Source organism: Phascolarctos cinereus, unplaced genomic scaffold (genome assembly GCF_003287225.1).
Source record: "Phascolarctos cinereus isolate Bilbo 61053 unplaced genomic scaffold, phaCin_HiC Scaffold_5;HRSCAF=322, whole genome shotgun sequence".
NCBI classification, from domain to species: domain Eukaryota; kingdom Metazoa; phylum Chordata; class Mammalia; order Diprotodontia; family Phascolarctidae; genus Phascolarctos; species Phascolarctos cinereus.
Window position 1 is genome coordinate 253712518 of NW_027555958.1, and position 69108 is coordinate 253781625.

Sequence of the window (69108 nt, forward strand, 5' to 3'; positions counted from 1 at the left end):
AGTGAGCAGAACTAGGAGAACGTTGTGCACACTAACAGCTACATTGTGCAATGACTAACAATGATAGACCTAGCCCTTCTCAGCAATGCAAGGATCTAAGACATCTCCAAAGGCTCATGATGGAAAATGCTATCCACATCCAGAGAAAGAATTATGGAGTTTGAATGCAGATCGAAGCATACTATTTGCTATTTTTTTCTTGTTGTGTTTTGTTTCCTCTTTCTGGTGGTTCCTCCTATTGGCTCTAATTCTTACTTACAACATCACTAATGTGAAAATATGTTTAATAGGAATGTAAATGTAGAGCTCATATCAGATTGCACACTGTCTTGGGGAGGGAGGTGGGGAGGGGGAGAAAAATTTAAAACTCAAAAGCTTATGGAAGTGATTGCTGACAAATCAAAATAAATTAATTTAAAAAAAAACTCACCTCAAATCCTGCAAATGATCACCTTATATAGGAAGCCTCCCCCTCCATGCTTTCCCCTGGAAATTACCTTCCACTTACACTGTATAAATCTTGTATGTACTTGGTTATTTGCATGTTATTTCTCTCATTAGATACATGAACCCTGTTCTGCCTTTGCATCCCCATTGCTCAATATGGTGCCTGGCACATAGTAAGTACTAAACACCTACTGACTGACCTCCTTATCTATTTTTACATGAAAGTCTGGAGAATGGGGTTCCTTTCAGGTGCTAGTTGATTTCTATGGTCACTAAGGTCTCTTCCATCTGTGGGTAGGTATCATTGATGACATACACTTCCTCCAGTAGGCAATTAACAAATATTTTTTAATTCAATTGGAAGACCTCATTCAAATAGAAGTTTAAAAAAAAAACCAGTTCATTTTTCCCCCAATCACATGTCAAAACAATTTTTAACATTTAAGAAAAGAAGTTTTGAATGCCAAATTCCATCCTTCCCTGAGACTGTAAGCAACCTGATATAGGCTGTACATGAGCAGAAGTTTTTCATAACAGTATTTATATGTCACTTTTAAGGTTTGCAAAACACTTTGCAAATATTCTATCACTTGATCCACACGGCACCTGATGGGAAGGGGGGAAGGTGATATGATTAGATTACGAACTCCTTGAGGGCACGGGCTGTCTTTTGCCTCTTTTTGTATCTCCAGCGCTTAGCTCAATGCCTGACATACAGTAGACACTTAGTAAACGTTTACTGATAGATTGATTACCCCTGTTTTGCAAGAAAGGAAACTGAGGCAGGCGGCGGTTACGTGACTGGCCGGTCACACAGCTAGGAGCTGAGACGGGACTTGAACTCAGGTTTAGTGCCCCCTAGCCGTGCAGCTGGCCCAAGCAGGGCCACCTCTACCCCCCAGGGCTTCTTCGGGCCAGATGTTTCAGTTCCTTCTCGAGCCCTCGGAGATCGGATATGCGCATGAGCGGGGGCGGGGAAGAAGACGGATGGAGACACGAAACGGAAGGGCTACGAGAAGAAAATACTGAGGAAGGCAAAGGGGAGAGAACACTCACGGATCCCGCAGACCCGACTTCCTCCACAGCCATGACCGCCAGCTCCAATTAGGGCTCGCGGAGGGAAGTTTGAGGCGAGAAGAGCCCAGCGCGCACGCGCCTTTACTGCTCTTGCGCGCCCGTGCCCTCCCCCTCCCTCTCTGAAAGGCCAGGGGAGCGGCCTGTACGAATGACGTGGGGAGAAGGCTGGCATGTAATTCGGCGGGAGGGAGGCAGAACTCGCGGGCCAACCCGCTCCGCCCTCTCTGACGTCACGCCCATTGGCGCTTGCCTGCTTCCATCCTGAGCAAGCAGGCAGTTTTTTCGTTTATTACTAATGGTGGTATCTGCGCATGTCTGAGTCTCCGATGGTATCGCCCCTTCCTCCCCCCGGTCCCGCGCCCCCCTCCCCCACGCCTGCTCTGGACTCGCTGCACCCTGTTCTCACCCACTTCAATCCACAGTTTTGCGTCCCAACGCCCCTTTCTATACACAGATATTAGAATTGGCGATGGATCTGTGGGCCAGAGGATTCTTTCCCAAGAGAAAGAGGAACGATCCAAGCCATTGATGTGTGATTGCCCGCCTGTGCTCTCTGTCAAGTAATCCATTGAGCACCCAGTCGTGGGCACAGTGGATAGGGGAGCCGGGCCTGAGTAAGGAAGTTCAAATTTGGCCTCAGACATTTTCTAGCTTATGTGACCCTTGGCAAATGACTTACCCTGTCTGCCTCAGTTTTTCCTCACCTGTAAAAATCAGGTATAATAATACCACCCACCTCCCAGGGGTGTTGTGAAGATAATTGCAAAGTGTGTCAACCAGAATTTTAATGAAAAACAGCCAATACAACAAAATGGAGGTCTTTTATCGGGGCAAGTGAGTTGCAGCTCTGGGTGCCACCCAGCACAACACACAGGAGAATTTGGGAGAATTACAAAATAATCAGAGGCTGGGGTAACAATGTCTGGTCAGCCCCATGCAATTCATTGGCCTTGGAACCCAGGTTAGGTCCTTTCAGTTCTCAGTCAACTGTTTGTCAAGTGCTTTTCAAACCTTAGAGTGCTAAATAAATGCTAGCTATTATTATCCTGGGTAAACCATTTTGAGGCCCCCCCCCCCATCGCCTGAGAAAGGCCAATCAGGAGAAAGACAGTTTGGCCCACTCTGAGCTTAACCTACCTTAATGCTTTGTGTGCTCTAGCATAACAAGGCTTTGCTTTGCTCTCTGAATGAACCCAAAATGCCCCTTCCTGAGTCAGCAACTATAAGGCCAGATGGGGTATGGGCCTAAGCCAAGATCTTTTGTCCTTTGCCCCAAAGAAGAATTTGGGTCCCATTTGTCTATGGGCCCCAGAAAACCCTTAAACTTTCTTTGATCTTACTCATCTACTTGGTCTCAAACAGTAATTGGCCTTTCCTTATCTCTTATTCTTATTCTGATGGACCTGCTCTCCCTTATCTCCCTTTGGAACCCTGATGAAGCCTAGTCTTCGATCCCACCTTTGATCTTGTCAATCTCTTCCAACCAGTTCTTTGTTACACTAATAAAGCCTAGCCCTCCATGGTCTATTCCAGAGTGGCCCTATTCTATCTCCCAGACATTCCCATCGGAATTCTCTCTAAACTCACCCCAGCTTCAGGATCTTTCTCCCTGCCCCTCCTCCAAACATCCAAAATTACTTGGGTGTAGATAAGATCCATCCTGGCCCTCATTTAAATGCTGAGATTTCCTCATGCCTGCTTGTCCTTACAGGTGTCACTACTGTTCAAATTCCTTAAGAGTCTGGCATATATGGGTCATAGGTAATAAAACTTTATCTTTGGCTGAAAGAAGACTTGAGTCGAATTCATTTGGGCAGGACCCACATGTCATGATCTTGGGGTTCCCAGCACCCCAAGAATCTACACCTCATCAACCAGGATGATCAGGAGCATTCTTCTGTTTATGACTACCAAGGACAAGGTGCCTTGAACTGGACACTATATTGAATAATGGGACTTTTTAATGTTTTCTTATGTTATGTTATGTTGCAGGGGTATGAGCCTAAGCCAAGACCTTTGCCCCTTACCCCAAAAAGAATTTGGGTCCCATTTGTCTAAGGGATTCTCCTAGAATTCTCCCAGAATCCTCCCAGTTGATCAGGGAGGTCTCTGGTGTTCACCTGAGGCTATAATCCTATCAACTGGCCTTTCATTATTGCCTACCCTCAATCTCCCAATTCTCTGTTACCCTTCACCTAGCCTACCCTTCCATTGTCTATTACCTCCAGATGGCCCCCTGCCACTTGCCACCCTTAATCTTATCTAGACTCCAAGGGAGACTTTGGCCATGTGGTCCAGGTCCCAGGAGTTCTGTTCACCCCAGCTTACTGGCTACTCCTATCCAGATCTTCCTTAGACCCCTCTTCCATTCACCTCAAACTACTTGGCCACTCCTAGATCTCTTCCACAGTCTTTCTGTAAATAGGGTCCATCTTGTCTTGTCAATTTCAACTGACACCTTGACATTCTCTTATCTTATTATATTTACAAGCTATCCATTAAGAAATTCCTTTCTCAAACTTACTGTAGACATCATAAAATATTTAGGAGTCTACCTCCCGAAACAAACCCAGGAACTCTATGAACACAATTACAAAACACTTTTCACACAAATAAAATCAGATCTAAATAATTGGAAAAACATCAGTTGCTCATGGGTAGGCCGAGCTAATACAATAAAAATGACAATCCTACCTAAGCTAATTTACTTATTCAGTGCCATACCAATCAAACTACCAAAAAATTATTTTATAGAGTTAGAAAAAATAATAACAAGATTCATTTGGAAAAACAAAAGGTCCAGAATATCAAAGGAACTAATGAAAAGAAATGCAGGGGAAGGTGGCCTAGCAATTCCAGATCTTAAATTGTATTATAAAGCAGCAATCATCAAAACTGCTTGGTACTGGCTAAGAAATAGGGAGGTGGATCAGTGGAATAGGTTAAATATGCAAGACACAGTAGTCAATGACTATAGTAATCTATTATTTGATAAACCCAAAGACCCCAGCTTCTGGGATAAGAACCCACTCTTTGAAAAAAACTGCTGGGAAAACTGGAAAAGAGTATGGCAGAAACTAGGCATAGACCCAAATCTCACACCATATACCAAAATAAAGTCAAAATGGGTTCATGACTTAGATATAAAGGCTGATACCATAAGTAAACTGGGAGAACAAGGAATAGTTTACCTATCAGATCTATGGAGAACAGAAGAATTCATGACCAAACAGGAGATAGAGAACATTATGAAAAGCAAAATGGATAATTTTGATTACATTAAATTGAAAAGTTTTTGCACAAACAAAGCCAATGCAACTAAGATTAGAAGGAAGGTAGAAAATTGGGAAAGAATTTTTACAACCAGTCTCTCTGATAAAGGCCTCATTTCTAAAATATATAGAGAATTAAGACAAATTTATAAGAACACAAGCCATTCCCCAATTGATAAATGGTCAAAGGATATGAACAGACAGTTCTCAGATGAAGAAATTAAAGCCATCTATAGTCATATGAAAAAATGCTCTAAATCATTATTGATTAGAAAAAAAAAAACAACTCTGAGGTACCACATCACACCTATCAGATTGGCCAACATGACAAAACAGGAAAATGATAAATGTTGGAGAAGATGTGGGAAAATTGGAACACTAAACATTGTTGGTGGAGTTGTGAAATGATCCAACCATTTTGGAGAACAATTTGGAACTATGCCCAAAGGGCTACAAAAATGTGCATACCCTTTGATCCAGCAATAGCACTTCTAGGGCTATATCCCAAAGAGATCAAACAAATGGGAAAAGGACCCACATGTACAAAAATATTCATAGCAGCTCTTTTTGTGGTGGCAAAGAATTGGAAATTGAGAGGATGCCCATCAATTGGGGAATGGCTGAGCAAGTTGTGGTATATGAATGTAATGGAATACTATTGTGCTATAAGAAATGATGAACAGGCTGACTTCAGAAAAACCTGGAAAGACTTATATGGTCTGATGCTGAGTGAAGTGAGCAGAACCAAGAGGACTTTGTACACAATAACAGCCACGTTATGCAATGACTAAGATTGTTAAACTGAACCTTTCTCAGCATTATGAGGATCTAAGACATTTCCAGAGGCCTTGGGATGGATAATGCTGTTCACATCCAAAGAAAGAACCATGGAAGTCGAATTGCTATCACTTACTTTTACCTTCTGTTGAATTTTGTTTCATCTTTCTGATGGTTCCTCGTATTGGTTTTAATTTTTACTTACAACTTCACTAATGTGAAAATATGTTTAATGGGTATGTAAATGTAAAGCCTATATCAGATTGTGTGCCGTCTTGGGGGGGGGGAGGAAAAGGGAGAAAAATTTTCAACTGAAAAGCATATGGAAAAAATAAAAAAATTTAAATTAAAAAAAAAAAAGAAATTCCTTTCTCAGGGCAGCTAGGTAGCACAGTGGATAAAGCACTGGCCCTAGAGTCAGGAGGACCTGAAGTTCAAATCTGGCCTCAGACACATAACACTTACTAGCTGTGTGACAGTCACTTAACCCCAATTGCCTCAGGAAAAAAAAAATTCCTTTCTCACATTATGGTTAAATACATATGGAAACTATAATTTTGGGTTGACACAGGCATCCTGAGTTGGGATTGCTCTAAGTGGATAAAAAGTCTTCTTCAGCTTATTTACCTCTGAGTTCAGAATTATTTTCTGACTCCAACATGCACGATTTTCTGGCTTAATGACAATAAATAAGCATGCTATAGTGCATGTACAGCCTGATTCTGCTTGTCCCTTGTTCAAATCTTTGGTAAGGGGAACTCCATTTTGTTTGTTCTTTGGACAAACCTTCAGTTAAAGGGGGGCAACTGATTCTGTTCTTTGGACCAAATCTTTGATAAGTGATTGACAATCTATTATCTCTCTTAGTGACCTCTTCAGGTTCCATGGGTTTAACTATCTTGTCTATGAAGATGACTCCCAGCTATAGATCCAGCACAGTCTCTTACTCTTAAGCTTCAATCTCTGAACAACAATTGCTTGCTGGGCTTTTCAAACTACACATCTAAGAGACTTGGACGTGTAGTTTGAAAAGCCCAGCAGGTAGTAATCCTATCAGTTTCTCTATCCTAGACTACTCATTCTCCTCATTTAACATATCCAAGCAGTTGTGATGAGGCTTAGGGGCACTCCAACATGTTGGGGTATGCAAGATTGTCCCCTAAAAATTTGATTAGGCCTTCTCCAAATCAAGTAAAGGTGTTTATTAGGAGTAACACAACACAACATAACATAACACAACACACCAAGCAGGCTTCCTTGCCTCTTAAGGGGGACCCAGCTTAAGGGAAAGCCCAGCTTGCACTGGGGAGGGTTGGCAGGCCCACAAAGGAGGGAGGGGTTAAGGCAGATATCCTAGTAAGGGGGGATACCATCCCACTTAAGGGGGACTCCCCCTAAGGGGGATGCCCTCTGATTGAGGAGGATGCCCACCAGTCAGGAGAGGCTAGGGATTCTTAAGGAGTAAAACCTGCCAAGAATGGGGAGATTAGGTGACTAGGGACAGTAGTTTCAGAGTTTCTGAAACATATCACCTCAGGGTGGAGAGGCCTGAGGGGCCCTAGTTAATTTCACTGACCAGCTTTTTTGAATCTTGCAGTCTCCTAAAGTGGCTTTAAGTGGTACTTGACATAATAGGCTTCTCATCCACAACTCTATTTTAATCTCATCAGTTGCAGAATCTGGCCAGTTTGTAGTTTCAAAACATTCCTCCCCACTTTCTGTTCTCTCCACCCACAGATAAGACTTTAATTCAGGTTCTCATAACCTCTCACCCAGTTAATAGCAACAGCCCCCAAATAGGTCTTGTGTCCAGCCCTTCCTATACATGGTTACCAAAGTAATTTCCCTTAACACAGATCTGAACATGTGACTTTCCTACTCATTCACCTCCACTGAGTTTCCATTGCCTCTAGCATAAAATTAAACTCTTTTGTTTAGCTTTAAAAACCCTGCACCAACTTGCCAAGCCATTTTTGGGGCTGCTTTTCCACCTTTGGTGTCTACCTGGCATTCAAGTATCACCTCTGGCCCTAAGAAGCTGTAGCATGAAATATTTCAGCTTAACCAAGAGAAAGAGTCCCAGATCTCACCTAAGGGGACATTCCCCCAAGTCTCGACTGAAGTAAGCTAAACAGGGACATGATCAAATGCCAGCTCCTCTATATGCTGGCTTCTTCTCAGTCTTTTGTCTCCATTCAGGGACCTGGAAAGAGTTTTAGTTCTTTGATATTTTTGTAGTTAACAGTGGTTGTAAAACCTCTGTGACTTTTGGTCATTTTTTCCCATAGTTGCCAGCTATTCATTTTTCTAGTTCTTTCATCTAGAGCTTTTAATTTTTTTTAATCTCTTGCTTCATTTCTTTGAGGTATGAATGTTGTTCTTATGGGGGAAAAAAATCCCCCTTTCCCTTTGAGTTTCTACTTCCAGTTGTTATAAAGTATCTTTCTTTTCTAGGCTGGATTTTTGGAGATTTCTGGATCTATAATTTTTAAAATAATGGTCAGTGTTTTATTTATTCATCTCTCCAGCTTTAGTTATTGAATTGGTGATTTGTACTAGTTCCAAGTTTTGACCCCTGCTGTTCTTTTGGGTGGGGTGGTCATCCAATATGGAACCTCTGTTTTCCTATGAGTAATGTGGTTTAGGGGTGCTGGGACCCCAAAACCACAACACACAAGTCCTGTCCGAAAGAATTCGACCCAAGCCTTCTTTCAGCCAAAGACAAGGTTTATTAGGACACTGTCATATTGGGCAGACTTTTAAGGAGTCTGAACATAAGTAAACTATTGGCTAGATTTTAAGAATCTGAGCATCTTAATGGAGACAAGATGGACCTTACATACAGAAAGCCTGTGGGAGGGATCTAGGAGTGCCAAGTAGTCCATGAGGTAATAGAATTCCAGGGAAAAGGAGCCTAGTTGGGACCAGGTGGGAAGTGGCCTGGGCCATAGGGAGGTAAACAATAGAGGGGAGATTGAGTGTAGCCACAATAAAAGGCCAGTTGATGGGATTATAGCCTCAGGCTAACGCCAGAGATTCGGCCATGTGGGAAAGTCCAGAGTTTTTCCTTTCTCGGGCCCAGATCCCAACCCCATCATGATGACCTCCTCTTCTTGGGATTAGGCCTCCCTGGATCTTTGACGGTAATAGTGCTAGATCTTTAGGACCTTCTATGGCTTTTCAAGACAGAGTGCTAGGGATCTCAGTGACTCTGGGTACCTGGCATGTTATTCTCTGAGCTGTGACTTGCTGTTTTTGTCACTTCTGCTACCTGGAACTTACTCAGAGGCTCCTCCATGTTTGTTATGTCTAGACACAGCATACAGCCTACATGTATCTCTAACCCACCTCTTATCACACATGGGAGGCTGAGCTTATTTGATTGTACTGGTCCTAGCTTTTTGGCTTACCCTTTCCTATTGTTCAAGGGCTTTTGCCTGACTTTTTGTGTGGTTCTGGGGTGGAAGAAGTCACTTACTATAGTTTGTCACTAGTGAATTTCAAGGTCTTGCTGAAATAGGTATGTAGTAGCTAGGCAGTATGCCTCCACTCAGGCAGCCATCTTAGCCAGAACTCTATATTTTTAAAATGTTTCATGAATACTTTTTTCAACATTGTCATTAGCTCCTCTCACCCCATTCCTATTTATCTGAATATTTATTCAGTCAACCTAAAGGAAAACCCTCTCATAACAATGAGTAAGGCATAGTAAGGAGAGCAAATCCGCACATTAGTCATGTATAAAAATGTGTGTCTCATTCTGCACCTCTACTCCATAGGCGAGCCCCTCACCTAACAAAGAAAAGATGGGAAGGATGCTTCGTGATCAATGTTCTGGAAGGTTTTTTTTGTTGTTGTTGTTGTTGTGGTTCAGTTGTGTACAGCTCTTTGTGACCCTATTTGGGGTTTTCTTCACAGAGATACCAGAGTGTTTTGCCATTTCCTTCTCCAGCTCATTTTACAGATGAGGAAACTGAGGCAAACAGGGTTAAGTGACTTGCCCAGGGTCATACAGCTATTAAGTGTCTGAAATCAGATTTAAACTCAGGGGAAGAGAAGTCTTTTCGACTCCAGGCTCAGCACTGTATCAGCTACACTACCTAGCTGCCCCTTCTGGAGTTACAGTTGGTCATTACATTGATCATAATTCTTAAGTATTTTGAAGTTTTTTCATTATAATATTGCAATCACTGTTTAAGTTTTTCTTTTAGTTCTGTTCAATTCACCCAGCATCAGTTCATACAAGTCTTCCAAGGGTTCCCTGAATCCTACCCTTTTAATAATTTCTTATGGCTCAGTAATATTCTATTATATTAATACCCTGCAATTTGTTCAGCCATTCTCCCAACTGATGGGCACCCTTTAGTTCCCAATTTTTCCCTACAACAAAAAGTACTACTATAAATATGTTTCATATGGGTTATTTACCAATTTATTTAGTTTCTCTGAGGGTAATGGTAGGGGTACTGCTGGGCACATGCAGCTTAGTGATTTTTAGAGTTCCAAATCATTTTCCAGAGTGGCTAAACTAATCCACTAACAGTAGACTGTGCCTGTCTTCCCAAAGCCTCTCTAACAATTATTGCTTCTTTTTTTCATCAGCTTTGCCAATCTAATGGATATGAGATGAAACCTCAGAGTTGTTTTAATTTGCATTTCTCATTATTAATAATTTGGAACATTTTTCATATGGTTGTTGACAAATTGGATTTCTTTTCTGAGAACTGTCTGTGTATATATTTTATTTATTAGGAATGGCTCTTGTTCTTATATATTTAAATCAGTTCCCTACATCTCTGTATTTTAAAGTAGAATGCAAATCTTGAGAAACATGCTACAAAGATTTTCCCTCAGTTAACTATTCTAAGTACATTATTTTTTTCTAAGTATATATTTTTTATTTTAATTCTAAGTATATTAATTTTGTTTGTAGAAGCTTTTCAATTTTATATAATCAAATTTTACATTTTATCCATGTGATCCTCCGTTTCTCCATGGTTTTAAAAGGTTATAATCCTCCATAATTTATGATGTGACTTTTTATATACAGTTTATATATCTATTTGCAACTTATGCTGGCGAGAGATATTGATCTAGATTCTAGACTTAATTTCTGCCAGATTTCTTTCCAACTTCCCCAGCAGCTTTTATAAAATAAGGAATCCTTAACCCCGGAGTTGGGATTTATCTAACATAATAGTACTGTTTTCATTTACTTCTTGATCTTCTGTATATAATCTGTTCCACTGACCAAAATGTCTATTTCTTAGCCTATATCAAACAGTTTTGGTGCTTGTTGTTTTGTAGTACAGTTTGAGATCTGGTACTGATGGAGTCAAGATGAGTGAGTTCTAGTGTCCTGAAAGAATTCACTCGGACAGTCTCCAACTTAAAGAAAGGCATTTTTTGGGGTGATGCGCCCAAGTGGGCCCTGCTTCCATGTGGGAGAGATACAGCCATTAGCCAGGTTAAAAGTCTGGTTTAAATACGATTTTATGGAATGGGGAAGGGGAACAAGAGAATGAGAGGAGGGCAAGTATAATTCTGGAATGCCTGGAATATCAGGTAGTCCAGAGATGCCACTGTCATATAGATAAGCAAAGGGAACAGGAAAAGGAAGGGGAAGAATTCTTCTTCTGGAATGTCAGGTAATGGGGGGTGCTTTGTGAAAACACACAGGTAAGTCCATGGTGGGGGGCTTCATCTTCTTTGATCACTTTTATGGCTGGTCACATCCTGCATCCGGCTTGCTCCATCTGCCTCGAGCACTCCTTTCTACCTCACCTCATCAGTACTGTTAGGCCCCCTTCCTTCGAACTGATTTTCATTATTTCTCTTTGATTATCTTGAGCATCAGTTCCTCTAGATTTTACTATTATTTCTAGCCACATAAATTAACCTTTTGGTAGTTGGATAAAAATGGCACCAAATAAGTAAATTAATTTTGTTAGCATCATTTTTACACTGGTGTAGTCCAACCATGGGCAGTTAATATCTATTTAGGTTTGGTTTTATTTCTGTAAAGAGTGTTTTGTATTTTATTCATATAATTTCTATATATATCTTTATAAAGTAGTATCTAAATTTTTTTTTATCCTGTAGTTATTATGAATGAAATAGCTCTTTCTAGCTTTCCCTGTTGGGTTTTGTTGTAATATGCAGAAATGCTGATGAGTTATATGAGTTTATTTTACATACTGCTACTTTACTGAAATTATCTCAATAACATTTTAATTGCATCTCTAGAGGTTTTTAAAGTAAAATATCATCTATTGAAAAAGTGATCGTTTTCTCTTTACCTATGCTTATGCATTATTTATTTTTCTTGTCTTACTGCTATAGTTGGCATTTCTAGAAGTGTATCAATTAATACTGATGACAATAATCATTCTTGCTTTACCTCTTTATCTTATTTGAAAGCCTTTCTCCTTTACATAAAACATTGGCTCTTGGTTTTCAGTATGTGACAGGGAACTGGTCAGTGAGGGTCCAATCTTGGAAGCATATGGATGTTTGGTCACTCTGCTTCTGAAAGTGTGTGATGACGCATTACGAAGGGCCTAGCTTTCCATGTCAGAGCACGTGCAGGTATTTGGTTTCCTGTCTGGTTACTGAGTGAAGAAAAGCCTTTGGATTGGCTATCAAGGCAGATACTTAAGTTCAAATACAAAAGGCACTAACTAGCCAATGTGATGTCTTTCCTAATGAAGCAAACTTTGCAGTGGGCCTCCTGATAGGGGAGAGAGCCATATGTCCTAATATACAAGGTATCTTTCTACCTCAGTTGTGTCTACTCTTTCCTATTTTTAGGTGAAAGAGGTTATAAGACAAAGAATCTTATGAAGTTTGAATGACTGGAAGAGACAATCAATTGATAAGCACTTATTAAGCACCTACTATAGGCCAGGCACTGTGCTAAGTAAGCACTGGGGATATAAAAAGAGGCAAAAGACAGTCCCCTGCCCTCAAGAAGCTTATAATCTAATGGAGAAACTTAAAATCTAATGGGGCTTCCAGCAGGGTTTGCCAGTAACCGTAGCTGCTGCATCAAATAAAAACAACCTTCTTTTTTTTTTTTTCTGGCTAGGCCCAAGGTCACACAGCTAGTAAGTGTTAAGTGTCTGAGGCTGTATTTGAATTCAGGTTCTCCTGACTCCAAAGCAGGAACTTTATCCACTTCACTGTCTAGCTGCCCAAGAACCACCTTCTGACATAGCCTAGCAGAACCTGAGAGCTAAAATGCTGTGTCCCATAGGGAAGAGAGGACCTCATCTAGAAGCTATATCTCACCCAGAAATGAACTTAAGGAACAAATGTTTAGTAGCAACCACTTTAAGTTTGAGCCCACTCTCCTCCAGCAACCAAGGTGAGAGAGGTGAGAGGGTACACCGAACTGAGGAGGATGTGTCTGTACTTCTGTTATTGCTATATCTTGCTGCACAGTGGATAGAGCACTGAGCTTTGAATCAGGAAGACTCATCCTCCTGAGTTCAAATTTGGCCTCAGACACTTACTAGCTGTGTGACCCTGGGCATGTCATTTAACCCTGTTTGCCTCATCTGTAAAATGAATTGGAGTGGCAAACCACTCCAGTATCTTTGCCAAGAAAACTCCAAATGGGGTCACAAAGAGTTAGATACAACTGAAATGACTGAACAACAAATAATATCTATTATGAGAAATCAACTGGTTAAATTGATAATGGTAGATCAATCAATGATACAGAAGAGATACTAACTACAACTGATGCACCAAAATGTCAGACACCCAGAATCTATATCCCTATAAATAGAAAGGTAAATTTATGCCTACGCTTTTTAATTAAAAAAAAATACTCGTGGGTGTTGTTTTGACAAGAGCCTTTTTTCTGTATCTTAATATAATCATGTTTTTATTGTTTTTTGTTATTAATATAGTCCATTAAGCTTATATAGATAAGCTTTCCTGATATAGAATCAACTTTGCATTCCTGGTATAAATCCAACCTAACTGCAGTATATAATCATTTATGTTTCTGTAGCCTCTTTGCTAATACTTTATTCAGTATTTTTACAGATATTTTTGAGGAATGTTGGCCTATAGTTTTCTTACTTTGCTTTGTCTCTATCCTTTAGGTGATAGCACCATATTTGCTTTATATGGAATTTTGTAGGATCCTTCCTTTCCTTATTTTTGTTAATAATTTATATAACACTGAAATTAATTTTTCTTTCAATATTTGAATGAATTCACATGTGATCCTGGGAGTGTTTTGTGTTTGATTGGTTCTTTTAGATTTGCTGCTTTTACAAATTTTTTAGTTATATGCTCAATTTATTGATTTATTCCTTCCTTCTTTTGTGGTGAAAGTATTTAGAGATATAAATTTTCTCCTTAAGGATTGCTTTGGCTGCATTCCAAAAATTGTGCTACATTACATCACTTTTATTAATTTCATGAAATTATCTATTATTTCTATTTGTTCTTTGACCACTCCTTTCAGATTGAATTTAGTCTTAAGTTTGAATCCTTTTTTCAAATGCCTTTTATTATGTTTTTATTTCTTATTGTCAGAAAAGGATGTGTTTAATATTTCTGCTCTTTAGCATCGTTTTGTGAGGTTTTTATGCCTTAGTACATGTTATGCCCCAGCATTATAAAAGTGCTGTGTACTACTGAGAAATATGTATATTCTCAGTAACAGCCAGAGATTTGTAATATTCAACTTTTCTGTCCAGGTCCTTAAGTTCTTTTTTATTTCTTTTTGTTACATTTGCCCAGTTTTGAAAGTGGCACATTTTGGTCAACTATTACAGTTTTGCTGTCCCTTTCTCCCTGTAATTCAATTAGTTTTTCCTTCAAGTACTTAGATGCTATGTCATTCAATATCAAATAAGTATTGATATTCTTAAATACTGATAAATACTTAAAGTATAAATAAGAATTGATATCCTTTCATTTATGCTGACTTTAATCCTAATGCAGTTTACCTGTCATTGCTTATTAACCATATTTATTTTTACTGTGTCCTTGTTTGAGATCATGAGTGCTATCCTTGCTTTTAAAATTTTGCCTAAAGCATAAGAAATTCTGCTCTAATCCTTTGTTTAAACTCTTTGTGAATCTTCACATTTCAAGTCTATTTCTTGTAAACAAAATACTGTCAGATTCTGATTACTAATCAGTTTTGCCACCCTACTCTGTTTTATGTGTGGCCCATCCTTATTCCAACTCCCATTTTTAGTCAGGTTCCCAGAACTAGGCTGGCTACATCTCCTCAAGTTTCTAGGCATTCATCCTGAGAGATCAGGGGTGACTCTCTAATACCATTAACTCAAGCCCCCACTGGTATATATGTCCCAAAATTATTAGTTGGGAATAAATGTAGTCAGCCAATCTTAATATTTTTTCTTAATAGTTTTCAGAAAGGGATATTTACTAAAGTGGTACACTAAGATCAGCTGGGTACAAAACATCCCACCAAAATCTGACATACCTTCCTACAAGTAAAAGAATTGACGAGAAAGTGGGTTCAAGCTTACAGAGCACATGTGGCAAAGGAAAGACCTCCTGGTTCCTGCAAGTTATTTCCTCCCATTTGTGGGATGATCAAGAAATTTCCCTCAGGCTTGAAACAGTTTCTTTGCTGACTTCTTTGTAGGGTCATGATAATCCAGTGCTTTCAATGACAGCACTGCTAATAGCTGTTTAGGACATTAATGGGAACGTGGGAAACCCAGCATCTCTGGACTCTGAAACTTGAAAGATTTTCCTTTAGTCAAAGGAGGGTTTGAGTGGAGACCTGGTCAAGGCCAAAGCTGAGGCCTCTCCTTACCACCTGACCGTTGGATGGAGACAGCTCAGTACCCTAAACTCAAGAAACATGGGAATAAGAGAGGCCCCAAAACCACCAGAACTGCTTGTAGTAATGCGGTTCAGGGGTCCTGGGACCCCAAAATCACAACACATGGGTCCTGCCCCAAAGAATTCCACCCAAGCCTTCTTTCAGCCAAAGACAAGGTTTATTAGAACACTGTCATATTGGGCAGACTCTTAAGGAGTCTGGACATGAGTAAGTAGTTGCTAGATTATAAGAATCTAAGCAGTGGCCAGATTTTAGGAATCTAAGCAGTAGCTAGATTATAAGAATCTCAGCCATGGCTAGATTATAAGAATCCCAGCAGTGGCTAGATTTTAGGAATCTGAGAATCTTAATGACAAGATAGACCTTATACACAGAAAGACTACAGGAGGGATCTAGGAATGGCCAAGTAGTCTATGAGGTAATAGAACTCCAGGGCTGGCCCAGGGAGAATGAAGGGTGGGAAGTGGCCTGGGGCCATAGGGAGGTATGGAATTACAGCCTCAGGAGAATGCCAGAGATTTGGCCATGTGGGAAAGTCCAAGTTTTCTTTTTGGGGTCTAGTTCCCATCCTCATCAGTAGTACAGTCTCAAAAATCACTGTGGAAAAGGGCCCCATTTTCTTCATCACCACAGGCAACAACTACTAACCAAATGACAGGAACAAGCAGATAGGTAAAGAAGCCTTGGATGTGGGAGCCACCTCCTCCCCACCAGAAAAAACCAAAAAAACCTACCAGTCCTGCTGCCAGCCCATCGCTCAAAGCCATCATTCAGGAAAGGGGCTTCTGCGCAAAGGGGGTCAGCCATCCCAACCAACCTTCTCCCACAGCAAACTTCCACGCCTAGCTGTTACATTGAGGCACCCTGAGGAAGAAACAGACAGCAGCGTGTGCCAGTCAAACTGATGGGGTTGGGATCTGGATCACAGAAAGGAAAAACCCTGGACTTCCCTACATGGCCAAATCTCTGGCATTCACCTGAGGCTGTAATTCCATACCTCCCTATGGCCCCAGGCCACTTCTCCATTCTCCTAGTCCAGGTCTCTGGAATTCTATTACCTCATAGACTACTTGGCCACTCCTTGATCCCTCCCATAGTCTTAATGTATATAAAGCCCATCTTGTCTCCATTAAACTGCTCAAATTCCTAAAATCTAGCCACTGGTAAGATTCTTATAACCTAGCCACTGCTTACCCATGTTCAGACTCCTTAAGAGTCTGCCCTATATGGCAGATGTTCTAATAAACCCTGTCTTTGGCTGAAAGAAGGCTTGGGTCGAATTCTTTCAGACAGGACCTGCATGTTGTGATTTTGGGGTCCCAGCATCAAAATCACTATCAGCACCTTGACCACCATCTGTTCTCATAACCTGATGGAGATAGCCGAGGACCTTGGGCCCAAAAGATCTGGAAGTAGCATTGCTTCCAGTAAAGTCCCCTCAACCATCCACTTGGAAAGCAACTCCTGTGATAATAGAAAACTAGTTACTCTTTCTGGTGCTACTGAAGACCAAGAAAAGAAAGTTCCTGTCACCAAAATCCTTGGCATTGTCAAATGATTTTGAGGTTTAGAGGCTAGAGGTGCTAGGAACCCCAAAATCAAAACACGCAGGTACTACATGAAAGAATTCGACCCAAGCCTTCTTTCAGTCAAAAACAAGGTTTATTAGAACATTTCTCATATTGGGCAAACTTTTAAGGAATCTAAGCATTTGTATCACTAATGCAAGCAGGCCAGATTTTAAAAATCTGAGCATTTGGCTAGATTTTAAGAATTCTGAGCACCTTAATAGAGACAAGATGGAGCTTATATACAGAAATACTGTGGGAAGGATCTAGGAGTGGCTGTAGTTTGGGGTGAGTAGAGGAGGAAGGGGGTGTCTAAGGAGGATCTGGATGGGAGTGGTCAGTAAGCTGGGGTGAACAGACCTCCAGGGACCTGGATCATGTGGCCAAGGGAGAATGGAGTGTAAAATAGGATTACAGGTGGGAAGTAGCCAGGGGCAACTGGAAGGTATTGGGTGATTGGGCATAGCCACAATGAAAGGCTAGTTGATAGGATTATAGCCTCAGGTGAACACCAGAGATTTGGCCAGGTGGGAAAGTCCAAGATTTTTCCTTTAGGGGTTCAGGTCCCATCCCCATTAGTTTAACATCAGAAACTGATATAATTTTGTCACTGTAAATGACATTTTAAAAAGAGGCATTACCTTCCCGCTTTGCCACCACACCACATCCTAAGGTACATGGGACTTTTCCATTTGACTTGCAGCTGACACTTTACATAAGTTTTTTCTTCCCTTAGAATGTGAACTTCTTTCCAGTAGAATTTTTTTCATTTGTATCCTCAGCCTTAGCACCGCAGTTTGCATATATAGTAGTACTTAATAAATGCCTTATTCATTCATTCAATAGTATTTTCCCACGCTTCTCTGTATTAATCGTATTCATTACTCTTTATGGCACAGAAATAATCCTCCTGACCTGCAGTGTTAGCTATTCCTCAATTAGCACCTACTTTTGTTTCCAGTTCAAAAGTCCTGCCCCTGACACTTTCTGGCCCTGTAACCTTAGCCAAATAACAACACTCCTTTAAGACTCAGTTCTCGCATTTGTACATCAGAAATAATACTTGCAGTGTCCAAAAGGTTGTTGCTAGGCTCAAGTAAGAGCATTTAAAGCTCTATTTAAAGGTCAGTTATTTCTATTACCTCTGTAACCTCATTATAACGAGCATCTCACCAGTACAATTACTCAACTCCAGCCTCCTTAAAACTAGGTGTGCAACTACGTGGAGCAGTGGCCACAGTGCTGAACCTGGAGTCAAGAAAACGAGTTCAAATCCTTCCTCAGCTATGTGAGCCTAGATAAGTCACTTGACCTTTGCCTGCCTCAGTTTCTCCATCGGTACAATGGGGGATAATAGCGCCTTCAGAGTTACTGTGAGAATAAAAATGAGATATTTGTAAAGCGCTACGCAAACCTAAAGCAATATATATCTAGTTATGATTATGAAGCAGAAAAAAAAAACAGCATAAGTTAATAACGGCATGAAAAATCCCCACATTACACGTGCAGAAAAAGCCTCTGGGCCCCCGGGGCGAGGCGGGGAGGAGAGGAGGGGAGGGGAGGTTAGCAGGGGGCGGGGTTAGGGAACCTGTCGCGAGACGCCCGGGGAGATCTAACCCCCCTCCCCGTTCTCGCGTCCCGCCCCTCACCCGCTTGAGCCACGGGCTGTGGAAGAGACCGCGCCTTCCTAATTTGTCATCCCTGACCTCGCGTAAGTAAAAGCTGTTTGCCCTTCGCCTCCCTCGCCTCCCCATCCCCAAGGCTTTCCCTGCTCGCGGTCGGGTGTGGGACGCACGCTGCTGACACTCATGCCGGGACCTGGGCAGTCTCAGAACTGCTGTACTTAGCCTACCCCTCAGACTTTGCCCAGCCCCTTTGGTCCACGTGCTCGGCCCTGCCGGTTCCGCTAAGTGCGCAGGCGCTGTAGCCCCTTTGGTCCACGTGCTCAGCCCTGCGGGGTCCCGCTAAGTGCGCAAGCGCGGTAGCCCCTTCGGCCTACATGCCCACCCTATGAAGGGGTGGGGGGAGGAGGCTGCTGGCGCGCTTCTCCTAGCTCTTCCTGTTTGTGGCGCAAGTGCACCACCCACTTCCGTCCATACTTGGCGCTAACGGGGTGGGAGGGTTTTGGATGTAGTCCCTGCTAATAATGTTCCTAGCCCTAGGCCGGTAAAAGGGACGGGATAACGCGCGTGAGGGAAAGGCAGGACAAATCTCTGCAAGGTGCCAAGGTAGATCTAGGGAGGGCCCTGGAGGAGGGGGCCTTCAGGCTCCATCAGAATTCTGTAAGTGAACGGGGAGGGGGTGAGAGAACGGGGAGTTGCACGATTTGATTGGAGCGCAAGAATGTATTACGGAGCCGCGGTAACTTGGAAAGTTAGGTATTAACCTTGGCAATAGGGGTGCTAGAAGATAATAGCACCTACTTTCCCAGGATTGTTGGTGTGGTTAAGTTGAGATCGCATTCAGTAAAGCACTTTTGCAAATGTTAAAAGTCTATAAATGCTAGTAATTCCTATGAACTATTTTTTGGCAGTAAAGAGGCACTGAAAATTTTTAAGTAGACGAATGATTATCTCATCTATAAAATGGTTATCCAGTGGGCTCTGTGAAAAATAAGGAATGACATGTTGACACAAGGGATCCCAGCAGTAGACTTGTGAATCTATTGTCCCAGGACCAAACTAGCTGAATTTGGAAGTGGCTTCTGGTTGATAGATATAGCAAATTCACTACTAAGACCAGGAGGATTTGTGTCCTTTCTCAGGAGAGAGAGTTTCACCACCATAGAATAGATAATAGATTTAGGGTTGGAAGCACCTATTCGAGATCATCCAATCAAACCCTTTCATTTTACAGAGGACCATATTGATGGATTATGTCTAATCTGTGTGTCTTGCCCAACATCACACAGGTAGAAAACTACAGAACTAGGATTCAGATCCTTGTCTTCTAACTCCAAATGCACTATTCTTCTCACCACACATTCTGATATCTCTTTTAGCACTGAAAAAGCAGTGGGAGATACAAACTATTACAAGACAAGAGGGTATTCCTTTATAATTCTTTTTTTTTTCTTTTTAGGCAGTTGGGGTTAAGTGACTTGCCCAGGGTCACACAGCTAGTAAGTGTCAAGTGTTTGGTCTGAGGCCAGATTTGAACTCAGGTCCTCCAGACTTCAGGGCTAGTGTTCCATCCATTAGGCCACCTAGCTGCCCCAAGGGTATTCCTTTTTAAAAAAAGTTTATTGATCTTTTGTTTAACCTCACTCTCATTGCCAAAAGTTACCATCTTCCTCCAGAACCAATTTTTGTATCAAAGAGGGAGGGAAAACATGTCAGAAAAATTGGTCAACTTAGCAGCTAATTCTAATAGTGTATGCAGTGTTCCACGTCCACAGCCCCATTCTCATGTTCTCTAGAAGCTTAGTTTCATTGAGAAAGTGAAAAACACACAAAAAGTTGCTATGGTGGAAAGAGCTCTGGTTTGGGGTTTAAATCTTGACTTTGTTACTTCGTTACCAGTGGGACCTTGGACAGGTCATTTCCTTATCATTAAAAAGAGGGGGAGTGGATTAGATGCCTTCTAAAGTAGATCGCTTGTAGCTCAGAATCTATGATCCTGTAAAATAGTACAGCTTGACAGGAGCAGAGTGCTCCAGTTGAGAAGGAGTGGGAAATAATGGGCAAAGGAAACTGGGGAGCCAGTGAAGGTGTTTGAGCAAGGAGTAAAGGCAGTGTTTCTTCTTTCCCCCAAAGCATTTAGTAGCATGGATTCACTTGGATGTAGGTGGAAAAGGGACTTGGCTCTCCAACTGTACATTTCTTAAATGGCTACTCCAGCCCTATTCCCAGACCCCGTGCTGTAATGCTAGCACCACTGATTCAACCTCTCTGCTTCTGAAACTTTCCCTTGAGGAACTTGAGGCCCAGTTTTTAAAAGAAGTTATAGTGGGTGGTGAGGGTGGGGAATCAGCTTTATACAATTTTTGCTTTGTTACAGATTTTCAGGTACACCTGTGCAAATGTCCCAGGTGCTTCACTTCTATGTCCATTCTTCCGGTCATGAGGGAGCAGCCTCTGGGCACACTCAGAGGAAACTCAAGGGGAAGCTGACTGAGCTACAGGGTATAGAGACAGAGCTGTGTTATAATGTGAACTGGACAGGTAAAGGATCTGGATGCTTGCTGGGGCTTGGGGGTGGGGTGGGGAGCCTGGGTCAGAATGAAAAGATTATGGACTTAGAACTGGAAGAAATCTTAAAGGTCATCTAGCCCACCCCTCTCATTTTACAGTTGAGGAAACCAAACTAGAGTATGATTCAGGTCAAACAGGTAGGAAGTTGTAGAACTAAATCTTGAACCCAGGTACCCAGATGGTTGAAGAGAAATCATACTATGGGTGCTAGAGATAGCAAGGATTTCTCTAATTCTGGAGAGATCCAACCATACCAATACATAGTCCAGTTAAAAACAGATTTTAGGGCTTTTAAAATTTTTTTGTTTTAAGCACTTGGGGTTAAGTGATTTGCCCAGGGTCACACAGCTAGTAAGTGTCAAGTGTTTGGTCTGAGGCCGGATTTGAACTCAGGTCCTCCTGACTTCAGGGCCAGTGCTCCATCCACTGCACCACCTAACTGCCCCTAAAAAAATTATTTTTGCCAGCATTTATGGTCTCCCTTCCTTGTTGGCCCCTCCAGTTGGTCAACAATAGCAGCAGCAATTCGTTTAGAAGAACAAAAGGTCAAGAATAACCAAGGAATTAATGGGAAAGAAATGCAGAGGTTACTGGCTGTGTGGCTCTGGGCAAGTCACTGAACCCCAAATGCCTCACCAAGAAAAAATGCAAAGGGAGGAGATTTCGAAGTAGTAGATCTTAAACTATATTACATGGGAGTAATTATCAGAACTGTGTGGTACTGGCTAAGAAATAGAAAAGGTGAATGAATGGAGCAGAGTAGACATAGAGCACACAGTAGCGAATGATTATAGTAACTTTGTGTTTGACAGATGTAAAGACTTAAGCTTTTAGGATAAGAATTCACTATTTGATAAAAATTGTTGGGAAAACTGGAAAACAGTATGGCACAAATTGAATACAGATCAATGTTATATCATAAGTAAGTTAGAAAACCGTGGAACATGTTACCTGTCAGGTTTATGGATAGGAAGAATTTATGAAGAAACGAGATAGAGAGTACTGTGAAATGTAAAATAGATAATTTTGATTACATTAAATTAAAAAGGTTTTCCACAAATAAAACCAATGTAGCAGGATTAGAAGGAAAGCAGAAAATGGAGGGAGGGATTTTATAGATAAGTTTCTCAGATAAAGGTCTGATGTCTCATATGTAGAGAACTTTTTCAAATTTATAAGAATATAAACATACCCCAATTGATAAATGGTCAGAAGATATGAACAGGCAGTTTTTGGATGAAGAAATCAAAGTTATATATAGTCATATGAAAAAATGCTCTTTATAGGTTGCCAAAGTAGGTGATACAGCCCCCTGGGTGGGGGGCATTGGAGTGATTGGGGAGAATGGCTTGGGGTAGCCTCTGGTGCAATTGAGGGGCATTAAATAAAAGTGGAACCAATGGAGCATAAGGAAAGAAGAGAAGAGAAGAAAATTTTGAAAAACCGTTCATACATGTTTCATCTGTTGTAACAAAGTTAAAGTTGTAGTGAGTACATTATTTTCTAAATAAACACACAAAACACAAGTTATAACTGATCAAGTCAAGTCCTCACCACAGGTCTTAACAAGCAAGTGTTGGCAGGTGAGCATGTCACATTGTTAGGACTTACTTGGCGGGAATATATGCATGTAATGACTTGTTTACAGTATAATACTATACAGTTACATGATGTAATAGGGCATCATCAAACTTGCAGTGCAGGGAAACTCCCAAAAATTTACAATAAATTATTAAATTTAAGATGTGTCATTTTCAAAAAAAAAAAAATTTGTGTATTTTTTGGAAATGATACAAATTTCAAAAAAAAAGTAAAGGGTTAAAGAAAATAGATTTTTCAGGGGGGCGCTGAGTAATTTTTTTTTAAAGAGGGTGGTAGGCCAAATAAGTTTAGGAACCTTTGCTCTAAATCATTATTAATTAGAGTAATGCAAATTAAAACAGATTTGAAATAATCATCTCACACCTATCAGATTGCCTAAAGTGATAGAAGGGGAAAATGACAAATGTTGGAGGGGATATGGAAAAATTGGGACACTAATACATTGCTGGTGGAACTATGAACTGATCCAATTATTTTGGAAGCAATCTGGAATTATGCCTAAAGAGTTATAACACTGTATATACCCTTTGACTCAGCAATACCCTATTAGGTCTGTTTCCCAAGGTGATAAAGGAAAAGAACCTATATGTTCTAAAATATTTATAGCAGCTCTTTTTGTGATGGCAAAGAACTAACTGGAAATTGAGGGGGTTCCCATCAGCTGGAGAATGGCTAAACAAGGTGTGGCATATGATTATGATGGAATACTGTTGTGCTATAAGAGATGGTGAGCAGGTTGATTTTAGAAAAATATGGAAAGACTTGAATGAAATAATAAAGAGTGAAATGAGCAGAATCAAGAGAATGCTGGATACAGTAACAGCAATATTATTCGAAGAATAACTGAACAACTAAGTTATTCTCAGTATTATAAGTACTCTAATCAACTACAAAGGATCTATGAAGCAAGATCCACCTCCAGAGAAAGAACTGATAAATAGAAGTATGCATAACAGCAGCAATAGCAACAAAAAAAACTAAAAATAGAACTTTCATACAAATAGACATAATCCAGCAAAACAAATTTCCATATTGGCCATATCCAACAATGTATGTCTTACTCATTTTAAGTCTTTCACCTCTCTGGAAAGAGATGGCTAGCATTTTTCATCTTCGATCTTTATCATTGCATTGATCAATGCTCTAAAGTCTTTCACAGGTGTTTTTCTGTGTAATGTTATTGACATTGTGTAAATTGTTCTTCTCCTTTCCTCTGTCAGTTCATAAAGGTCTTTTCCTTTGAAACTAACCATTTTGTCATTTCTTAAGGCACAATGATATTCTGTTCCATTCATACCATAATTTCTTTAGCCATCCCCAAATAGATGGGCAACTCCTTAGTTTCCAGTTTTTGCTTTGTTACTACTACTAAAAGAGTTGCTATAAATATTTTTATACATGGAGGTCCTTTTCCTTTTTCTTTGATCTCTTTAGAGATATAGGCTTAGCAGTGTATAACTGGGTCAAAAGCTATGAATAGGTGGGTAATTTTGGGGCATAGTTGCAAATTTCTTTCCAGAATGGCTAGATCAATTATAGTTCCACCATCAGTTGAACCCAGTGTACCTGATTTCCCATAGCTACTCCACCATTTGTCATTTTCTTCTTTTGTTATCTTTGCCAGTCTGGTGGCTATGACGTGGAATCTTAAAATGCTTTGATTTGCATTTTTCTAGTTATTAGTGATTTGGAGCATTGTTTCATATTGTTGCCTATAGCTTGGATTTCTTCCTTTGAAAATTGCCTGTTCACATCCATTAACCATTTATTGGGGAATGGTTCTTGGTCTTATAAATTTGAATCATGCCCTAGATATAAGATCTTTATTAGAGAAACTTGATGCCAAGATTTTTTCCCTTCTAATTTTAACTGTGTTAGATTTGTTTGTGTAAAAACTTATTAATTTTATATAGTCAGAATTGGCTATTTTAACTTGGGTGGTCCTCTCTGTCATTTGTTTAGTCATGAGCTCTTCATATTCATATCATATTTCTGTCCATAGATCTGAAAGGTAATTTATTGCTTGCTCTTCCAATTTGCCTATGATGTGACTATTTATATCTAAGCCGTATATCCGTTTTGACGTTATCTTGGTATATGGTGGGAGGTGCTGGTCTCTACCTAATTTCTGCCATGCTACTTTTCAGTTTTCCTGGAAGTTTTTGTTAAATAGTGAATTCTTACCCCCATTCTGTAACTTTTTTTTAAGTTGGGAGTTTTATTTGCTTTTTGTATACAATTTCAGTTGCCAACAGAAATGACATTCGCTTTAAAGATCTTTTCTATACAGAACATTTGTGTGAACTTCATACATCACAATTGTTTCTAATAAGCAACTGGGATCATTAGGCAGTGCAAGTTTGGCGTATGATTATAAAACCACATTATCCTTGTAACTCTGTCTGCTGCATTCAGTGGTTTCTCAGGAAGACAGGTTTAATAAAATACAGCTATGCAAACAAAAATAATGCAAAGCATAGTACCAGAAGTACAGATAAAACGGGGACTCGACTAGAGTGTTGAATAGAAAGTTGGAATAGGGGTGACAGTGAAATTGCATAGGTCCTTATACTTGCAGCATTGAGTAGACAGACATTTGGCCCTTGGTAGTTGTCTCTCTTTGGGCTCTGTGCAGGTGCAGAACTGGCCTGCTTTGTTAGAACAGGTTTCTTAATCCTGGAGTTTCCTGTGCCATTGAAATAATAAATCTAATCTCCTTTTATTAATTTTGAAGGGTTGCCCTGAGAAGCTCTTAAAACTGTCTTCCTAGTATATGGTACCTTGATGGGGAATATTTATGTATTTAACTAAGTCTATATATTTAACTATGTTTCTTTCTACAAGTTAAAATAGAGCTTGGTTTTAATGTTTTATATTGTAACATTTAACAATAAAATTCTAACTGTTAAGAATTAAATAAACACAGAATTGGAAATTATGATATTGCATGTATTGAATAAGTGCCAGGGACTAAGGGTCACAATGTCTGCCTGAGACCCTACCTTCTTTACTTCTTTCATAGCTGAGTCCCTTCCAAGCCCCCAGGAGACCAAGAAGCTAGAATGGCTCTTTGGATGTCCCTTAGAGTCAAATGATGTGGCGAGGGAGTCCTGGCTTTTGCCAGGCCCCAATGACTTACTGCTTGAGGTGGGACCCAGGTGAGTTTAGCACTTGTGTAAATGATCTCTTCTGTAAATTATCCTGCCCTCTACCAGCTTTCACTTTTCCTCTGCTTCTGCTGCTTCTACCTCTTGGGATATTTTTTTTTCTGTTTTTCTTTCTCGCATTCCCCCCAGGGAATGTACTCAAACTCCCAGTTCTACCATCAACCATCTCCTAATTTTCAGGGAAGAAACTGAGGAAGGAAGACTGTAATAACAGCTCCTATGAGCTCCTGGGGATGTTGGCTTCCATTGACTCTAGACCAGAGATCATCAGTCTTTCAGAAATGGTGGGCCAGGAGCAGTTAGGGAATAATAGGTTACATTCATCCAATATTTTTTAAATGCTTACTGCGTGCAAGGTGTAGAAGTGGGCACTGAAAATACAAAGACAAAAATAAAACAAACTCTCTTCAAAGGGTTGGCACTGTACAGTTGGAATGCAACTTGTACCAACATTGAAAGCTCCCACCTAGGTATATCACACACACACCTAGTATTGGGGTCATCAGAACATGTGTCTTGAAATTCAGTCTAATAAGATTGAACATCATAATAGCTGACATTTACATTGGCACTTTACGCTTGTTAGCTGACTTGATTCTAACAAAAATACCCTCCTTTTAGAGAGGAGGAAATTGAGTATCAGAGAAGTTAAATGACTTTTCCAATTAGTAACTGTCGCTGTAGGACTCTAATATAATCCAGATCTGCCCAAAAGTCTGCTTCTCAGAAATGACCCATTATCAGATGTCATGTAAATGTGTTACATCTCAGACTGAATGTCTCCTGGGGGGATTCCTGAAGGGAGCATTGATTTGTCAACAAGATCAAGTACTTAACTATATACCAGAAATTGTGATTAAGTGTTGGGGATATGAAGACCAGAGTAAAAGTCTCCTATCCTCAAGGAGCTAACATTCTCAAGGATCCTCAGGGAGACATATGTGTGTGTATATACATGTGTATATTTGTGTGGGAAACTGGGTGGCACAGTGGATAGTGCTTCAGGCCTGGAGTCAGGAAAACCTGACTTCAAATATAGCCTCAGACACTTATTAGCTTTGTGACTCAGAGCAAGTCACTTAACTCTGTTTGTCTCAGTTTTCTTATTTGGAGCTGGAGAAGGAAATGGCAAACCACTCCAGTATCTTTGCCAAGAAAACCCCAAATGAGGTCACGAAGAACCAGACACAACTGAAAAACGACTGAGCAACATGTATATTTGTATGTGTGTGTATATAAAACATCAGTCTAAAGTAGTCAAGGTGATACATCCCTAAGCAGTGATAATATCCAATTATGTACTTGTTCAATGTAATGTTATTAACAGAAGAGAAATGGTCTGTGTGGAATCTAGAATAAGGAAAGCCAAAGTAAGATATTATCAGTAGTCTTCTGACACTGGGTAATCTAGTTCTAGTGGTGAAAGGAGCATTTTTTAGATCCCAGCATTGCTTGGTAGACTAAGCTGTTAGTAGTATCCAACTCACTTTGCTGTGATTCTGAGTTTACCAAACAGCCCTCTAATCTGTGATTTGGTGTTCCAAGTGATGTATCTACCTGGAGGGAATACTCTGTACCATTTGAAATGACTGAATTAGCATTCCAGTTTATGTATAATTTGCTTATGAGTTTGGTTAGTGTGGATTGGGTTTTCATTCATATGATCATCTCTGGTGGGCTGACGAAATAAAGTGTCTTACCTGAAGTGATAAGGATTCTACCAGCCATGAGAGGTCCTGTCTGAACTAACAATAGTTTTTGTCAGTGATTTTTAGCTGGAACAAAGGGGTACAAAGTGAAGTATGTGTGTGCAGTGGTGAACTGAGTGGTTCAGAGATGACTAAGAAATGAGTAATGAAATGAAGACTTGACACATGGCTTCTATAAAATGATTAACATCTCTGAGCTCATGAGGGCCTAACAAATCCATCAAGAACGTTCTAGTCAGGGATGTCTCTGGAACAATTCTGGATTACAGATTTTGTTGTTTAGTCATATCTAACTCTTTATGACCCCATTTAGGGTTTTCTTGGCAAAGATACTGGAGTGGATAGTAAAATACAGTTGTCCTGGGGAAGGGATGAGTAGTTAGGAAAGGGTGTGTGTGTGTGTAGGGATGTTCCCTCTCTGTGTCATATTCCCACCTCTCCTTTTTTTTTTTTTTTGACTAGGCAGTGGGATTAAGTGACTTGCTCAGGGTGACACAGCCCTACCTTTTTTGATAACCTTGGCTGCTTTGCCTGTCCAAATCATTTTTGTGATACTTTTGGTATATGGGTTTTAAGAAATAATCATCTTATTTTAGACTTTGACTCCCAGGGAATTGTGGGAACTGTCTAATCTGATACAAGGGAGGATGGGCAGATCAGATTATATTTATTAATTTTTTAGCCCTAAATAGATTTATGTCTCAGAATTTAACTTTAGCATATATGTCTGAAGTATAATATGATGATGTTTGAATAAACTCTGAAGGTGGTGATGACAAAGGCCAGAAAATTCTCATGTTGACTTGTAGTGGTAAAGCATCCTTCCTGGAAAGGTCCTAGATTCATCATGGGACCCCAGAGATACATGACTTTGATAGAGCTTCATTTTCTTTTCTCAACTTCTTCCAGGTTGAGCTTTTCTAGCCCAGCATCTACCAACATTGTGTCTGTGTGCTGGGCAGCTGGGCTGAATGCTGTGGATCGAGTAGAGACAACTCGACGCTACCGGCTCACTGTAAGAAAATAGTGGCTTTGGACAGAGGACAAGTGGCAGGGAAGTTGGGGAAGGAGAATTATGAGGATAAGATAAACAGAGTTATTGAAATAATTTGTAGTAGGGAGAGAGCCTGGCATGAAGGGGTTGAGGGGAGAAGGTGCAAACTCTGCTATTAATTTCTCTTTCTTTCTGACTTATCTCTTGGTCTCATTGTTTTGTTTTATTTCTTGTATTAAATATTTTTGGTTACATTTTAAATTCTGAACTGTCTCCCTCTCTCCCCATTCTGCACTGACAAGTGAGGGTGTGTGTGTAAAACCATTCTGTGCATATTTCTGTTTATCAGTTCTTTCTCTAGAGGTAGATCTTACTTCATAGATCCTTTATAGTTAATTTGAGTATTTATACTCAGAATAACTTAGTTGTTCATTTATTCTTTGAGCAGTAATGCTGTCACTACATCCAGCATTCTCTTGGTTCTGCTCATTTCACTCTTCATTACTTCGTGCAAGTCTTTCCATGTTTTTCTAAAATCAACCTGCTCATCATCTCTTACAGCACAGCAGTATTCCATCATAATCATATGCCACAACTTGTTTAGCCATTCCCCAATTGATGGAAACCCCTTCAATTTCCAGTTCTTTACCACCACGAAAAGAGCTGCTATAACTATTTTAGAACATATAGGTTCTTTTCCTTTGGTATTGTTGGGTCAAAGGGTATACACAGTTTTATAATTCTTTGGGCATAATTTCAGATTGCTCTCCAAAATGGTTGGATCAGTTCTTAGTTCCACCACCCGTGTATTAGTGTCTCAATTTTTCCACATCCCCTCCAACATTTCATTTTCCCCTTCTATCATTTTAGCCAATCTGATAGGTGTGAGATACCTCAAAGTTGTTTTAATTTGCATTTCTTTAATCAATAATGATGTAGAGCATTTTTTCATATGACTATATATATAGCTTTGATTTCTTCATCCAAAAACTGCCCTTTCATATCCTTTGACCATTTATCAATTGGGGAATGTTCATATTCTTATAAATTTGACTAAGTTCTTTATATATTTGAGACGTGAGACCTTTATCTGAGAAACTTGTCTATAAAATTCCCCCCACACACACACACTTTCTGCTTTCCTTCTAATCTTGCAACATTGGTTTTATTTGTGCAAAACCTTTTTAATTTAATGTAATCAAAATTACCCATTTTACGTCTCATAATGCTCTCTGTCTCTTGTTTCTTCATAGATTCTTGTCCTATCCATGAGTCTGATAGGTCATATGTCCCTCATTGTTTATCCTGTTCTCTCCTTGGTCCTCCCTTCAGTTTACCTCTGCCCCCTCAGCTGAAGAGAAGGCTGTTGCTTTAGCTACTATCCATGATCAGATGACAGAGCAATGCTTCCCCGGGTCTATCCAGAGCTTCTCTACAGGGAATCTCCCTGCATCCTGCAATGGTCTCATTGATATCCTGGCTGAGGGAAGAACTGCTCTGGAGAAGGCCAATAAAGAGCTAGGTTTGTATCCTGGGTGGGACCTAGGCATTGGGGACACCCAGGGATAACAGTGGGAGGAGAAGAATGAGATACTCAGAGAGGGTGGGCAGGAAGGTTTGGGCTCCAGGGGTTAGCAGTCTGTGATGTGATCCTTAGGTTTGGCCATGGACTCCTGGGACCTGGACTTTTATACCCGTTGCTTTCAGGAGCTGAAACGTAACCCCAGCATAGTGGAGGCCTTTGACCTGGCCCAGTCCAATAGGTGAAATGAGTTGGGATATTTGTAATTTGTAAGGGAAAGGTGGGGTTTGATTTATTGGTGGCTTGGGTTTCCTTTTCGAGCTTTTGTGTCTAATATTGTTGCTCCATTTCTAAGTTCTTGATGTTAAGGGACAGTGTATTCAGAGAGAAGTCCTTCTATGAGACAGCCCCTCTCAGTTTGTACTAATGGTGGATGTGGGAGAATAAGCCATTCAAGAATGGTACCTTCTGAGAAGGCATGGATGAGGAGCTCTCTTCACTAGTGGAGGGATATCCTTATCAAAAATATATTCTTCAATATAGGCATTAAAGAAGTATTAAATTGAGGAGTTGGGGGTGGTGGTGGAGGAGATATGTATGATCTAAAATAAACCAAACCATATTTATTGTTTAACCCTTTTATAGTTGATTTGGCTGATGGGATGTATCAAATTTCACGTTAGAAAATGAGACTGGAAAAGAGCTACTTCAGATTCCTCATTGTATCAGTCACCCTCCTGACATAATTCTTCCTTTTGTATCCTCCAGTGAACATAGCCGACATTGGTTCTTCAAGGGTCGGCTTTGGGTTGATGGACAAGAGCTGGAGCACTCGTTGTTTGATGCCATAATGAGCACCCAGGCAACTTCTAATCCCAACAATGTCATTAAATTTTGTGACAACAGCAGGTGAGGGCTAAGACTGGGGAAAACCAGGAGTTCCAACGTCAGCCCCTGTGAGACTGAGGTTTAGAGGAGGTGGACCTGAGGCTTTGTTTGGGACAAATACATGCCTCTGTACCAGCACTGATGCTTCCTGTATTGTCAGTGCTATCCAGGGGAAAGAAGTACAATTCCTGTGCCCTGAGGACCCTTCCAAGCCAAGCCGTTTTCAGGAGCAGACAGGAATAAGACATGTCATCTTCACAGCAGAGACTCACAATTTCCCCACTGGTAGGAGTCAGGGTGTGGAAAGCCTTGGGGATGTGGGGTTCTGAATCCTTGAGACAGAAACAGGAGTTGGGGGGAGGACTGTGGTTTGGGGATATATTATTTCCTAAACGAAAACTTTATACAGTTTTATACAGGAAAAGAGGAACTAGGAAACTGGACTCACAATTCCCTGAAAGGTCTTGGAAAGTCTTGTCTGTTTCTGTGCCAGTCCCTATGTCTCCTCTTTGTCTCTTCCATGCCTAGGTGTTGCTCCTTTCAGTGGGGCTACCACAGGAACTGGTGGCCGGATTCGAGACATACAGTGTACAGGCCAAGGGGCGCATGTTGTGGCTGGCACCGCAGGCTATTGCTTTGGCAATCTGCACATTCCAGGTCTCTTCCAGTTAAAAGTCTCTTATTGTATTGAATAGATCTTCTATCCTGGTAGACAGGAGGATGCTCTGCTTCCTTTAGCAGAAGGCAATGACTTGTGCCTTATCAGGCTTCATTGGAAGGTCCCGTAGTGGATGGGCTTTCAGTTGCCGATGGTGCTTATGCTGTAAGGGGATAGTGTAGTTTGGTAATATAGGGTGTCCCAGAAGTCTTAGTGCAGTTCTAAACTATTAAAGCTAGTATGAAATTAATGTTTTATTATGTACTAATATTAAAATTTTAATAGCTTAAGATAACACTACGATTTTGAGAACATCCTGTATTACATTGACAGCTTGTGGCTCAAATCCATATTCTCCTTGAAATAGGAGAATTTTCATAGTGAGAAAACTGTGATTTGCAATTCCTTTTCTCAGTGTACATTTGTAGCAAAGGCTCCAGTCATCCCGATCTGTATCTTGCCACTGTGCCTGGATGGCTCCAGAGGAGAAAGTGAGGCTAGTGACTTTGCACAGCCTCCCTCACTTAAATCAAATTCAGTTGCAAGTTGTGGCCTCACCTCCCTCATATCATGGTCCTGTTTGAGAATGAAGGACAAACAAGGTGCGGCTGGGAAGAATGGGGTGAGGCCCAGGGGGCCTGTACCTTTCCTCTGCTCTTCAATCAGCCAGCCTCTACAGATGGCCCGTAAAGCCTGCAAGTGGTCCGAGATGTAGTGGTGGATCTCGCTAGCCAAGCTGATTCTCACAGTGTTGCCATGTGACAGGAAGCCTCTGCCCAAGGCTCACAGGTGTCCTCTCTTCCCTGTAACTCTCCCAGGCTATAGTTTACCCTGGGAAGATCCAAACTTGCAGTATCCAAGGAACTTCGCCCATCCTCTTGAAGTTGCAGTTGAAGCAAGCAATGGGGCCTCTGACTATGGGAACAAGTTTGGGGAGCCAGTGCTGGCAGGTAAGGCTGATGGGCAGGGGTCTTACTTATCATCTGGGCCCCTCATAGAAGTCTAGAGTGAAGTGTGGGAGCTAGATTCCTAGGAGAAGAGCCAGGGTCTAGGAGGACTGAGTGCTTCATGTGGTCACAGCTAAAACTTACAGGGCACTCTAAGGTGCACAGTGTGTTTTCCATGCTTTTTGTCATTTGATCCTCACAGCCACCCCATAGCAGAGGTGCTACGTGAATTATCCCCATTTTACAGATGAGGTAAGAGCCTTAAGAAGGTTAAATGACTGGCTAATAAGTAATTAGAGGAAGAAATGAAACCCCAGTCTTACTGATTCAGTGAACCAGTGTTGCCTCCGTTGTACCACGATCCCTGTATCTTCTCGAGAGGATTGAGGGCTCAGCATTAGGATTGCTGAGGAGTGTGGAAGCTGGGCAGTCTTCATTCTCCTCCGGATGTCTCTTCCATCCAGGCTTTGCCCGATCCCTGGGGCTCTGTCTCCCAAATGGGCAGCGGCGGGAGTGGATCAAGCCAATCATGTTTACTGGTGGTATTGGATCCATAAATGCTGAGCATGTGAACAAGGAAGCCCCTGAAAAAGGTGAGGTCCTTCTCACAGTATCTCTGCCTCCAGAGAGTACAGGTCTTAGGGAAGAAAAGATTCCGTCTCCCCAGTTAGCTTCCTATCTCCTCACTGAACTCAGGTCTTTTTCAAAGTCCAAGAGGCAGGGGAAATTATCTTCTCTTACCCACTGTTCTATTCTTGTGGCAAAGTACCACTTTCATTACATATTCGCTTCCTCCTCTTTTTTTTTCCCTTTCCTCTATTAAGTTAGTGAAGAGGCAGCATTATGTGGTAGATAGAGAGCCAGCTTTGGAGCCAGAAAGAACTGGGTTCAAGTCTTTCCTTTGACATGTAATGGCATTTAACCTCTCTGTGACCATAAGTTGAAGAGAAAATGCTGGTCTGCATTGGTAGAGGAGATTTCTTACTGGGAGTTTCCTATGCTGTTAAATCATGGGTGTAGTTATCTACCACCAAAAAATAATAAGTTTTATTTTTAATTTAAATTTTTTTTCCCCAATTGCATGTAAAAACAATTTTTAGCCTTTGGGTTTGTTTTTTTTTTTACAGTTTTGAGTTCCAAATTATCTCCTACCCTCCTTGTCCTCCCCCTCATTGAGAAGGCAAGCAATTTGATACAGGTTATATATATTCAGTCATGCAAAACATGAAACATTAAGTTTTTAACACTTAGTACTTGCCTGGTTCTTTTCTAGGCTATAACCTTAGCTGTCTTCCCTGTTTCTGGGCTAGAGGAAGGGTTTAACTTGGAGGCCTCATCTTGACAGGCCCTTATCATATCTCTCCATTCTCTAACTCTAGCTCATCTCACTTTCCTTCTTCACAGGCATGGAGGTTGTGAAAGTTGGGGGGCCTGTCTATAGGATTGGGCTTGGGGGTGGAGCTGCTTCATCCATCCAGGTGAGTAGAAGAAGGTGAAAGCTGTGGGCTGGATGCCAAAGTGCACAAGGAATAAGATCTTTGACCTCATCCCCAAACAGGTTCAGGGGGACAATGCTAGTGACCTGGATTTTGGGGCAGTGCAACGGGGTGATCCTGAGATGGAACAGAAGATGAACCGGGTAATCCGGGCATGTGTGGAGGTGCCTGGAGGGAATCCCATCTGCAGCCTTCATGATCAAGGAGCTGGTGGCAATGGTGAGGAGCTATGAGATGGAATGTGGAGGCCAGGGCCCTTTTTCCTAACACAACTCCCCTAAACAGGATTAGGGAGGAACTTTTAGGAACAGCAGATTGTCTCCTTCCCACTGCCACATAACACTATGGCTTTCCTCCATTTCAGATAAAAATCCTAATTCATTAAGGGGAATGGGAACTACAGTAGTTAGTTGAAAAGGTAGGAAAGGTAGGGAGTATGGAAATGAGCAGAGAAAAAATTGAAATTAAGGGCTTCCCCTCCAGAGACTACCCCCAGCTCCCAGAATAAGGTTAGGTAAGTAAAATTAGATCTGACATTGAGACCCCTCAGTCTGAGGATCTGTGTACTAAGTGCCTGTCCGATCTATCTCACCCATTCTCCTAGGGAATGTCCTAAAGGAACTGAGTGATCCAGCTGGAGCCAGGATCTATACCAGCCGCTTTCAGGTATGTCAGTCCACACCCTGTTCCATGTTGTGCCTTGAAGAAATTTGAAGTCTCATTACCATACGTATACCCCCTACAGTTGTGCTAGGTCCCTACCCCCAGGAATTGCAAGAAATCTGAGGGAGTCGGAGGAGAAGAAACAATCCTTATCCATCCTTCTGACTTATTTAAGTCCAATCTGCTTTAGCTCTCAAGGATCATCTGACCGTGTTTTATCTTTTCTTCTTCTGTCTCCTCTAATGTGGTTTTATAGTTGGGAGATGCAACGCTGAATGCCCTGGAAATCTGGGGAGCTGAATACCAGGAGTCAAATGCCCTGCTGACAAGATCTTCTCATCGGGATTTCATGAACCAGGTCTGCTCTCGAGAACGATGTCCTATCTGCTATGTTGGAACCATAACAGGAGACGGACGGGTGAGAAGCCTAGACAACCAGGAATGGGGATGAACAGGAGAGGGGAAAATTGCTTGCAAGGAAGGGATGGGTCAGAGTTTTACAGACAAGATGGGTCTACCTAGAACAAGGGCAGCTAAGTGGCACATTGGATAGTGTACCAGGCTTGGAATCAGGAAGACCTGAGTTCAAATCAGGTCTTAGACACTTATTAGCTGCGTGACCTTGGGCAAATCACTTAACCCTGTTTGCCTCAGTTTCCTCATCTGTAAAATGAGCTGGGGAAGGAAATAGTAAACCACTCTAGTATCTTTGCCAAGAAAACCCCCAAAGGGGTCATAAAGAATAGGATACAACTGAAACGACTGAACAATAAGACCTGAAAGAAGAGTCATAGAGACAGTTGCAGGAGTTGGGGGTGGGGGGAGAAGAGTGTTGGGCCTGAAAGTCAGGAAGACCTGAGTTCAAATCCTGCCTAAGACACTGAACTAGCTATGAACCCTTGGGCAAGACACTTCGCTTCTCAGCTTCACTTTTCTTATCTGTAAAATAGGGATGATAGCAGTAGTAATTACCTCAAAGAGTTGTTGTGAGGATCAAATGAGATAACATATATATATGGCTCTTTGCAAACCTTAAAGTGCTACATAAGTGCTAGCAAGTATTAGATGGGAATGCGTTCAGCAAACAGGTGAACTTTAGAGTTGTGTGTAAGTATGTGGGAAGCAGTGAGTAAGAGGAGAGAGTAGAATGGGTGATGGGGGTAGAATATGGATTTAGTGGATAGAAATCTCTGATCCTTTATGGAGTTTGTTTATCTTCTGTCTTTTTCATCTCTATCTAGATCGTGTTAGTAGAAGACCGGAAATGTCTTGTGGGCAAACAGGATCATGGGGATGGGCCCTCTGCTCTTACCTCAACACCTGTAGACTTGAAACTGGACTGGGTGCTAGGGAAGATGCCCAGAAAGGTGCTGAGATTGGAATAGCTGGGAGTATTGCCTAGAAATCCCTGAGGCTGCTTCTATGCCTCCCAAATCTCTGGCCTCCTAACCCTTTATAACCTCATGCTCCTTTCTCACCCCCATCTGACCCTCCCTTTGTGTTTTTGAATCCTTGCCTGATTTCCTGACTTCAGGTCCTCCACTACCCTGTATTTCTCTTCCAGGATTTCTTCCTTGAGAGAGTCCCTTGCGTCCTACAGCCCCTGGTTTTGCCCCCTGGGTTAAGTGTCCTTCAGGCTCTCGATCGAGTCCTGCGTCTGCCTGCCGTGGCCAGCAAGCGCTATTTAACTAACAAGGTACTTCTTCTCCCCATTTTGGGGCCAGCTTCAAAAGAGGCCTCATTACAAGAAAACTGTGAGCTTTGCCCAATTCTTCACGTTCAGTCCCTTCTTTCAGCCCAGAGGGAGGAGGACAGGATGGGGAAGGTTGGGTAGATGAAGAGGGGAGTCAGTGGTGGGATTTTACCAGAGGACAGTGTCACAAGTTCTTCCACCTCACCCTTAGGGCCCACATGGCTAAGCGTCTTCCTAGGCTTTCAGCACCAGGGGTTTGAATGAGGATTGTACCAGTTCAGTTGGGGTAGTTTCTTCTTCCAAAGAGGGAGGGGACCTGTGTTCTTAGTTCTCTCTGCCTGCCTCTTTTGAAGACATCTCATATTCTTTACTCTCTTCAGGACTGTGTAATTCTTTTCTTCTCCCCACCCCTCATGAGTCACTGCTGTCTCTTCCTGGGTGTGTCTCACTGTTTTGTCCTAATGCCTGAACACTTATCCTACAGGTGGACCGGTCAGTGAGTGGACTGGTGGCTCAACAGCAGTGTGTGGGGCCACTCCACACACCTCTAGCCGATGTGGCGGTGGTAGCCTTAAGTCATGGAGAACTGGTAGGGGCAGCTACAGCTGTAGGAGAACAGCCAGTCAAGAGCCTGCTGGACCCTAGGGCAGCTGCTCGCCTAGCTGTGGCTGAAGCCCTCACCAACCTGGTGTTTGCACAGATCACTGATCTACGGGTGAGGTTCCAGCCTTGCCCCCAGTCCCTTAACCTTTTACTGCTGCATCCTCACCATGACCCCTATTCCACTTTCCTATTTCCCTTGCCTCTTTCCTCAGCCCTTAGCCCCTCATTTCTTTGGCATTTCAGCCCCCTACTTGGTGTTTCTGTACAAATACCAGTTTCCCAACTACCCTGGACCTTATACGCATGTAGTCTCCATTACACAATTTCCCCTGTCCCAACTCGCCTCCTTTTTACTCCTCTCATATTCTAGTTTTCTCTAACCCTCACATGTCATTCTTGGTCTCACTCAGGATGTGAAATGCAGTGGAAACTGGATGTGGCCAGCTAAGCTCCCTGGGGATGGAGTAACTCTGGTGGATGCCTGTGTGGCCATGGTAGCTGTCATGCGTGCCCTCGGGGTGGCAGTGGATGGTGGCAAGGACTCACTTAGCATGGCTGCTCGTGTTGGAAATGAAACCGTGAGGGCTCCTGGTGAGATGGGATGACCTTAATAGGATAATGAAGGGAAAGGTGAAGTGGAAAGAGCTGGAAAACTCATGAAAGTAAACAAAACAGAAGAAGGCCTTGTAGTGAATGCCAGGTGGAGGGAGGGGTCAGTGTGAGAAGCTGAACTCACCTCATCCATGTCTTCTTTTCTTATACTAGGATCTCTAGTAATTTCAGCCTATGCTGTTTGCCCTGACATAATGGCCACTGTGACCCCAGACCTCAAGAACCCTGGAGGGCAAGGTACCACTTCCTTTCCTGAATGATCAGAGGTCAGGAAGGTCACCCTTCTCTTTTCAGCAACCCTCGGCTTACACACCTGCAAAATGGGGAGGGAGGCTGGTGCATGCTGAGAGTTGTGGTCTTTGGGGAATCCTCATGCATGCAGGTAGTATAGTCCCATATTGGAGATACAGTGAGTTCAGGGCTGCATGGCTCAGTAGATAGAGAGCTGACCTTGGAGCCACGAGGACCCAAGTTTCAGTCCTACTTCTGACACGTGGCTCTGGGCAAGTCACTTACCCCTCAGTGTTCTAGGTAGCTGTTTAAGACTGTAGGTTGCAGAGAAAATGTTAACATGCATTGGTAAAGGGAACGTCCTCATTTGGCAGTTTTCTATACAAATGAAATCGTAAGTCCAGCTTCCTGTCCCTCTCCCTATCTGATTTTCTCTTGTTCCCTGCCCTCAAACTTCCTTAATTTTTCAGGATGTCTTTTATATGTGCCTCTGAGCCCTGGGCAGCACCGACTTGGGGGCACGGCCCTGGCTCAGTGCTTCTCTCAGCTTGGGACAGAGCCGCCCGATTTGGATGTTCCTGAAAACCTTGTTTGGGCCTTCAGTGTTACCCAGGGCCTGCTGAAAGGTGAGTGAATCTCAGGGGCCAGAAGAGTCAAGGACACAGCACAAAGGGCCTGGCCCATAGTTTAATGAGGATGAGAGGAGGGACACATTTCTCTAGGGTCTGTCTGTTACCTGTTTCTTGTTCTGTCTCTCCTAATCTTTCTTTGCCTGACATTTTCTCTGTGAAGGTGAGGTGTGGAAAGAAACCAAAGGAGCCTGAGACTGATGACCTCTTACTCTTTCTTCCTTAGACCGTCTCCTAAGTTCTGGCCATGATGTCAGTGATGGTGGTCTTATTACTTGCATCCTGGAGATGGCATTTGCTGGGAATTGTGGGATAGAAGTGGATCTGCCCCTTCCTGGGGCTGATGGTGAGAGACTTAAGTGTCTAAAGTTTAAGCCCAACTCTCCTCTTCCCATTTCCCTTCTCCATCAGATTTTTCTCTTATTTCATGGAATTTGAGCATCTAAATGGCCCAACCTGTTCCTTTCTCAGGTATCCCATGTTCAGGTTTTTCAGTTCTACTGACCCCTTTGCTCCCCATTTCCTGCCATCCCTCTTGACCCTTTGCCCTAGTGTGTTCCTGCTTCTCCTTTCAGTGCTGCCAGTGCTCTTTGCAGAGGAGCTGGGTCTGGTACTTGAGGTGCGAGAGCTTGATGAGGCCCAGGTGCAGAAGCGATATCAGGATGCTGGCCTCACCTGCCTTTCCATAGGTCGCACAGCTGGGGATGGCCCCCATGCCAGGGTAAGAAGTTGGGAAGGAGCTGGGCAAGCTAGAGTTCTCAGAACTATTAGCCAGGATGACCTTTACCATTTGTATTTCTCCCCTCCCCATTCTCCACAGGTTCAAGTGGCAGTGAATGGAACAGTTGTTTTGGAGGAGACAGTGGGGCAGTTACGTGCGTTATGGGAGGAGACAAGTTTCCAGTTGGAGCGGCTGCAGGCTGAGCCAAGCTGTGTGAATGAGGAGGAAGCTGGGTTGAGAGAGCGGAAAGGACCTCGCTACAGCTTACCACCTTTTCCTACTGAAACCTCTGTGCCCCATGAACCTGGTGAGGTTAGAACCTGAATACGTAGATTCTGGGGAAGAGGAGGGAGGACCAGAGAGAGAGAGAGATCTGGGGGATAAGGGTTAGGTGCTTGGCCTGCTAAGTTCAAGGAGTGGGGAGGAGGGGGGGCAGGGGAGAGGGCAGGTGGACGATCAGATTCCTCAGTCTTTGAGATTGTTTCTGCCTCTCCATCCAGGAGGCCCTGCCCCTCGAGTTGCCATACTGCGTGAGGAAGGAAGCAATGGAGATCGAGAGATGGCAGATGCTTTCCACATGGCTGGGTTTGAGGTAAGCAAAGAAACAAAAGACTTTACCCCCACAAAAGAAGAGAGCTAGAAACTAGAGGTACCAGTCCTAGGAGTCCAACTTCTAATATGACTCCTATCCTCTCAACTTCAGGTTTGGGATGTAACAATGCAGGATCTTTGCTCTGGGGCCATTGGACTGGACACATTTCAAGGTGTGGCCTTTGTTGGTGGCTTCAGTTACGGAGATGTCCTTGGTTCTGCAAAAGGTTGGTTTTTATTCCAACTTCCTTCTGCTAGATTCCTCCCATATCCCCAGTTCCTTTAGTGTAAAAGGTCCATTTTTATTGCCCTCATCTGTTCAAAGGATTCAGTCTCCTTTGGATTCAAATTTAGCCTTTAATCTTACCCATTTAAGCTGGGTGAAGGTGAAAACAGTATAGTAATTGGACAGATGAACTCATGTCTTTGCTTCTACCTGCCCTCAGTAAATGGTGGTATTCTCAGGATAGGAGTATCTCAATGTGTACTGGAAATAAAAATCAGTCCTAAATCATTCCCAGGCCCCTGAAGATTTCTGTCTCTTTTCTGCCTCTGCTGTTTATGAAACTGCCTATTTCATAAACATTCCCTTTGTCATTCTGTTCTCTGGTGATCATTCATATTTCTTTTTTTTACATGAATTAAAAACAATTTTAAATAATATTTTCCCCAATTACATATAAAGACAATTTTTTAACATTCATTTTTTAAAAATTTGTTCCAAATTCTTTTCCTTCCTCACCTCTCCCCTCCCTAAAATGGTAAGCAATTTGATATAGGTTATACATGTTCAATCATTCAAAACATATTACCTTATTAGTCGTATTGTGAAAGAAGACGGAGACCTAGATTAAAAAAAAACAACACGTAAAAAAGAGAAAGTGAAAGATAATATGCTCCAATCTGCATTCAGATTCCATCAGTTCTCTTTCTGGAGGTGGGATAGCATTTTTCATCATGAGTCCTTTGGAATCATCTTGAATCTCTGTATTGCTGAGAATAGCCAAGTCATTCACAGTTGATTGTACAATATTGCTGTTACTGTGTATAGTGTTCTCCTGGTTCTTTGCATCAGTTTGTGTAAGTCTTTCCAGGTTTTTCTGAAATCAGCGTACTCATTATTTCTTATAACACAGTAATATTCTATTATAATCATATGCCACAACTTGTTGAGCCATTCCCCAGTTGATGGGCATCACTGCAATTGCTAATTCTTTACCATTACAAAAAGGATCTGCTATATATAAAACCCTTTGGGCATAGTTTCAAATTGCTCTCCAGAATGGTTGGATCCATTCACAACTCCACCAACAGTGCATTAGTGTCCCTATTTTTCTATATCTCTTCCAAAATTTGTCGTTTCTGTTTTCTGTCACATTGGCCAAGCTGATGGGTATGTGGTGGTACCTCAAAGTTCCTTTAATTTGCATTTCTCAAATCAGTAGTGATTTAGAGCATTAGCTTTGATTTCTTCATCTGAAAACTGCCTGTTCATATCTTTTGACTATTTATCAACTGGGGAATGACTTATAAATTCTTATGAATTCTTATAAATGTGAATCAGTTCTCTATATATTTGAGAAAGGAGGCCTTTATCCAAGATACTTGCTATAAAAATTGTTTCCTAGTTTTCTGCTTTCCTTCTAATTTTGGTTGCATTTATTTTGTTTGTGCAAAAACTTTAATTATTTCTTTAAAAAATTTTTATTACTATGAGCATGAATATTTCCTCATGTAAACAGCTTCCATCTCCTTTCCTTAATGCTTGTCTTTCTCACTCTCTATCCCCAGGCTGGGCAGCAGCTGTAACATTCAATGTCCATGCAAGTACAGAGTTGCAGCGCTTTCGTACTCGAACTGATACCTTTAGCCTGGGAGTGTGTAATGGCTGCCAGCTGTTAGCGCTGCTTGGCTGGGTTGGGAGAGACCCTAATGAGGATGAAAAGGACCCTACTCCTAAGAATTCCCCCACCCAGCCTGGCCTTCTCCTTCGGTCTAACGTTTCTGGTCGCTTTGAGTCAAGATGGGCTACAGTGCGCGTAGGGCGTGGGCCGGCCCTGATGCTTCGAGGAATGGAAGGTGGAGTGCTGCCAGTATGGAGTGCCCATGGAGAAGGTAAAAGTAACCAGAAGTGAGTGGTACATAGGTTGGGTTTATAAGAGGCAGTGATGAATGTGGGGTGAATGAAGATGTTAGGACAGGTGAGAACCCAGGAAGTAAGGATTAGGATTGGTAGAAGGGGGAGGTCTAGGTTTATGGTGGGGAGAGAGTATCAGGAAAGACAAAAGGATAGGCACAGAATATGAATGGGAGAGGCAGAACAGGGAAAGAAGTTGAAGAGCTGTTAGGAAGGTGAGAACCATGATAAAAGGACTTATTAGTATTAAGAAAGAGAGGCACAAGATTAGGAGGTAGACTGGGGAAAAATAATGAGAAAGTGAGGTCTGCACCAAAATCAATGGAACTGGGAGGGCAAAGGGCCAAGCATAGAGAAGCCCCAGAGATAGGGCAGGCATAGATTGGACTCCCAGGACAACAAACAGAAGCATGCAGCTTCCAAAGTAGGGAAGTTGATTTTAGTGCAAGGGAATCAGTGGATGATAGAGCTTTGCATTGACAATTGCCACCTCATTTCCACAGGTTATATGGCTTTCTCATCCCCTGGACTCCAGGCTCAGCTGGAAGCAAAGGGTTTGATCTCACTCCATTGGGTGGATGATGATGGGAACCCTACTGATCGCTACCCTTTGAATCCTAATGGCTCTCCAGGCGGTGTGGCTGGTGTCTGCTCCCAGGATGGCCGCCATCTGGCACTCATGCCCCACCCTGAGAGAGCTGTGCGGCCCTGGCAGTGGGCATGGCGACCTCCCCCATGTGACAGTCTGTCTACTTCACCTTGGCTCCAACTTTTCATTAATGCCCGACGCTGGTGCCAAGAAGGTTGCTGAGGACCAAAAAAAGTATGCTTCAATCTGCATTCAGACTCCATCAGTTCTTTCTGTAGAGGTGGATAGCATTTTTCATAAATCTTTCAGAATTTTCATGGATCGTTGTATTGCTGAGGCTAGCTAAGTCATTCACAGTTGATTATTGTATAATGTTGCTATTGCTGTGTACAATGTTCTCTTGTTTTCATTTTGCATCAGTTCATATAAGTCTTCCCATGTTTTTCTGAAACCATCCCCTTTGTCATTTCTTACAGCAAAATAGTATTCCATTACAATCATATGCCACAACTTGTTCAGCCATTCCCCAGTTGATGGGCATCCTCTCAGTTGCTGATTCTTTGCCACCATAAAAAGAGCTGCTATTAATATTTGTGTATAAATGGATCCTTTTTCTCTTTTTTTGATCTCTTTAAGATACAGACATAGTGATGATATGGCTGGGTTAAAGGCTATGCACAGTTTTATAGCCGATTGGGCATAGTTCTAAATTGTTGTCCAGATTGGTTAGATCAGTTCACAACACCAATAGTACATTAGTGTCCCAATTTTTCCACATTCCCTCCGATATTTGTCATTTTCCTTTTCTGCCATATTAGCTGATTTGTTTATCCTCTTCTGATAATGATACATGTTACATAGATATTACCCCCAGGAAGATAGAAACCTGTACTTTCCTAGTCAGGATACTTAACTCCTTCTTCATGACCTTACTCTACCTCCCATCCCAAAGTCCCACGTTGTCTCAAATATGTGTATGTTTATGTGTTTATATTTATACATGTGTATATATATAGAACCCTAGGATGTCAGTCTGTTATCCTTATTTTACAAATGAGGAAACTGAAATAGACTTAAAGAACTTGTCCAGGATCAAACACACATGAGGCAAGATTTTAGCACATTACAGGTGCTTAAATACTTCAACACTGTAAAAAAAAAAATCAGTACCTTAACCTAATCTGAATACCAGACTCTAGACATCTTTGATACTCCCAGTCAGTACAAACTTTGGCACCACTTTAATGGTCCATATATAATATTGTATATGATAGCAGATTGTTGTACCTTATCGCCCAATAAGCTTCCTATCTTTCCCCAGTGCAGAGTATTTAGTAGATTCTTAATGTTTACTGAATCAGTGGCCAAAGACTAGGGAAATGGATGAATTTCAGCTATCCCATCCCTAAGGATTTCCAGCATCAGAGAGGTAGAGGAGGGCCGAAAGGGTTAGTTGGGAGTAAAATGTGGATTGTTGTGTGGGCATAGGAGGACTTGGTCTTTGTGCACAACAATGGCTGTGGTGATTTTAATCCCTTGATCTTTGCCCGAAAGTGCTAAAGAAATATTTATTCAAATGGAATTTGGAAGCATAAGAAAGCCCCAGGACCCTCCTCCCCAGCAACTCCTGCACCTGCTGAACCACCTCCTCCACTGTCAGCTGTTGTAGTTTCTCTGCCTCTCATTGAGCTTCAGCCCCACTAGGTGATCCCTGCCCAGCAGTTTCTCCTGGGCTACCAAGGTCTCCAGTCCAGTCAGTCTTTTTAACACTGTTCAGAACAACTAACAATATTCTGTCATTTTCCATTAGTGTACTTAACCACAACTCTTTCATTCTCCAGAGTTTTTGGAACAGGGGTAAAAGAAAGACCCCAAAAGGATGTTTGTCCTTTGTCCCAGATCCAGAGTATCTGAATGGATTGGAGAGTAGAGCAGAAAAGTAGAAAACCCATTTAAAAATCACCATATACTGTTTCCTGAGGGTATGTGTATATGTATATATACATATGTATATAGGCTGTGTTTCTACACACAGGATGCCTGAGGAGGGAAGGCTTAGGCAAAGGAAACCTTTCTGAATCCTGTCTACAGTACCATGAATTATTTGAATATCATAAGCTTTGAGTTTCTAAATGAGGCATTTCACCTGGACCTGAACAGACCTAGGGATCTGCTTCCTTCTTTGGCCTCAGAGACCCATTCCTGTCAGAATTGTCAAGGGCATAGATTTAGAGCTGACGGGGGCTTCACAGGTCATTTAATCCAACAATCCTCTCATTTTAGGGCTGAGGAAACTGAGGAGGCCCAGAGAGGCTAAATGACTCGGTTGGCCCACATATGATTAAAAATGGAACGCTTACCATTGCACCAGGCACTCAGCATCGTAGGAGAGTCTAAGAAAATTCACAACTGAAAGTTGCCAGATTTTAGTTGACAGAATCCATGCCATTCATTCTGAACATGGTGTGGATTGTTTTTCTACCTTTATGATGTAACTCCTTTACAATACGGACTTTCATTTTGTCTTTGAGTAACAATACTATGCTGGGGCAGCTAGCTGGCACAGTATATAAAGCATATGGGACCTAGAGCCAGGAAGATGAGTTCAAATCCAGCCACTTACTGGTTGTGTGACCCTGTTTGCCTCAGTTTCCTCATCTGTAAAATGAACTGGAGAAGGAAATAGCAAACCACTCCAATATTTTTGCCAAGAAAACCTCAAATGAAGTCATGAAACAGACATTGAAAATACAGTAGGTACTTAATCAAGAATTGTATTGACATCTTTTGTTTTTACATCATCTTCATTTCCAAATATATCCTTTCCCCTCCCCAAGGCATCAAATATCCCTTGAAACAAAGAATAAACAGAGAAAGTGGGACAAAAAGCAGTTCCGCAAAACTAAGCAATACTTCAGGATTGACAGTTTATACAATGGCCTACACTCAGTCTCAGACTCTTCTTTAAGTCTGTGGTGCCTTTAAACATGGATTTTCCCTGCTTCTCTATCTTATCTAAGTAACCTAGGCAGATCTGGGCTTGCCCCTGTAACTTGAAGGCCTACCACATGGATAGAGGTATCGATACCTCTTTGATTGGCTTCTTGCATCTAAAACTGGGGAGACTGAGCCAGTCTTTTTTCCTCTCCTCTTTCTGTTGTGCTTTTTTCTGCATTTGAAGGTGAAGATCAGAGTTCACCCATAGCATGGGTACCATGAACTGAAGTGATAAAAAGAGGACTTCCTTTCCCTGTATCCTTTTTTTTTTTTGGTTAGCCCATTGGGTTAAGTGACTTGCCCAGGGCCCTGTACCCTCTTTTAACTTGGCTCCAGAAATGGAACTGGAAGTACTTGTTTCTGTTCTGTTGTTTGTCCTCAGTTTCAGGTGTTACAGTCAATTTCCACTGGCCTGGGGTGTTTGAGTGACTTTGGGACCAGGATTACAGGCTGGGTAGTGCAGCCAGTTGGACCAGCATGGGAGTCCTGAGAAGCCAGGGTGTCTGGCTCCCCCCCAGGAGGGTACTGTTCTTGGGGGGTTAGGGGGGAAGGGGCCCTCTGCTCTATAGGAACTGAGCTAAGCTATGAACCAAATCTTCCCCTCCCCAGAGACTGAGGTGGTATAAGGAGGCTCACAAGCTGGGGAGTAAATTTGTGATCATACTTTCTGAAGTAAATATTGCTTTGTCAAAGCCTAATTTGACAATCAGGGGTTAAATAGAACTGGAGTACAAGGGAGCCCCTCTACACGTAAGAGAACACCATCGATGGAAGCTGGAACCAGTGGCAGAGGACCTTGACCCCAAATCTCTGGGAGTACCAGAGAATCCTAGGGGAAGCATAAACTCTCACCTACCTGGACTTCAGGCACTGGGAGCCAGGGTAGTCAACGATATATCTATATTTACTGTAACATTATCTGAAATGACTGAAGCATAATAGATTTTTGCTCCATCTTTCATTTTAACTGTAAATCTTTGTATTTCTTTTAAACATGTGGGCCATATCCCACAGAATCTGAACATATTGTGGTTTTCTGTTTTCTAATCCATTCTTCTATCTTTCACTTTATGGGCAATTTCTTCACATTCGCAGTTAGGACTATTGTAAACCTTTATCCTGTTCTTTTCTTTTTCTTCTCTTTACTTCCACTTACTTCTTCATAAACAAGAAAGTGACTTCCCTCCTACTCACATGCTTCAGAATGAAGCTGGAGAAAACCATAACCCTACTGACTGGGTCCACTACAAATTTGTTACATAACCCTCAACTAGGCCCTCACTGCAGCTAAACAATCCTACACTTCTACACTCCTTCTACTTAACTTACTACCTGCTCACCATAACAGCTCTTCAAAAATTTTTTATCCCTCCACAAACTTCCCATGGCAACTCCTTCCCCAACCCCTTCCAGCTGAGAACCCTGCCTCAGTATTACATTGAAAAAATTTAGGCCATATGCCAAGAGCTCTTCTCCCCTCTCCCCCTTATCTTTTATCATTAGATATCTTCCCACACTATACCATTACCCCGTCTCTCATGAGGAGGTGGCCCTTCTTATCAAGGCACTCTTCTATATACATTAGTGCCTCATCATCCCCACTCACTCTCCTGTCTACAGACACGCCTCTGTCTCCTCTACCCTTGAAAAAACCTTCATTTGATCGACCTAGCCATCCGCATTAACTATCATCCCATGTCTCTTCTGTGGATGAGTTCCTTGAGAAGGTGATCTGTAATTGATTGTTCCACTCCTTTCCTCTTACTCTCTTCTTAAATTTGTAGTCTGGCTTCTAACCTCATTATTTAACTGGAACTTCTCTCCCCAAAATTATCAGATCTCTTAATGACTGAATTTTTAAAAAAATAACATTCAATTTATTCTGTTTTTAAAAAAAAGCAAGAAGTATGGAATGGAGATCAGTGTTTTCATATGCAATCCTCTTTTGTGTTCTGCTGTGTACATACTAATACTGTGTGTGTGTGTGTGTGTGTGTGTGTGTGTGTGTGTGTGTGTGTGTGTGTAGGGGGGGGTTAATGACCAAATCTCAAAGCCTTTTTCTCAGTCCTCATCCTTGACATTTTTGCAACCTTTGACACCATCTTCTTTCTAGGTTTTCATGTCACTTGCCCTCTCCTGGTCCTCTTCTTACCTGTCTGACAGCTCTTTCTCAATCTTACTTGTTTTATTAACTGTGAATGTCTCCCACAATATGTCCTGGGCTGGCTACATACTTTCTTTCCTATGGATTCAGTGCAATGTCTGTGCAAATGATTCTTGGACGCACATTTCTAACTGCTTATTGGACATCTTAAACTTGACAACATAAACTCAACATTCCAAAACTCAAATCAGGTTCAATAAGGAACCTAATTTTCTCAGTATTAATGAGGATACCACCATCATCCCCAGTTACCCTGACTTACATCTCACTCTCACTCCCCACCCCTGCCAATATCTAATCTGTTGCCAAGTCCTGTCCGTACTACCTTTATGATCTCTCTGGTATATGCCCCCTTGTCTCCTAACACTACCACCACCCCAGCACAACTGGCCCTCATCACATCACACCAGGACTACTCTAATATTGCCTCCTGGTTTAGTTTCCCTTCCTCAAGTCTCTCCCCACTCCAGTCTGTCCTCCACTCTGCTGTCAGTGACCTTCCTAAAGCACGTCTGACTATGCCAATAAACTTCCAGCAAGAAAAATAGTATTTGACTTTTAAGCTCCTTCAAAACCTGCTCTACTATATGCCATATTCTCTATCCAATATGATTATCTCCTATTATTATATATGCACACGCATATTTCTATCTGCATCTTGTTTGTATGTTGTCTCCTCCACTAGATTATAAATTCTTTGAGAGCAGGAACTGCATTATTTGGGGGAGTTTTTTTGCCTTTCTTTGTACTCCTATTCCTTACCACAGTTCTTGGCACACTGTAGTCTTTGCTTAAAAAATGCTTTGTCATTATGATCACACAGTATTCAGTTTCCATTTTAATTAACATTGGATTGGCTACCATCATCTGACTGCTGTGACTATCTCTGCTGTCACCACCTAACAACTGACTGGGGAAGGGAGTGTGAATAATTCTCCAACTGAAGTATGGAGCTCTTTTCAACTGCTCCCATGGCTTCTCTTCAATTGCCTTGCCCAGCAAACTCAAGTGGGACAAAACTACTTTAGTACAGATATGTGTAAGGATTAGCCAAACCATGAACAACTTAGGGGCTCACAGTACAACGGGAACCCTTTTTGTTTCCTTCTATGGACCTCTCCTCAAGACAAAAGGCTCTTTTTTTTCACCAGTTTACCAAGTAGGGCAATTTCTAGCTCAATCTTTCTTGCCTAACAAACTGAGAAGTTTATTGTCATCTTTATCTTACACCCCTTACATCCTATTTCCTACACAGTCTAAATTAGTGTGATAACATCATCACAGGATACTGGCATACTTGCAACTCCAGCCATGCAAATAATCTGTCCTCACGACCACATGTATCATCTCCCATATGTCCCTAGATGTGTTCATTACATGCCTGTTTCCTATTTGTGTATTCTGTATCCAACAGAATGTAATACAATGGGAGGGCATTTCCCTTGTGTGCATTGCAGATGTTTTCTTGTGGCTTTTAGTCTTTTGCTTTAGACTCTTGTCACTAAAAACAAATATATCAATGAGTACTATCTGTTAGAGTTAGAAGGGCTTATGTTTCCACAGGTAGAATAATGCAGAGATTTAAAGAACAGCTCCAGGAAGTAGTACACTGTACGTGGGTTCGGGCTTAGCCAATAAAAAGTAAGAGGATTGTTCCCAAAAGACCCCAAAATCAAGATAAGGGTCGAGCCAGCTCAGATCAGGTAGGGTCAACCTGAGGACACCTGAAAAATGTTAGTGCACCTGCTTAATGAACTTCATTACTATTATCTGCCACACCCCACATAAAATTAGAGCCTCATTAACGAGTCATGGGATCTATGACCAAGGGAGGGGGAACATACTTGAGCATATCAAGGGGAAACATGTAAGGAAAGGTGTAACCTGGGAAGGGATGGACCAATCCAGGCCTCGGAGGTTTCGTGCCGAATTCAACTGCATAAAAGCACACTTGCCCTTGCACTCAGGGCCCACCCCTCCTGAAGAGTGGTGGAGCCCGCTTCTGGCCAGAAATGTCTAAATCCTCTGGACTTTCTTTGTAATAAATTTTTGGTGTCAAGCCTATTTCTAACATCCCAGACCAGAGTTACACCTTAGTGCTATATTGAATTGAAACTAACTAGGCAGACTGGCTTTTTCTTTGGAGCATTAAGGACTAGTCTTATAAACTGGTTTTGTATTCCCTACATCACCTAGCATGGTACATTGAACATTGTAGACATTTAATTAAAGATATGATTTTACACTTTTTGATTTGATGCAACACACTGAGTACTCTCAGACTGAGATCTGTGGAGCTGGCTCCCATCAGCTTTGTCCTTTCCATTTAAGTGCCATGCTGAGAGACTGGGGTGGGGGTGGGGAGAAGATCGGGGAGAGAAAGCTGAGGAAGGGTCAACTTGTCCCCTACTTTCTTCATCCTCTGCTTTGCAGCTTCAGCTTTGCCTGGTTGTCTAGACCCTTTGTCCTCCCCTCCTCCTCTCCTATAAAGTTTAGATTCCTGAGATCAGAAGCTGAGAAGAGATGATAAAGATGATATGGGACTTGGGCCCTGAATAGGCTCTCCATCCTCCTTCCTCCACCTTCAAGCCCTTCAGTTCAGAAAACCAACATCAAAATTTGCTTCACAGCTTTAATTTTGTCTAGCTTTTCCCCAAGAACTCCAGTTAGAAGTAGTTCAGTCTGGTGCCTGGCACAGGTACTCCTGGGGAGGCCTCAACTCCTCATGCTAGGAAACTGGGCAGGGAGTCAAGTTGGGGGGTTTGTGCTTAATCAGCATAGCCCATAAGGTCACCTCAAGATCATGATTTTAGCTCAGATTCCATCTTGAATAAATACATAGTTATTTTGTGATAAGTAATACATAGATTATAGTTAAGCCTCACAATCTCCAGGGGATGGGGGTGAACTAGAGGTAGGAGACCCTGGGGGAAGGAGGGTGGTACAATTTTGAAACCTGGTCTCCAGTTAAGCGCACAAATGCTTTATTCCAATTCTGACTCAGAAGCAGGATGTTTCTTGGCCCCAAGAAGAGATGGGAAACTAAGGGAAGTCACTGAGATAAGACCCAGAGAAGGGGCTTGTAGAGCTGCAGAGTGTGGGATTCTAAGGAAGGAAGGGGAAGCCATCTCTTGGACACAGGAAGATTAGGCCCTAGACTTCCCTAATGGGAAATGGGAAAAAGTATAGTGGGGGTGGGGGTGGAGGTGATGGGGGTGGGGCCCAAGCCAAGATCTTTGCCCTTTGCCGCAAAAGGAATCTGACTCACAGGCCCCAGACCCTCAGCTCCCTCTGAAAGCCTTACCCTTACCTTTTAATCTTATTCAGATGCGCCCTAAAAGAATCTGGCTCCCTTTTGTCTATAGGCCCCAGAAAGGCCTTAGCTCTGGTCTCAGACTGTTCCTTATTGACTCCCCTTATCTCCTTTTGAAAGTCCTAGCCCCACCCTTTGATTTTGTGCAGATGCCTTTCAAACTTCTGCCTTCCAGTTCCCTCCATTAGCTATTCCCATTGTCTATTCAATCTCTCAGGCCTCCCCAATTAGAATTCTTATCTAGACCCTTTTCCCAACCCCTTCTCTAGCCACCCAAAATTACTTTAGTATTTAAGATACACCTTGGCCCTCATTCAGATGCTGAGAATCTCAGGCCTACAAGGCTGAGAACCTCTCATGCCCGCTATACGGGCGTCACTTGGTCACTGTGATTTACCACTAATAAACTTTTCCTCTGTCTGAAGAAGATGAGTTGAATTCATTCAGCAGGTCCCGGTACTGCAATCTTGGGGTGCCAGCACCCCAAAAGCCCTAGACCTCTTCAGAGGTCTCAACTCGAACATCCTAAACAGAGAAGGAAAAAGATTTAAACATCTAGAAGCAATATGTAGAAGTTGCAGAAAGGCAAATTTTAGCTTCGTATAAGGAAAAAATTCCTAATAATCTGAGAGTCTAGGATTTTTGAGTGAAGTTAAGTGAATAAAGTACTGGACTTGTAGCCAAGAAGACTTGGTTCAAATAACAAGTCTGACACTAGCTATGTAATCCTGGACAAGTCATTTAATCCCTTTGAGCCTTAGTTTCTTCATCTGTACAATGAGGGAGATGGAATTCGATGCTATAACATAGTTCCACCCCCTCTCATATAGTAGAGGAGGAAACAGATGGAGTTTGACCCTAGTGACCTAGCTCCAACTCCCACAGTAGTACAAAATCAGAATTACAAGATAATCGTTGATTTAAAGCTGCAAGGGGGTCCTAGAAACTTACCCATGAAAAAACCTCAATCCTAGAGTCACTTACACAATATAAAAAGGACTGGAATCATCCTGGCACGATCACAGATTTGGAGCTATAACACTTGAGTTCACCCAAGTGGCACACCCAGGTCTGCAGCAGACTCAATAATTCACTAATTCAACCCAGGTCTCCTTTGACTCCAAATTCAGTCCAGTTGACTGCATCCAAGCTGGAAAAGAATCCTTTGACTTGTAGGATTCTTTCCTTTCAGCTGTGGGTGGGACTGGATGACCTTGGAAGTCTTTGTTTCAACTTTTGAATTCTGGGTGTTCCTGTGTCCAAGGAGTCCAGACCTGCGGCCCAGATCTGCACGGTCCCACCCTCACACAACCAACCCTACCCCACGTAGCGTTCCCAGGAAAAGAGCTGGGGGGGGCATTAATTAGGTTATTCAAGCAATCCCAGACTAGAGGTCTCGGGTTCCAAGAACAAGGAAGAGGTGTGTATGTTTGGAGTGCTGGGGAGGGACAGGCACCTGGTCCCATTGTTTCCCTAATCTCACAGCTTGCCCCCGGAGATTAACTGATAAAAATTAGATACTATTCCCACTCCAGAGAAAAGGACTGGGGGAGGGAGCACCGGTGTCCAGTCCTTCTGAACCAGACAGACTACCCAGCCCGGGACTGCGTCCTTTCTTCCTACCCCATTCCTACTTTTTTATCTCAGTGGTAGCCTCTTTAAGAAGGGACCTGGGCAGGGCCCTGAGTGGCTAGCCCAGGGAGCCTGCCGTATACGTCACAAAACCAGAGACCCCGTTCATCTCTCCCATTGGTCGCTGGGCAAGATATTTGACCCCACCGCCTCCTCCATCTTTTAGGCAGTTTAGTTTAGCCCGGCAGAACAGGGAGGGGGAACTCCCCAAGGAGGCACAGGCGCCCATTGGGTGGCGCGGTCGGGGGCGGGGCCAGACCTTAAAGGGCCCCGGAACCAAAGAAGAACGAAGAACCAGGTAAGAAAAGAACTGAGACATCCCGGAGGATGGAACACGTGCCCACTCCCCCATCCCCGCCCCGCCTTCCTAACCGAGGACGCTGGCGGGGGAAGGGGCGGGAAATGCATCACTCCCCCTCACACCTTTTCCTTTCCCTCACCGCCCCCTTACAGACCCGTCTATGGAGCCCAAACGAAACCATCCGCTGTTCGGGGGAGCCTTCTCCATCACCCTTCCCCCAGGGGCTCTGGACGTGAGGTCAGGGGTCACTGCTGGGTAGGGTGGGCACGGGAGCCTGAGGCGGGATACGGTGCTCAGACTCTGCCTCTGCCCCGCAGTGATTTCCGGCCGGTACCGGACAACCAGGAAGTTTTCTGCCACCGCGGGACGGGGCAGAGTCTCATCGTGGAACTCCTGGAGCTGCAGGCACACGTGCAAGGAGAAGCGGCAGCGCGGTGAGCACCTCCGCCAAGGGCGGGGGCGGGGCACCTCCCTGGCCAATGGGAAGGAGCTACGAGTCCCAGTTGGAGGAGGACGCGTGGCCAAAGGTCATCCTCTGTAGAGAGGGTGTGTCTGAATCTGCTTCGCCCTCCCCATCTAGGTACCACTTCGAGGCTCTGGGAGGGGTGCAAGGGTCCGGGGGCGAGCAAGTAGAGGCTGTGCAGCCCCTTTCCTCCCACACTCTGTCCCTTCGGGGCTGCCGGGATGCCTGGGTCCTCTGCGGTCGGCAGCGTATGGCCAAGGAAAATGAGGCGGTGAGGGCATTGGGGCTTTGGGGAGTGAGAGTAGCCTGCGGGAGGAGAGAGGTGTCGAAATACTGGGCGGAGAGGACGGTGCGGGAAGCTGGGGGCTGGAGGTGGTGGTGGTGGAAGGAATAGCGGGAGTGGAGTTCAGAGGACAGGGCTTCGAAGCCCTCCTGGACAACAGACTAGCTGGGCGAAGCCAGGGAAGCTGCAGTTTCCATGTGCAAAAGGAGCGATGATCTTCGGCGTTCCCAGCAGCTCTGTCTTTGTGTAGTTGCACAATAATCTGAGCTGATTCTGCTGCCCTCAGAATGAAAAGGATGTGATCTTACACCTGGCCCTGTTCCGATTGCCCCAATATGGGACCGACCTTCTGCTGACCTTCAACGAACCTATGTAAATGCGGTGGGGGTGGAGTGTTTGGGCTGGATGATTGGGTCCCTGAAGGGGGGGGGTTGGGGAGCTTGGGAGAACTGGAAGAATTTATGCTGGAGAAGCTGAAAGGAGATGGAGTGTGGGAGTGGCAGACAAAAATGCCTGTTTCCTGTGGAGGAAGAAATCCGAGCCCTGTGTAATCATTTTACTGTCTTCCCCAGATCTGGGAGTAGGCCAGCCCATGGACATGAAGCCCAGTGCCTCCCACCCTGGACCCTGGTTGACTTTGAAAGGCTAGTGACTTCCCTGACTCTTCTTGACCCCAGTATCTTTGGTCCCCGGGAAAGATCCTGAACTGCCCTCTGCTGCTGGTGTCTGAATGTCTGGATTCCCTAAAAGAAGCAAGGGATTGATGGTTGGGGTTTCCCCCATATCTCTGTTCCACATACAGACATAAGGCACCACCTTTGCAGAAATAAACTTGCTTTATACCAATACAATCTCTGTGGCTTTGGTGGGAGAGGGAAAAAGCATTTATACAATTTGAATCTAGAGGCAGGGATGAAAAACAGTCCCTCCAATTCCCTTTGGTTTTGGGGAATGAGGTTTAAAGCTGTGCGTGGGAACTGGAAGCTAGCAGTCTTGGCAAGAAGAAAATATCTCTTTGATTCAACCCTGAGAGTAAGGGTGAGAGGTTTTAAGCTGTGTGTGATGGCAGGAGTGATGTTTGGATGGGAGGGAGTGCCCCACATAGTGATTCAACCCTGAGAAAAAGGGTGTGGGGGGTCATGGTGAGTAAGTGATTATCAATCATTAAGATCTAAAGGAAGGGTCCAGGAAATTTCAGATCAAGGGTGAGGACAGTCCTTCTCATATGGAGTGTGTTGAGGGAAAATTTGGAGTTGGGGAGGGGTCACTGATTGTGTTTCTGGTAAAGAAATCGAAGCTGGTCCCAGAAGAAGAGTGAGAGAATGGTATGGGGGCCAAGTCGGAAGTAGGAAGCACCCATGCCTTTATACATGCCCCAAATGCCTTCAGTCCGAATTGTTTGCATCACTGCATCTGGTAGTCCCCGGTACATCAGACCCTAGGTGGGGTGGACATGGAAAAGGGGGGGTACATTATGGACTTCTCCCATCCCACCCTCACCCTCCCTGTGACCATCCCCCCACCACTTTGCCCACCTCCTTAACTACTCCCCACCCCCATCAGACTCTTACTTGTATGATACTGTAATTCTGCTTCCCCCACCTTGAACCCCCTCACCTTGCCACGAGCATCTGTGGGTTGGTTGTAGAGCCTGGTACTGACTACGTCGAAAGGTGTCATGGTGAAGACAACAGCTAAGCTACTCACCATAGCTGAGACCAGAGCCAGCTTCCAGCTCTGTGGTGGAAATACCTGAAGCAATGGGAGGCGAGGGTGGGGAGAATAGACAAAAATCTGTATACAAGAGAACCCAGTCCCTCCCTTTTCCCTGAGGCCTTGTAGTTTGGGAGACAGTATCTCCCAGTTGCCAGGGATAAATTGGTGATGTCTCTCTGCAGTTAAGGGTGAATTGGTGGTCCCCCCCTCCTCCCAATCCCAAATGACCCTGCCCATTCCCCACCAAGTGGTACCTCCCACTGGGTCACAAGATCTTTGATAGATGAGAAGGTGCAGAGCTGAGTGGAGGAGCCGACCATAACTCGAGGGAGTGCTCCCAATGCCCCTCTCCATAAACCCCCCAGGCCCTGCTTTCTTCCAATCACAGAGAGTGCGTGATACATGCCCTGGTGGGGGAAGGGGGAGTGGGGCTCAGTTAAAAAAACAACTTCCAAGGCCCACTAACACATTTCTGCCTTTAGGGTTTACAAGGACCCTTTAACACAAGTGACCATGGGCTCTTTAAGTTCATCCCTTCCACTTTTCTGAGAGGTTAGCTGCCAGGACAACAAGCCCCATGGAGACCCAGAGCCAGAACTGAGGCTCTTCAGTTTTCATGGTGACTGTTTTCCCTCCCCTAACCCCTCATCTCTCAAGGTAGAAGAAGGACTGGGGGACTCAGGAAGAGAGAGAACATGGGATGTGTGTGTGTAAAACATGTCAATGGAAAGCAAGATGAATTGGTCATGTAATGAGGAGGAGACTCAGTGGCTGGACTTAATAAGGAAGGATCAGGAGCTGATTTTGGAGTGTTGTGAAGGGAGAGGCAATCAGAGCTGGAGGTGTCACAAAGGGAAAGCAGAAAGTCCTTGACTGAGATTGGGCAGGGACAGTGGAGATGTGTGGGCACTGAATCCCTCACCTGATGCTTATATTGATGCCCAACTGCAATCTCAGAGGCTGATTGTGCCTGCAGATGTGTCTTCACCTGGGAGAAAGGGGGTGGTGTCACTTGCCCAAGGCCCAGGCACCCTTCCCCCTACCTTCTTCAGGAACCCAGGTGCTTACTTAGCCCCTAGTCTCTCCTATGAGAGTAGCTAAGAAAGCAAATCCTTTAATCTGATAATTATTGTTATTTCTACAAAATAAATTGGGCATGGGACTCTGTGTTCCTTGGCTTCAGTCCCAGAAGATCTCCTAACATTAACTACACCCACCTGGTCCCTTTGGAGTGGCGAATATAATCACTACTACCTATGTTTACTAAGGTCCAGGGAAGACATCAAGCTAAGTGAAACCTTAGCTCCTGATGGCCTTAGGGACTTAGAGGTCCAGCTTCTCTAGCAGACTGTGGGGCAAGTTTGTAGGCTCCTTGTGGTAATGTTTATAGTTTGCCCCCTGGATGCTATGCTCAGCATTGTAGAGATGTCCTCACAAACCCAGGAGTCAAATGCAAATTTCCTTTTTCCAAAGAAAGCCTTTACTGAACTGAGAATCGGAAGATTTATGTCTATAGAAGATCCTTAAGGGTGGAGAACTTTGGCCTCAAGGCTACATGTGTTTCTCTAGGTCCTCAAGTTTGGCCCTTTGACTAAATCCAAACTTTACAGAACAAATCCCCTTAGTAAAAGGATTTGTTCTGTAAAACTTGGGACTCAGTCAAAAGGCCACATTCAAGGACTTAGAAGGCCACAAGTGGCCTGGAGGCTGCAGGTTCCCCATCCCTGTAAGTTCCTTAACCTAAACTATCTTTTGATCACTTTCATCTTTGATCACTTTGATCTTCCCAGACCTTACAAAGCCTCCCAAGGTCTTTTTGTACACTCTCAACCTAGTAGAAAGGACCTCCCTCAGCTGGTCAATTCTTACCATGTAGATGGGGCTCCCTATGTAGGCACCCATAACTCCAGCAAGGGCTCCGGCAGCAGCACTACGGCCAGGGCTGTGGTTCCCATTGGAGTCAAGGAGATAACCCCCAGCTTCAGCCAGCCCATAAGTCCCCAGCCTTATGCCATTCATTAAGAACTGGTATACTAAGGCAGGGGCCAGGCCCTTCTGCAGGGCAGCCAACCCATCCACTTGCCCAATGGTGAAGAAGGCATGGAAGACATTTCGGTAGTGTCGCTGGTAAGAGCCTCGTGCCTGGAGCTCGCCCTGCAATTGCATTCGGGTTTTCACCACCTCCAAAGGGTTGGTGAACACACAGGCTCCACAGGCTGCCAGGCCACTCAGCAGGAAGTCCATGGCTCCTGGCAGGCTGTAGGAGCTGGACCAGAAGTCAAGAAGTCGACAAAGGGATAGATGCTAGGTTGAGGGAAGAGTTGGGGGGTTGTGGGGATGGGGCGTGTGGAGGAAGGAGGGAGGGTGGAAGTCAGGAAAGGCTCAAGTTCAAGAGGAACGGAAGGAAAGGAGTGTTGAGGGTTAGAAGTCAAGGGGTCAGGAAGTTCTGGAGTTTGGAGATCAGGACACGATGGCACGAGGGTTAAACACAGGGAGACAGAAGTATCAAGACTTTGGGGTACAGGAAGCTTAAAGGGAATAGTCACTAAGGTTGAAATAGCATGCAGAAATTGAGAAGGGAGGGGTGGAGAAGAGACCTATCTGTATGAAAGGTCCTTGCTGGTCTAGGGCTCAAAGGAAGGGAGGACACAGAGGCTCCAAAGCCAGAGAGGTGAGTGAATGACAGGCGGAGACAGCCAGGGGAGACAGGGACGCTCTGCAGACCGGAGGGATCACAGAGGAAAGGGGACCGGACGGAGATCTCAGCAATTGGCCCGGGGCGCGGCGAAGATGGACCCGCTTGCACATCGGGTGGAACTCCCAGGATCCGGAACCGAGTCTCCAGGCTCGCGTCCCAAACCAGGGGCTGCTGGCGGTTGCAGCTCGGCCCAATAAGGGAGCCCAGGGGAGGCCTGGAGCTGCCACTCCGAGCCAAGCGGCGAGCCTCTCTGCGAGCCCCAGGCCAATCAGCGCCGTGCCGGCTCCGGGACCAATGGGAAATGCCGGCCAGGGCCCAGCCTCCAATAACCTGGGCGGGAGTGGGGCGGGGAAATACAGCGAGGTTAACTCTCCCTGCGCCGCGGCCCCGGCGTTCGGGTCGTGGGGGAGGGGCCGACAGGCTTCGCCTTATTAATCTACGGGCCGAAGCCGAACCCGGCTTCTTTCCTGGGAAGGTTTGGGGCATGCCAAGCTCCCCGGCGACGCCGGCCTGCTAGACTGCCCTATCACCAGAGGCACGCAGTTGCTAAGGTCCCTGGAAGAGGAAGAAGAAGGGACAGGCGTTTTGCATGCGCAAGTTCCGAGGAGAATTTGGAGCGCAGTAGCTTGGAGCGCAGTAGCTTGGGCTGCGCTCGCTCTCTCTCTCTCTCTCTCTCTCTCTCTCTCTCTCTCCAGCTGGCTCAATCCAGGATCCTGGTTACGTAACCGTCCACACTGTTACCTTGAAGGAAGAAGTGCAGTTTTAGGAAAGAAGAGATTCATTTATTTTTGCATACATGCATGCATTTACTCGTTCATTTATGCATTTACTCACGCATTCATTTATTAATTCATTCACGCTTTATATTCATTCATGCTTTCATCCATTATTGTGTCGGCTATGTGCTAAACCATGCTAGCTAGGTGGCGTAGCTGGTCCTGGAGTCCACAAGACGTCCAAGGCTAGCATCACACACTCCCTAGCTGTGTGATCTTGGGCGACTCAGTCTATTAAAGGCCTACTATGTGCCAACCACTGTAGTAAGCGCTAGGGAAACAATTACCTATCCCCAAAGGAAGGCAATACATTAGCAAACTAAAAAGGGGTGTGTGTGGTGGAGTGAGAAATTAGTCAAAGAACTTCCAAATAGTGCAGCCAGGTGAAGAGATGAATTGAGCTCTCTTTAAATGGAGGTTTGGAGTTCATGACCCAGCTCTCCAATCAGAGGGGCATACCTATAAGTGATGAGATGGAGAACCAAGGCTCTATCTGGATGATGTTATCTCAATAATGAGCTCCTTAGGTCCAAGTGGAGAAGTCAATCATAGAAATTCCAAAGTAGTTAATCCCAGGAGAAATGAGTCACTTAACTCCTTTCTGCCTCAGCTTCCTCTTCTGTAAAATAGGGGAAATAATAGCACTTACCTCATGAGGTTGTTTAGAGCCCTTCCTAAACACAGTGCTGGGAGCTGGGGAGACAAAGACGAAAACAATAGAGTCCCTGTTTCCAAAGGGCTGAAATTCTACTGAGGGGATAAGACCATGTACACAAATATGGAAATGTAAATTTTGTGGATGAGAGAAGAGAAGGCTAATAACTCAGGAAAGACTCCCAGTAGGAGACAGCACCTAAGCTGGGATGCACCTTGAAGGTAAGTTAGGGATTCCAACAGGCAGAGGTGTTTCAGAACTGAGACAATCAGTACAAAAGAATGTGGTGTATAGGTATCAAGGCAGATGTGGAGACAAGGCAGGCTGAGCTGCTGTCGGTCGCGCAGTAAGCAGGTGGACTTATAAAATTTGCTGTCCCTGCCTTCTGGAATGTAGTGTTTCTCCAGAAATTCCCCTCCAGCACTGTGGTTTTCACTTTCTTAAGTAAATTACTCCCCCAAAAGAAAGTCGAAAATAAAAATGCTCCTAGCTTTGCTGCTTGCTGTCCTCACCATTTCAGAAGTATAATTAATGTGTACAGCTTATCAGTCAATAGTCAGTACCACTCCACTTAGTCTAGATGTTATAAATTATCTCAGACTAAATCAATAAGCCAGTGTCCACTTTAAGCTATCAGCTTCCACTGATAAAATTTTTCGTATCCCTAGGATAAGGAGCATTCTTGCTTCGTCCCTTCACAAATGCATGAGCACTAAATAGAATACACACAGCTTATCATTTTGTTGATCAACAACTTGTCTTTTCCCTTTTAAAAGTAAGGTGAATGCTTTCCAATTCCAGAAGGAAAGAGAGAAAATTAACATGAAGGAATGACTAGCATGATGGACACATTTGATCCTCTCCAGAGATGGAAAGGGCATTTTTTAAAATTAAATTTTATTTTTCAAGTGAAGATCTCTTTCTTTTACCTTCCCCACCCTCCCAACCTAGTGAGAAAGCGAGAAAAACAAAACCTCTGTTATGAACATGTATATTCAAGTACAATAAATCCTAGGATTGGCCATCCCCTCCCCCCCTTCTCGATCTGCACTCGGAGTCAATCACCTTTCTATGAGGAAGAGAGTAGTATGTTTCATCATGAGTCCTCTGGGATCATGGCTGGTCATTATGTTGATCAGAATTCCTAAGTCTTTCTGAATGTTTACAATATTTCAACCAATATTTATTAAGCACAAACTATTTGTCAGGCACTGTGCTAAGTGCTGGAGATAACAAAGAAAAACAAATACAGTCCCTGCCCTTGAGGTTATAATCTAAGATATAAAAGAGACGACATGCAAACAACTATATTTCAAACAAGATGTATACAGGATTGGAAACACACAGAGGGAAGGCACCAGAATTAAGGGAGGTTGGGAAAGGTTTCTTATAAGAAGGAAGAATTTTAGGTGGTAGTTGAAGGGGGTTGGGAGGCAGAGATGAAGAGGGAATGAATTCCAGGCATGGGCTTAGCACAGGAGTCTAGAGATGCAATATCTCATCTGACTGAACAGCAGGGAGGCCAATGTTGGACTTCAAGTAGGAGAAAGATTTATTAAAGATGGCTGGAAAGGTAGGAAGGGGTCGAGTTATGAAGAGCTTTGAACACCAAACAGATATTTGATCCCAGAGGTAATAGAAGAGTCACTTGTCTTCAGCCCAAGCTAGCAAAGTAGCGAGAAATTTGTCCAGAATGCAGCTCATGTTTGAATTGTCCTCACTTCCCAGATGGTTGTTTTATCCTCTTTTCTATTTGTTTCTCTGTGTTTACTTTCTTATTTCCTTAGAAGCCCCTTCCCAAGGTTAGGCTTATGACCCTGAGCAAGACTTAACTTTCCTTAGCCTCAGTTTTTGTTTTTTTCCCCCCAGCAAAATGTCAGCTAATTGGATAAGGGGTTTGTGTGAGAGAGAAGAGTCAAGGAAAATGGTGAAGTTTAATAAAACAGGGTTACTAAACTGGCAGATCAGGGGAATGTTGCAGATAGAGTTTACGGTCCCCCTACCCAGTTCCTTAAACATTTTTTTTAAATACGTTTTATTGATACCTTTTGCTATAATCATTTTCCACCCACTCACTCCAGATCCAGTCTTTCTTGTAACAAGGGAAAACAATTAATTACATGATCCAGTACAGAGACCAAGCCTGACAATGTATATGTGGCTCACCCTTCGGAGCACCACCAACAGGGCTGGACTGGATGGAGGGGAGATGGGCGCAGTCTTCATCAGGTACGGAGTCTTCCCATTGCTCTCCCAGCATCTGGAGATTTCAAACTCCACCCGAGGGCAAACTACGCAGAGGTCCTGGGACCTGAACCTTGGCATAGTGCCTGTCTTGAGAAGGACTTGTGGAAGGAGATGGAAGCCAAGATAAACAAACACCAAGACTGGCAATAACTTACGAGAATTTTGTAAAATGATGTTTGGTTGTTAAAATGATATAACTAAGTATAGTTATTTAGGGGATGAGTGTAACCTCCAGGCCCACCAGCTATGGCAGGAAGAATGTTAATTTTGGATCATTTAAGGACTGTGCCACATGGGCTTTTTTACATTTTTATTTAGAACACTCAAAAAAGAGCGTTTTTATTCACACGGGAAGCAAAAATAGTATTTTATATGAAACTGTGAATCTCCATTTCACATCGCTTGCTTTTTAAAAAAAGTATATGATTAATACTACACATTACTTTCAAAACTGCTCTTCTGTGCTTCCTTCTGAACTTCCTTCGTTTTCAATGTTTTCAAATGTTTTTCTGTTTTCAAATTCAATGACTCTCTTTTCTTTGGCATCACTATTGCTAATATCTTTTCGTTTCTGACTCCTTTCTCTTCTCCCACCTCCACCCTAAAAAAGGGGGGGGAGGAACGTCTTGTAACAAATAAACATTGTCAAGCCAAATGCATTCACATAGTGTCCATGTCCAAAAATGTATATCTCTACTTTGTGTCCATCAGTTCTCTGTCAGGAAATGATAACATGTTTCATCCATGGGTCCTCTGGAGAAGTGGTTGGTCTCCATTAATCAGAGTTCTTCAGTCTTTTAAAATTGTTTTACTTTACAGTATTGTTGACTTTGTATACATTGTTCTCCTAGTTCTGATCACTTCACTCTGCATCAGTTCATACTACTTAGGATTCTTTGAAATCATCTTTTTTGTCATTTCATTATATTCATATGTGACAATTTGTTCTAACATTCCCCAGTTGTTTAAGAGGCAATCCAAGGCACCCACTTAACTTTTAGTTATTTTCTTATCCTCCCTCCCCTTTGAAATCCCTTTTTAGATTCAGAAGTTTGTTATTATTCCCTTCATTGTATTTTACTCTCTATTAACTTACTTGTTTCACTGTTAAATTTGATGTATTGCTTAATTTTTAAAAAAGTAATATTTTATTTTCCCTCCAATTACATGTAAAAACAAATTTTAACAATCGTTTTTTAAATTTTTGAGTTCCAAATTCTTTCTGTCCCTCTCTCCCCACATTGAGAAGACAAGCAATTTGACATAGGTTATACATGTGCAGTCATTGGAAACATATTTCCCTATTAGTCATGTTGTGAAAGGAAACACAGACAAAAAGAAAACCCAAGAAAAGTAAAGAAAAAGTATGCTTCGATCTGCATTCAGACTTTCAGACTCCATCAATTTTTTCTCTGGAAATGGATAGCATTTTTCATCATAAGTCCTTCAGAAGTGTCTTGGATCATTGTATTGCTGAGGATAGCTAAGTCATTCACAATTGATCATCATACAATACTATTGCTGTTATTGTGTACAATGTTCGTCTGGTTCTGCTCACTTCACTTTGCATTAGTTCATGGAAGTCCTTCCAGGTTTTTCTGAAGCATCCTGCTCATCATTTCTTACAGCACAATAGTATTCCATCACAATAATATGCAACACCTTGTCCAGCCATTCCCCAATTGATGGACATCCCCCTCAATTTCCAATTCTTTGCCACCACTAAAAGAGCTGCTATAAATATTTTTGTACATATAGGCCCTTTTCTTTTTCTTTTTCTGCTCCTTTTTTAATCTCTTTGGGATACAAACCTAGTCGTGGTATTGCTTGGTCAAAGGGTATGGATGGTTTTATAGCCCTTTTGGCATAGTTCCAAATTGCCCTACAAAATGGTTGAATCAGTATACAACTTCACCAACAGTGCATGACTATCTCAGTTTTCCCACATCCCTTCCAACATTTGTCATTTTCCTTTTCTATAATATTAACCAATCTATTAGGTGTGGGGTGGTAGCTCAGACTTGTTTTAATTTGCATTTCTCTAATCAGTAGTGATTCAGAGCATTTTTTCATATGACTCTAAATAGCTTTGACTGCTTCATCTGAAAACTGTTCATATCCTTTGACCTTTTATCAACTGAGGAATGGCTCTTATTTCTATAAATTTGACTCTGTTCTCTATATATTTGAGAAATGAGGTCTTTATCAGAGAAACTTGCGGTAAATTTTTTTCAAAGTTATGATTACTATATTCCCTTCTATCCTATTTTCCCTCTGTTTATCCTTCTCTCTCCTTTCACCCTGTCCATTCTCAGAAGTGTTTTGCTTCTGACTTTTACCTCCCCCAAGCTGCTCTCCCTTCTATCAGCACCCCTTTTCTTTTGTTCCCTTCTCCTCCCACTTTTCTGTATGGTAAGATAGATTTCTATATCCAACTTGTTGTGTTTGTTATTCCCTCTTTGAGCCAATTCCAATGAGAGTAAGGTTCAAGCACTCCCCACCCCTGCCCCACCTTCCCCTCTGTTGTAAAAACTTTCTTGCCTCTTTTATGCCAGTAATTTACCCCATTCTATTTCTCCCTTTCCCCTTCCCCTGATACATTCCTCCTTCTCACCCCATAATTTTATTTTTTTAGGTAACCATCTCATTATGTTCAACTCAAATCTGTGGCTTCTGTCTATGTATACTTCTAATTGCCTTAATAATGAGAAAGTTCTTAGGAGTTAAAAGTATCATCTTCCCATGTAGGAATGTAAACAGTTTAACCTTATGATTTCTCTTTCCTGTTCACCTTTTTATGCTTGAGTCTTATATTTGAAAGTCAGTTTCTTTATAGCTCTAGTCTTTTGATCAGGAATGCTTGGAAGTCCTCTATTTCATTAATTATCTATTTTTCCCCCTGAAGCATTATACTCAGTTTTGCTGGGGTGATGATTCTTGGTTGTAATCCTAGCTCTTTTGCCCTCTGGAATATCATATTCCAAGCCCTGCAATCCTTTAATGTAGAAGCTGCTAAATCTTGAGTTATCTAGACTGTGGCTCAATAATATTTGAATTGTTTCTTTCCGGCTGCTCATATAATTTTCTCCTTGACCTGGGAGCTCTGGAATTTGGCTATAATATTCTTGGGAGTTTTAGTTTTGGGTATTTTTCAGGAGGTGATCAATGGATTTTTTTTTCAATTTCTATTTTACTCTCTGGTTCTAGAATATCAGGGCAGTTTTCCTTGATAATTTCTTGAAAGATGATGTTTAGGCTCTTTTTTTTGGTCATGGCTTTAAGGCAGTCCAGTAATTTTAAAATTATGTCTCCTGGATCTTCTAGGTCAGTTGTTTTTCTGATGAAATAGTTCACATTTTCTTCTATTTTTTCATTCTTTTAAAATTTTGTTTTATTAGTTCTTGATGTCTCATGGAATCATTAGCTCCCACTTCCCTAATTCTAATTTTTAAGGAATTCTTTTTTTTTTTTAAGGCAATTGGGGTTAAGTGACTTACCCAGGGTCACACAGCTAGTGTCAAGTGTTTGGTCTGAGGCTGGATTTGAACTCAGGTCCTCCTGACTTCAGGGCTGGTGCTCTATCCACTGTGCCACCTTGCTGCCCCAAGGAATTATTTTCTTCAGTGAGCTTTTGTACCTCCTTTTCCATTTGGCCAATTCTACTTTTTAAGTTCTTCTCTTCAGTGGATTTTTGTATGTCTTTTTCCATTTAGATTTTCTATTTCAATTCTACTTTTCAAGGCATTTTTCTCTTCATTGGATTTTTGTGCTTCTTCTACCACTTGGTCTATTCTGTTTTAAGGTGTTATTTTCTTCATTATGTTGTTGTGCCTACTTTACCAAGCTGTTAACTCTTTTTTCTTTTTTTTTTTGATGTTATTAAATATTTAATAACAATTTAAGGCAAGTAGTACCAATTCCATAGCTACAAATTCCATGCTGAGCATTTTGTTAATTCTATAAATGGGAGAAAGGCAAAGACAATTTTGTTTTTAAAAAAGTCATAAAATTTTTATAAAAATGGTTATATTTTTCTGGAAATTATATGGATCTCTCACACTTTCATACACACGCACGCGCATACACACACACACACGTACCCCAGTTGTTAACTCTTTTTTTATGATTTTCTTGTATCAATCTCATTTCTCTTCCCAATTTTTCCTCTACCTCTCTTACTTGATTTTTAAAATCCTTTTTTGAGTACTTTCAGGACCTGAGACCAATTCATATTTTTCTTTGAGGCTTTGGATGTAGCAGTTTTGACTTTGTTGTCTTCTTCTGAGTTTGTGTTTTGATCTCCCCTGTCACCATAGTCGCTTTCTATAGTCAGGATCTTTTTCTGCTATTTGCTCATTTTTCCAGGCTATTTCTTGACTTTTAACTTTGTGCTAAAAGAAGGGATCTGCTTCCAGAGTGGAGGGACTATACTTCAGGTGGAAATATCACCACTGGAAAGAAAAGGAGAAAAAAGAAGGAGGAGGAGGAGGAGGAGGAGGAGAAAAAGGGAAAGGGAAAGGGAAAGGAAGAAGAGGAGGAATCTATATAACAAGAGAGACAAATTTCCACAATTTTTTATTGATAAAATTCAAAATATAATAATTGAGTACAAACCTTTTGTAATACAGATTTACTAATGAGAAGAATGGAGTTCTTTTGTGAGGGTATAATATTTTCCTTGACTGAGGTTCAAAGTTAGTGTTTCCTATCATCAAAATCAATTGTAAATGTTCATTTGTTAATGCTGATCTGTAGGGAGATTGTAAATATTTTATCTTTGAAAACATCTTTTCACACAGATAGGTACTGCCAAATACTAATATCAATACATCAGCATGTGGTTTTAATTGAGCCTAAAGGCTAATTGTCTTTTTAAAAAAATTATTATTATTATTATTTTTGCTTTTAGGCAATTGGGGTTAAGTGACTTGCCCAGGGTCACACAGCTAGTAAGTGTCAAGTGTTTGGTTTGAGGTCATATTTGAACTCAGGTCCTCCTGACTTCAGGGCAGGTCCTCTATCCACTGTGCCACCTAGCTGCCCCTAAAGGCTAATTGTCTTAAACAAGTTTATTTTTCTCTGGACATATTTCTCCTGCTGCTTTGATCAAACACAATTTAATTAAATCACCATCAGTAAATTGCCCTCCTTGTTTGGTTAACAAAATGAAAACTTGGAAATTAGCTTTGATTGCAGCCTCATTTTCATTTTTGCCAAAAAATTCTGTTGTGATAAGATATTCCATTTTACATTTTTTCTAATTTTTCTGACTTTTGCTTTCCTGTGAGTTGGGAATATTGTGACAAATGCTTAGTCTGGTAATGTTTAACCACAGGTGTCCCACAGGGTTCTATCCAGGGCCCTCTTCTCTTTTTCCTAGATACCACTTCACTTGGTGATCTCCACAACGCCTATGGATTTAATTATCATCTCTGTGTTGATAGGGACAGCTAGGTAGTGCAGTGGATAGGTAGGGCACTAGGCCTGGAGTCAGGAAGACCTGAGTTCAAATCCAGTTTCAGAAACTTATTACCTGAGTGACCCTGGGCAAATCACTTAACCCTGTTTGCCTCAGTTTCCTCATCTGTAAAATGAGCTAGAGAAGGAAATGGAAAACCACTCCAGTATTTTTGTCAAGAAAACCCCAAATGGGGTCCTAAAGAGTTAGATGCAACTGAACACCAATAAATGCTGATGATTTTCAAATGTAACTGTCTTGCCCCGAACTCTCTGCTGCCCTCCAGTCTTGCATCTCCAAATGCTCTTCAGACATATTGACCTCGATGTTCAGTAGCCATCTTAAACTCAATGTATCCAAAACAGAACTCATTTTCTGTCTCCTACACCCTCGCTGTCTCTTACCTTCCTGTTTCTGTAGAGGGCAATGCTATCCTCCCGATCCTTCAGGCTTGTAACCTAGGTTACTCTTCACTCCCTCTCACTTCCCATGCCCAATCTGTTGCCAAGGTCCATCGATTTCAGCTTTGCAACATCTCTTCATTATGTTCCCTTCTTTCCTAGTGCTGGCCCTCATCACCTCAAGCCTCAATTATTTTAATAGTTTACTGGTGGGTCTGCCTGCCTCAACTTCCTCCCCACTCCAATCCATCCTGCATTCAACCACTAAAGTGATTTTCCAAAAGTACAAATTTGGCCACGTCACTCCTCTGGACTCAGCAAACTCCATCGTCTCTCTGTCAACTCCAGGATCAAATGCAAAATCCTATATTTGGCATTCAAAGCTCTTTATGACCTAGTCCCCTTCTACCTTTCCAGTCTTCTTACACCTTACTCTTCAACACATAGTTTTTGATCTAGTGACACTGTCCTCCCAGCTGTTCCATGAACAAGATACCTCTCTCTGCTCTGGCCTGTCCCACATTTCTCCCACTGTCCTCATCTCTGCCTACTGTCTTCCCTGGCTTCCTTTAATGCCCTTTAACCATTCTTAATTCTAGTGTCTTCCCTCTATTATTTCCTATTCATTTTACATATGATTTATTTGAATATATTTGTTTACTTGTTTCCCCCATCAGACTGTGAGCTCCTTGAGGGCAGGCTCTGTCTTTTGCCTCTCTTTGTATCCTCAGCTCTTAGCACAGATCTGCACAACTTGGCAGTATTACGGTAGGGGCCAAAATTAAAATAGGCTAACAGGGCAGCTGGATGGTACAATGGACAGAGCTCTGGCCTTGGAGCCAGGGGGACCTGAGTTCAAATCTACCCTCACATACTTGATACTTTCTAGCTGTGTGATGCTGGGCAAGTCACTTAACCCCAATTGCCTTGCCAAAAAAAAGAATAATGTTTCAGCGCAGCTAGGTGGCACAGTGGATAGAGCACTAGTCCTGGAGTCAGGAGGACCTGAGTTCAAATCTGGCCTCAGACACATAACACTCACTAACTGCGGGACTCTGGGCAAGTCATTTAACCCAAATTGCCTCATATATAAAAAACAAAACAAAACAAACAAACAAACAAAAAACCAAAATAGGCTGAACTTCTTCAGGCTGCGGATGGGTTTTTAGCAGCTAATTTCCCAAGTAATGGTATAATTAATGATTAAACTATTTTGCAAATAAACCATATTTTAAAAAAGGGAAATTTCAACTAATGTCAATTAATTACACCATAATGGATGAACAAGTTACGATATATAAATGTGATGGAATACTATTGTGCTATAAGAGATGATGGAGAGGGTTCCAGAGAAACCTGGAAGACTTGTATGAA

General features: G+C 42.6%; 4 protein-coding genes across 8 annotated transcripts in view; 2 read left to right on the forward strand and 2 right to left on the reverse strand.

Annotated features, from left to right (window-relative positions):
• Positions 1–1670, reverse strand: part of CTC1 (CST telomere replication complex component 1) — a 36364-nt gene extending 34694 nt beyond the window's left edge. Inside the window, 1 exon segment of the mRNA XM_020966628.2 lies at positions 1504–1670. Within this exon segment, the coding sequence (XP_020822287.1) occupies positions 1504–1536 (33 nt within the window). The 5' untranslated portion in view covers positions 1537–1670.
• A 16919-nt stretch (positions 1671–18589) lies between these two features.
• PFAS (phosphoribosylformylglycinamidine synthase) lies at positions 18590–43218 on the forward strand. Of its 4 annotated transcripts, none has more exons than XM_020966677.2 (28): positions 18590–18696; positions 20985–21148; positions 25803–25938; positions 28566–28671; positions 29983–30172; positions 30308–30413; positions 30941–31081; positions 31221–31345; positions 31589–31717; positions 32537–32668; positions 33130–33258; positions 34070–34143; positions 34224–34380; positions 34766–34827; positions 35081–35242; positions 36066–36191; positions 36389–36520; positions 37002–37232; positions 37531–37711; positions 37886–37969; positions 38434–38589; positions 38819–38938; positions 39168–39313; positions 39413–39620; positions 39814–39905; positions 40017–40131; positions 41696–42019; positions 42545–43218. In XM_020966677.2, the coding sequence occupies exons 2-28, from the start codon at positions 21007–21009 to the stop codon at positions 42850–42852; spliced, it is 4014 nt and encodes a 1337-aa protein (XP_020822336.1). In that variant the 5' UTR covers positions 18590–18696; positions 20985–21006; the 3' UTR covers positions 42853–43218. The 4 variants fall into 4 exon arrangements, with proteins under 4 accessions (XP_020822336.1, XP_078011795.1, XP_020822338.1 ...); XM_020966679.2 differs by lacking the exon at positions 18590–18696 and adding an exon at positions 19082–19267; XM_020966678.2 differs by lacking the exon at positions 18590–18696 and adding an exon at positions 19082–19213.
• Positions 43219–45383: 2165 nt separating this feature from the next.
• SLC25A35 (solute carrier family 25 member 35) lies at positions 45384–58821 on the reverse strand. 2 transcript variants are annotated; one of them, XM_020966689.2, is made up of 6 exons: positions 57369–58821; positions 56422–56487; positions 55754–55906; positions 55401–55535; positions 52089–55221; positions 45384–51629 (listed from the first exon to the last, which is right to left on the reverse strand). In XM_020966689.2, exons 1-5 carry the CDS (start codon positions 57741–57743, stop codon positions 55048–55050), a joined length of 903 nt encoding a protein of 300 aa, XP_020822348.1. In that variant the 5' UTR covers positions 57744–58821; the 3' UTR covers positions 45384–51629; positions 52089–55047. The 2 variants fall into 2 exon arrangements, with proteins under 2 accessions (XP_020822348.1, XP_020822349.1); XM_020966690.2 differs by lacking the exons at positions 45384–51629; positions 55754–55906 and having other exon boundaries at positions 54601–55221.
• RANGRF (RAN guanine nucleotide release factor) lies at positions 53196–54634 on the forward strand. Its single transcript, XM_020966692.2, has 5 exons — positions 53196–53274; positions 53355–53471; positions 53618–53771; positions 54070–54155; positions 54356–54634. Exons 1-5 carry the CDS (start codon positions 53198–53200, stop codon positions 54486–54488), a joined length of 567 nt encoding a protein of 188 aa, XP_020822351.1. The 5' UTR covers positions 53196–53197; the 3' UTR covers positions 54489–54634.
• Positions 58822–69108: the final 10287 nt, after the last annotated feature.

Excerpts from the sequence above, each read along its gene's own strand:
- PFAS (XM_020966677.2), top strand. The coding sequence starts at position 21,007 with ATGTCCCAGGTGCTTCACTTCTATGTCCATTCTTCCGGTCATGAGGGA. Across the intron at positions 34,144-34,223 it reads GAGCTGCTTCATCCATCCAG|GTTCAGGGGGACAATGCTAG; the intron begins GTGAGTAGAAGA and ends ATCCCCAAACAG. Across the intron at positions 37,233-37,530 it reads CACAGATCACTGATCTACGG|GATGTGAAATGCAGTGGAAA; the intron begins GTGAGGTTCCAG and ends GGTCTCACTCAG.
- RANGRF (XM_020966692.2), top strand. The coding sequence starts at position 53,198 with ATGGAGCCCAAACGAAACCATCCGCTGTTCGGGGGAGCCTTCTCCATC. Across the intron at positions 53,472-53,617 it reads CAAGGAGAAGCGGCAGCGCG|GTACCACTTCGAGGCTCTGG; the intron begins GTGAGCACCTCC and ends CTCCCCATCTAG. Across the intron at positions 54,156-54,355 it reads CTGACCTTCAACGAACCTAT|ATCTGGGAGTAGGCCAGCCC; the intron begins GTAAATGCGGTG and ends TGTCTTCCCCAG.
- SLC25A35 (XM_020966689.2), bottom strand. The coding sequence starts at position 57,743 with ATGGACTTCCTGCTGAGTGGCCTGGCAGCCTGTGGAGCCTGTGTGTTC. Across the intron at positions 56,488-57,368 it reads TAGGGAGCCCCATCTACATG|GTGAAGACACATCTGCAGGC; the intron begins GTAAGAATTGAC and ends CCTTTCTCCCAG. Across the intron at positions 55,907-56,421 it reads GGCATCAATATAAGCATCAG|GGCATGTATCACGCACTCTC; the intron begins GTGAGGGATTCA and ends TTCCCCCACCAG.